At 40.0% G+C, this 68,293-nt stretch overlaps 1 protein-coding gene across 1 annotated transcript; it reads right to left on the reverse strand.

Moving 5' to 3' along the window:
* Positions 1-40,941: 40,941 nt before the first annotated feature.
* On the reverse strand, positions 40,942-51,415 carry LOC129688114 (uncharacterized). The gene is made up of 9 exons (XM_055622853.1): positions 51,304-51,415; positions 50,358-50,576; positions 49,610-49,816; positions 47,621-47,854; positions 46,342-46,495; positions 44,617-44,726; positions 44,010-44,123; positions 42,501-42,647; positions 40,942-41,778 (listed from the first exon to the last, which is right to left on the reverse strand). Exons 1-9 carry the CDS (start codon positions 51,385-51,387, stop codon positions 41,644-41,646), a joined length of 1,404 nt encoding a protein of 467 aa, XP_055478828.1. The 5' UTR covers positions 51,388-51,415; the 3' UTR covers positions 40,942-41,643.
* Positions 51,416-68,293: the final 16,878 nt, after the last annotated feature.

The raw sequence follows: 68,293 nt of genomic DNA on the forward strand, positions 1-68,293 counted from the left end.
AGATATCACCTTACACCCATCAGAATGGCCAAGATGAAAATCTCAAGTGAAAAAACATGCTGGAGAGGATGTGGAGAAAGGGGAACCCTCCTCCACTGCTGGTGGGAATGTAAACTTGTACAACCACTTTGGAAATCAATCTGGAGCTTTCTCAGAAAATTAGTAATAATGTCACTTCAAGACCCAGCTATACCACTCCTAGACATATATCCAAAATATGCTCAAGTATACAACAAGGACATTTGCTCAACCATGTTCCTAGCAGCTTTATTTATAACAGCCAGAACCTGGAAACAACCCAGATGTCCCTCAACAGAGGAATGGATATAGAAATTGTGGTACATTTACACAATGAAATACTACTTAGCAATTAAAAACAAGGAAATCATGAAATTTGCAGGCAAATGGTGGGATCTAGAAAAGATCATCCTGAGTGAGGTATCCCAGAAGCAAAAAGACACACAGCATATATGCTCACTTATAAGTGGATATTAGTCATATAATATAGGATAATCATACTAAAATCCATACACCTAAAGAAGCTAAGCAAGAAGGGGGACCCTGGGTAAGATGATCAATCCTCACTCAGAAAAACAAACGGGATGGACATTGGAAGAAAGAGAAAACAGGAAACAGGACAGGAGCCTACCACAGAGGGCCTTTGAAAGACTCTTCCCAGCACAGTATCAAAGCCTATGCTGAGTTTCATAGCCAAACTTTGGGCAGAGTGCATGGGATCTTATAAAAGAAGGAGGAGATAGAAAGACCTGGAGGGGACAGGAGCTCCACAAGGAGAGCAACAGAACCAAAAAATCTTGGCCCAGGGGTCTTTTCTGAGACTGATACTCCAACCAAGGACCATGCATGGAGATAACCTATAACCCCTGCACAGATGTAGTCCATGGCAGCTCAGTGTCCAAGTTGGTTCCCTAATAATGGGAGCAGAGACTGTCTCTGACATGATCTCAGTGGCTGGCTCTTTGATCACTTCCCCCTGAGTGGGAGCAGTCTTACTGGGCTACAGAGGAAGACAATGCAATCCAGTCCTGATGAGACCTTATAGGCTAGGGTCAAATAGAAGGGGAGGAGGACCTCCCCTATCAGTGGACTGGGAAGGGACATGGGAGGAGAGGAGGGAGAGATGGTGGGGTTGGGAGGTGATGAGGGAGGAGGCTACAGCTGGGATACAAAGTGAAGAAATTGTAATTAATAATTAAAAAAAAAAAAGAAAGAAAGAAACCTGCTTTAGAAACAGACCAGATTCTTAGTCTGGCTCCTGAGTCCCTGACTGCTCAGTCTTTGTTCAGTGTTCAGTAAACTTTCATCAGCCTGAAAAAAAAAAAACAATTTTTGATTCTTTTAAAATCTCATATAATGTAATTTTATCATATTCACTCCTCACTCCTCCCAAAACTTCCCCAACTCCTACATTGTCAACTCCATGACCTCTCTCTTCTTTTAATAACCCATTTAAACTCCCTTAAACTCCTGAGTGTCGTGCAGACACTGGAGGATGGCCAAAGTACCAGAGGCCATACCTTTGAAGGATACTCCCTCCCCTAGAAGCTAGCTGTTACCCATAACTCCTTAGTTACAGATGCGAGCACAGTCTTAATATTAAAAAAAAAAAAATGCAGCACCAACCAACTATTTTGCAGTGATTTTGAATGTGCATTCCCTTAATATAGTTGACTCAGAACCATACTGGACTTGAGTTGCTTTTTTAATGTCCCAAGGATAAAGTGTCCCTTCTTATCACAGCAAAATAAAGGATAGGTGTGTGGAATCCCCATGGCATCATTAGCTACTAATCAAGGTTAAGGTAGTAGCTCCCACGTTGTTCACCATCAAATCACCTTCCTTTCCTGTCTTTGAAAGTATAATGCATATTTTTTCAGAGGCAGGATAATTTATATCTGCTAAGAAAGATCAAGCAGACAGCTAAAAACAAAACGCAAAGAAAGTATTGCCCTGCAGCTGAGGAAGTAAAGCTGTTTTCAGACGCACCAGGAAGTAAACTAAGAAAATTGGCAAGGTCAAATGGAAATGGAGCAGTTTTGATTGTGTGATAGAATGAAGCCAAGCCAAAATGCAATGTATGAGGTTAATTATTATGACCATGAACTTAGGATGCAAATTACCTACACGGAAAGGCCCTGGCTAGAGAGTGAGTCGCAGAGCCAAAGATTTGCCTGTTTCTTTTGTTTGTCTTAGTTCTTTAATGGAAATGAAGAAAATATATTTTCTTTGAAAAGAGACATTTGAGTAGAGAGAAAGAGGAGTAGAGAATAAAATTTTGGTAATGTTACTGATACAGGAAGTGCATCTGCATTATGTACCAGCATCTACCATAAAGTGAGGTTAGTCTATATTGGGAGGAAAAAAAAAGAATCTGTTATTACTGATATGTTCGTCAGAATGGCAGCAGAGTTAGTGAGAGACTAGCAGCTCAGCACATTTCTGTCTCTCATTTGTGTTGCACTCACGCTCTCCTCACCCCATCTCTCTTGGGCTCAAGTACACTGAGTCTCTCTCTCTCTCTCTCTCTCTCTCTCTCTCTCTCTCTCTTCCATTCCCCTCTCCTCCCCTCCCCTTTTTCCTCCCAGTTCTCTCTTTCTCCTGGCTCTTCCTCTGGCTCTAGCTCTCACTCTTCCTCTCCAATCATTTCTTCAATAAGTTCAAATCTCAGCAAATTTCTTCCCAATTTTCAAGCTAAATCTAGATGCATTTTTAGTTCTATTCAGTATGTCTCACACTGAGGGGTAACGTCCCTATCAGTAAAGCCTGTCAGAGTCTGATTGAAACTTGTAAGGAGTCTTTGGTTCATAGAGTACAAGTTACTCATTCTCGCAATTGGGAAGGAAGTGCATGTACTGTTCCTGGAAGGAAGCGAGCTAGATTTTTCATATTTAGTGTGCCCCTTTGCTTCCTTTACTGCTGTTTCAATAGAGGAAAACACAACATAATATTGTCTGTCAAAAATACTGCCTGTCATAGAAACAGAATGGTGGATCAATGGAATCGAACAGAAGACCCAGAAATAAACCCACACACTTACGGACACCTGATTTTTGACAAAGATGCCAAAACCATACAATGGAAAAAAGATAGCATCTTCAACAAATGGTGCTGGTCTAACTGGATGTCTACATGTAGAAAAATGAAAATAGATCCATACTTATCACCCTGCACAAAACTGAAGTCCAAGTGGATCAAAGACCTCAACATAAAACCAGACACATTAAATCGGCTAGAAAAAAAAGTGGGGAATACCCTAGAACTCATTGGTACAGGAGAAAACTTCCTGAACAGAACACCAACAGCACAGGCTCTAAGAGCAACAATCAATAAATGGGACCTCATGAAATTGAAAAGCTTCTGTAAAGCAAAGGACACCGTCATCAAAACAAAGCGACTGCCTACAGATTGGGAAAGAATCATCACCAACCCTCTGACAGAGGACTCATATCCAATATATATAAAGAACTAAAGAAGCTGAAAAGCAACAAACCAAGTAATCCACTTAAAAAATGGGGAACAGAGCTAAAGAGAGAATTCTCTGCAGAGGAATATCGAATGGCAGAGAAGCACTTAAAGAAATGCTCAACCTCATTAGCCATTAGGGAAATGCAAATCAAAACAACCCTGAGATTTCACCTTACACCCATCAGAATGGCCAAGATGAAAATCTCAAGGGACAACACATGCTGGAGAGGTTGTGGAGAAAGGGGAACCCTTCTCCACTGCTGGTGGGAATGTAAACTTGTACAACCACTCTGGAAATCAATCTGGCGCTTTCTCAGACAACTAGGAATAGCGCTTCCTCAAGATCCAGCCATACCACTCCTAGGCATATACCCAAAAGAGGCGCAAGTACACAACAAGGACATTTGTTCAACCATGTTTGTAGCAGCTTTATTTGTAATAGCCAGAAGCTGGAAACAACCCAGATGCCCCTCAACTGAAGAATGGATGCAGAAACTGTGGTACATCTATACAATGGAGTATTACTCAGCAATGAAAAATAAGGAAATCATGAAATTTGCAGGTAAATGGTGGGACCTGGAAAGGATCATCCTGAGTGAGTTGACCAAGAAGCAAAAAGACACGCACGGTATATACTCACTCATATAAACATACAATATAGAATAAACCCACTAAAAGCTGTACATCTAAACAAACTAAGCAAAAGAGAGGACCCTAACTAAAATGTTCAATCCCCATCCTGAAAGGCAAAGAGGATGGACATCAGAAGAAAACGAAAATAGGAAACAACCTCGGAACCCGCTACAGAGGGCCTCTGAAAGCCAGAAGAAAACAGGAAACAACCTTGAAACCTGCCACAGAGGGCCTCTGAAAGCTTCTGCAGTATAGACTGTCAAAGCAGATGCTGAGCCTGATGGCCAACTGATGGGCAGAGTGAATGGAATTTTATGTAAGAAGTGGGAAATAGTAAGAGCTGGAGGGAACGGGAACTCCACAAGCAGAGCAACAGAATGAGATAATTTGAACACAGGGAACTTCCCAGAGACTCATACTCCAACCAAGGACTATTTGTGGAGATGACCTGGAACCCCTGCACAGGTGTAGCCCATGGCAGTTCAGTGTCCAAGTGGGTTACATAGTAATGGGAAGAGGGACTGCCTCTGACATAATCTGATTGGCCTGCTCGTTGATCACTTCCCCCTGAGGGGGGAGCAGCCTTACCAGGCCACAGTAGAGGACAATGCAGCCACTTTTGATGAGAACTGATAGACTAAGATCAGAAAGAAGGAGAGGAGGACCTCCCCTATCAGTGGACTTGGGGAGTGGCATGCATGCAGAAAGGGGAGGGAGGGTGGGATCGGCAGGGGAGGAGGGAGGGGCTTATGGGGGGATACAAAATGAATAAAGTGTAATTAATAAAAAAAATAAAAGATAAAAAAAATACTGTCTGTCCATAATTCAAAGCAAAAAATAAATATTTCAGATTTGTTATTTTAAAAGTCATTCAATTTTCCCTTAGACAAACAAATATTAAACCTGATGTGTGCAGGATATATGTTATATAACCATATAATATTTTATATATATATATATATATATATAAGTTATTTTTATTTGATGCACAGTGGTGTTTTCCCTGGGTATATGTCTGTGTGTGGGTGTTAGATATCTTGGAACTGGAGTTGCAGACAGTTGTGAGCTGATATGCAGTTGAACCCAGGTCCTCTGGAAGAGCAGCCCGTGCTCTTAACTGTTGAGCCATCTCTCCAGCTTCTGTGGTGTTTTTCAAAAGAACACTCAACCTCAAATAAATGGGTATACTTTTGATGAATTTTTTAAATGTGTTCAATATGTAGCTGAGGACCGCAAATATTTATTAAAATTAAATGACAAGTTTACCAAATGGGTAGCTTCTAAGAATTCATATTTATTCTTATAGTGAACTAATTAATAGAACTAATTAATTAGAACATTACAGGCATACAATTTGTAATGAAAGCCATGTCCACATTTTTATTATTGTCAGTACTAGGAAACCAACAAAACCATATGCTTAGCCCAAATGATGCAAAGGGAAGAATGGGGTATACACAACATCAGTGTTTAAAATTATATTATTGTTTATATTGCTAGCTCTGCAAAGCGCCAAGAGCCAAAACACTTTATTGTATTAATTAATTAACTGAAAATATATGAATACATTAACTGAATGAATGAACAAATAATTAACCTAACTAGCAAAATAAGCTTGACTAGGCATCAATCTTGTTCTCAAACTCTATTTCATCGTAAAGAATGCTATCTTCTGAAAAAGTTAAAAGCATATTGGCACAGAACAGCTCAAAGCACTCAGTTAATTGTTGTCATGCTGGTTTACTTAGACATAAGGAAAATCAATCAACAGATTGATTTTATGCAACAATGACAAGATGAGATTGATCTTAGATGAAAAGGAGAGGGGAAATGATTGGGGTTTTTGTTTTGTTTTCATAGAGCTGCACTCTGTTGCCTAACTTGGTCTGGAATTTACTGCATTTCCCACACTAGGCCTGCACTTATGCTTGAGCCTCCTGCCCAGCCTCCTAAGGACCGGCATCCCACTGTGAGCCTCCTAAGTACTGGGTTCCACTGTGAGCCGCCCTTCCCAGCTTTAATGTTTTCACCTTTTTTGAGGTAAGCTAATTTTATGTGTGCTGTATGTTTGTCTCCCTCTGTCTGGTTGTCCTCACTATAGACCATAGAAACCATACCTTTGCTGTCACAACCACTCTCTCTTGATCTCAGTCCCTCCCTTCAGCTGAGTCCTTTTTCTGCAGTGCCCATTTCCTGGTTCCTTCTCTCTCTCCAGGAGCCTACAGTATGAAAGACATTTCCCCACTGCTCCAAATTCACAGGTGACCCACTTCCTGGGGTTGTTAGATCATTTTCCCTGTTCAAGGAGGTCAGTGTCATTATAGAACATTTTTTTAGCCAAGTCTGTTCACCTGAGATCTGGATATTTCCATAGTAAGGGGGAATTTGAATGCACAGCGTAGCCTCATGTAGCACATCAAATTAAAGCTGTTGGTTTAATTTTGTTGGCTTGAGAGCAGGCATTCTAAACCTTCCCAATATTGCAACAAATTCCTTACGTTGTGGAGAGTCCCAATCATAACATTATTTTCATTTCTACTTCATAGCTGTAATTTTTGCTACATTGTGTCATAATGTAAATCTTTTTAGAGATAGAAGTTTTTCAAAGGGGTTGCAACCACCGTTTGAGAACCACTGAGTTAAGGACTCATTAGCCCTGACTTTGTAAATTCATTTTGGTCTTATATCTGCGTGATAAGTAAAGGCCTGAGGAGGATACATACACCATTTTATATTTGATCATACAGAGAGTATAAGGTTCAGTCTTCCAAGAATTTGGAGTTTTATCCACTAAAAAGTCTCCATGTGTTTCAAGATCCCCAGGAAGCTACATTAGCACATCACTCAGGAACCACAGGCTCCAGGCGACTGGGCTGGCAATGATTCACCAGTAGCAAGGCAGCTCATCACAGGGGGCTGAGGGATACAGACAGCTGCTTTCCTCTTGAGCCAAAGCAGAAAGCACTACCAAGGATGGTGTGTCTAGAAGATTATAAACACTTCACGTGTGTCTTCAAAAATGAAACCAAAATAAATTGGAGTTGAATGTGAGACTAATTGGGGTAAGAAGTACATTTTAACCTTTACCATTTTAAATTGATTTTTAGACGAAAGGCTGAATTTTTTCAAGTCCTTATTTCTGAATAAAAAAAAAAAAGAGTATAAAAGGCATGTGTGCTAGACCCATAAATAGTATAGAGACAAGAAGCTAATCACCTTCATTATCTCGGTGATAGTCATCCAACACACATTTTATATTCTCTGACACATTCGCAATTATCTTCTAAATATTTTCAAATTACTTACCATTTTTGCTTTTCCTTTTCTTTACTATCTCTGGTCTGTTTCTTACGCAAGAAAGAAAGGAAGACAAGGAGAGGGTGGAAGAGGAAATATTCTGAATGTTCTGATGATTCATCAAAAGCAGGAAACCAGTGGTCCGCAGCTCCAGCCCCAGTCTTCAGCATCGAATGAATCACTTCAGCTATCAGAGGGGATAAAACTGAAATCCTGTGTTAGCTCTGTTACTAAATTCTATATAACCCTTAGAAGACACGTATCTAACCCAGATGACTCACGTATACAACATAAGGTCAGCACCTAATGAAAGAAAACCCTGGACAACTCCACCCTAATTATAACCAAATGATGTCCTTCCTTTCAGTTTCACTTGATGATATTTTCTTCTGGGTGCTGATCTTCAGAATCTCTCTCTCATCCCTTACCACCACAGTCGCACCATTATGTGGTCACCAATTTCATCCTCAAATCACATGTATAGTTCTGTTCCTGGATGTTTTCTTTTGGGTAGTTATGACCTTGTCTTTGGCATTTTCCTCATCTGACTTCTGTGGATGACTAACATTTGAAATACTGCCTGGACTCTGGCTCGACAACCTGAACTCATCTAGGAGCACCAGCTTTGCTTGCTGCCTAGGTGTTTTGACATCCAGGAGATTGTTGTCACTCAAACTTATAATTACATTGTTTTATTTTTTTAAGTTCAAATACCATGCAGCATAAAAATCTCACCTTCACACTTAACAGAGAAGAAAAAAAGGGTGTCGATAATAATAAACCTCCCAGTATCAGTTTCTGAACTTCAAAACATAAAGAACACTGTTCCATGGAAAAACTATTCATTATCAATTCCACAGCACAGGTGCCTAAGAAAATAGAAGGTATTCAACAAATGTTTATAAAGGAAATACATTCCACTGAAAAACACTGCCAAACACAAAACGTGTCTATTTCTTTGTTATTCAGTTTTGTTGCAGTTGTCTGGTTGGTTGATCGGTTGGTTGGTTGGTTGGTTGGTTGGTTGGTTGGTTGGTTGGTTGGTTGGTTGGTCTGGTTTTTTGGAGACAGGCTTTCTCTGTGTAGCCTTGGTTGTCCTGGACTCACTTTGTAGACCAGGCTAGCCTCGAACTCACAGAGATCCACCTGCCTCTGCCTCCCAGAGTGCCGGGGTTACAGGCATGCACTAGCCTGCACGGTTGTCATTCAGTTTTATCATACTGCACTTGGGAGATAAAGTTACCCAATTTTCTATTCTAGGACTTTTATTTAACAAGCAGTATAGTTGGAGTTACTCCTAAATTGTTCGCACTCATTATTATAGTGTGTAAAAGCTGATCGTGGCATGGTTTACATTTTATAATATCCAATTTACCTCTCTAAGTTAAACGTACTATGGTGTTCATTTTGAATGACTCCCAAAGGCCATATATTAAAGGCTTGTGGTCACCAGAATGGGAGGTGGTAGAAGTTCGAGGCAGAGCCTAGTGGGAGGTATTTACATCACTGGGAGCACTGTACCTGAGCAGAGTTTGAGGACTACAGTCTACTCATCTTTCTGTAACTTCCTGGCAAGACAGTGCGTGGTTTTGCCTGTGGTGCAGTCCCAGTATAATGGACCGTCTAATCACAGACTCAGGCAACAGAGCCAACGGACAACGGAATAAAAACACAAACCTGGGAGGCACCTTTCCCTTTGTAAGGTGACTACCTCAGCTATATATTATAGTGGCAGGGTAAGCAAAGAAACATAAATTGTGTATAATTTAACTATAGTTTGGTTTTTTTCCGTGATTTTTTTTTTGTGTGTGTGTGTGATAAGATTTTGCTGTGGAGTATAGATCTCCCAAGTGCTCAAGTTATTGGACTGTACCTCTACAACCAGTCCTAATTTGAACTCTGACTATGCCAATAGTGTGTGTGTGTGTGTGTGTGTGTGTGTGTGTGTGTAAAAACATGCATGCTAACAACTACCTATGTATCAGTTTACTCTCAAGTGAGTACTTAATAGCATCAGTTTCGTTTCACAATTAGGAAAAAAAAAAAAAAAAAGCACGTGCACACTGTCCATTACACATGAGAACATACCAGTGGAACCAGCTCTGTCAAAACTGAGGAAGGGATTTACGGCAAACCACAAGTCTTTTAAGTGTCAGCAACAACTTACATTTTACATTCTTAATAAATCTGTGCATTGAAAAGTTATTCGCCAGGCATTTGATTTGTTTGTTTTGTGTTGTTTGTTTAATCTCTATCCTTTCCTTGGCTCTTAGAGATATATAGCTGAGAGTAATATATTTAGGACTAAGGGATTATTTGAGGAAACAAGAACATGGTGACAGGACTATTCTGAGCACAATAGTGAGGGCACAGCCACCCACCGCAGGCCTCTGGGATCACATCACCATGCAAGCATTAATATTTTCATGTCTATATGTTCAGATGGCTCATTAAGAAGTCAAAATTCCATAATCTTCATAAAACACTCTGACCATCACTGTATTTTTTTTTTCAAAGCTATACATTATCAACTTAGTGGTGAGCTTAGGCAGATTTTCTTAGGCTGATAATTTGTATGGCTCTTCTTATAGGAATTGTTTTTCAGAAAGAATATGTTCCTGGGGTGATTATCCTCACACAGCCCTTTGGAGATGAGCTTGTCACTTACATTATCTCATCTTCTTTATAAGTTCTAATGATGTGTCTAGACATGCGGAAGGAAGTCAAAAATGAAGCAATCAACTACATAATTTGGATGGAAAATCATATTCAGCTGAAATATTGAGTTGATTGGACAAAATGAAATAAACTGCCCAGCAGTTCTAAGCAGGGCTTTTCACTGTCTGCTCAGACATAATTCTTGTCTAGAATATAGTAATGGGACTTTAAAGTGGTGAAAAATCTATGTAGCCCTTCTACGTTGGTGACAACCAGCTCATCTCAGCATAAAACAAGATATCATCAGGCACAATGAAATAAACCTAAGTGTGTGTAGTCACTGTTCCCCAAATAACTGGTGAAAGTTGATGTTTTGGCTTAATGTGCAGATCTGATGAACAAGCAGTTACTGACTTTTGAATTCTCATCGCTCTAGATATTTATAAAATAGCTATTAACTAGGCTTTGTTCCACAAATATAGAGGCAAAATGATAACTTCAGCCTTTGAGGACAGGTTTGACTGGGTAATAGGTAGGAAAGGTTCTAGAAACCCTAGATAAGGTTTCTCTGGAAAACAAAACAAACAAGAAAGGAAGAAACCAAGAAACCAAGCAAGAAAGAAAGAGAGAGAGAGAGAGAGGGAAAAAAAGAAAAAGAATCCTTCAATCCTCTCTTCAACAGAAACTGTTGAGTAGGGGGTCTCGAGAGATGGTTCAGAGGTGTCTCTTCCAAAATGGTCCTGAGTTCAATTCCCAACAACCACATGGTGGCTCACAACCATCTATAATGAGATCTGCTGCCCTCTTCTGGCTAGCAGGCACACATGCGGGGAGAACACTGTATAAATAATAAATATTTTTTAAAATATCTGTTGAGCACCCAGCATGGGGGCACAGCCTATCATAAAAGGAAGGGAGACTTTTGTGCTCAGAAATATCACAGGGAGCCAACAGTGAGTAATAGCACTGCTGAGCTCTGGGTTCTCATGGAAAGGACCATCATTCTAAGTAGGTGACAGAGAAAGACAAGCAGAGACCAGAGTGCCTTCATCGTGTGAAGCTGCAGAAGAGCTGCAAGACAAAGTGGCTTTTGACCAGTCAGGAAGAGAGGTAGCTGGATCTCAGAGCACTCCCTCCTTCCCCCTGCTTCATCCTATGCTTTTAAGACAATGCCGAGCAAAACAGGAAGCTATCCTCTTCTTTCTGATCTTAGTCTATCAGTTCTCATCAAAAGTGGCTGCATTGTCCTCTACTGTGGCCTGATAAGGCTGCTCCCCCCTCAGGCGGAAGTGATCAACGAGCAGGCCAATCAGATTATGTCAGAGGCAGTCCCTCTTCTCATTACTATGGAACCCACTTGGGGAGTGGCATGCATGCAGAAAGGGGAGGGAGGGTGGGGTCGGGAGGGGCTTATGGGGGGGATACAAAATGAATAAAATGTAATTAATAAAAAATTTTAAAAAATATGGAAAAAAATCCCTACATGCTATACTTCCAAAATCTAAAAAAAAAAAAAAAAAAAAAAAAACCAGGAAGCTATCGCTGGGCTGCAAAGCTGCCTTGCGGTGGACTCCTGCTGTTTGAGCTACAACCTTCCTGGAAGTCAGAGAGCATCATGTCTGGACAGAGTCGAGCACGAGGTTTCCAGATACAGTAACCACACTCTGGTACAATACCTTCTCTGGATAGTGTGAGCATGGGTCATATGCATGACTTTATTTTGTCTTCAGAGAGACCAGTTATTACATGAGACTTTATTTGGTCTTGGAAAGACATGATCAAAGGGTCCAAAGTGGCACTTAACTCAGGTGTCTGTTGGGTTTTTGGTTGATGTATAAGAAGTTGCCAAAATATTGAATTTCAAAATGAAAATTCAGAATCACGCTATCAGTTTCTTTTCTAGCAAAATGCCATCAACCAAGGCACCTGGGTCTCGAAAGCTGAGATGAAGGTGAGTAGTGCCCGTGCTGTAGCCCGCCATCTGAGACAGCATCCACGCTCCAATAAGCGCAATTTTCAGAATCGGTCTGCATGTCTAGGGAAACGCCAGCTTTCTGGACTCTAAACACGTTTCTAAGGTAGACAGAAGAAAGTCATGCTATGTACCAACTGCGTATTTTGAGCGAAGGTAAACAGGAAACTGTTGTGGCGTGTCTGAGTTCTGCGGCTGTAGGGGAATGCCAGAGACTGCGGACGTTATGGCAACGGGAGTTCGCCTCACAGTTCCAGGGGCTGGGAGGTCCAAGACCATCCTACTGACAGCTGTTGAAGTCCTGCTTGCAGTGCCACAGCAGCCAGCAGGGCAGTGTAGGGTGAAAGATAGAAACAAAAGTAAGTCTCTCTCTTAATAACTGACCCAATTCTGCAACAATGGCATTAATCCGTTTATGAGGGCAGCGCCCTTGTGGCATAATCGCCTCTAAAAGGCTCTATTTTCTAACCTCGTTACAGTGACGATTAAGCTTCCATGTGAGTTCTGCTGGGTGGTACAGGAAACCACCCCATGGCTAAAATCTGTATGAAGTAAGCCTTGATTATTATTATAGGTTAGTAAAGCGTTCTTCCCTTTCATTAAAAAGTAAAATGTAGCTATTTGTCGATAACATGCTGTTATTTTGATATCCGACATGGGCAGGAATTAATGTTTAATAGGTTTTTGTATTAGCAAGTAAATCAAGTCTCCATTCTCACTTTAACCTCATGAAAAAGAAAGGCCTGTCAAGCCAGCAGCATGTCACACAGACCCCCACCAGGTTGCTCTGTAGCCAGTGTCAATCTGTTTGTTCCGTTCAAGCAGCAAAGTCCTGCAAGGACTCATGTTCTTCAAAATCCTGGCGTGACACAGGTACCTAGCTGGCTGCGCTGGTATTTTTAAAAGTTAACAATCATGGAATATTTAATGGACAGGAGGCTCTGCATAAATTACCATAAATCCCTGTAAAAGTTGTTACCTTTCCAAAATGTTACAAGTATGGGAGGAAGCCCAGAGGAGCTGAATGACTCTACACAGCGCGCACAGTGCCGGTGCAGTGCAGGGAAGACGGGAGAGCAGTGCTTGGGCCTCTGCGGTCACTGCAGCTCCTGCTCTCCAGTGCCGAAACACAGCACCCAGTGACGTTCGCGGCAGCAGGGTGTTTGCTTCTCCCAGAATGCTCTGCAGAAAGTGGAAATCTATTTTTTGAATATTTGGTTTTTAACTATGTGTGTGCTCGCGTGAGTGGACGTGACTATGGAGGCCAGAAGATTGTGACAGATCCCCTGGATCTAGAGCCAAAGGCAGTTCTGGGCCACCTAATGTGGGCTCCCCACAAAACAGAACCCTTCATTTTACAAACACTGGATTTTCTAGTGTTTTACAAGTATGATATTAATCAGTTGCCCGTTAAATGCTTTTCATATTTTAATCTAAAAATCTAAAATAATAAGTAAATGCTACCGCCTGCTGCCATCTAGGCCGAAATCTATTTTTAATAGAAAAGCATTCTGTATTTTGTATCAGGTAGCCTGGTTGTCTACACAGTCTCTTCAATACTGTTAGCTTAACACTGTTATTTTTTCATTACTGTTTTCATCCAGCTTTTTTAACTTCTCATCTTCCAAAAACTAACTGAAGCATGTCAGATTGTCAAAATTCATATAAATTAAACATTTAAAGATTTTTTTTCATTTAGAAAACGTGTAGCGGCTATGTGAAGTATCAAAAACAAGGTTATTTTCTTAAGTAGGCACTAAATTCAGGTGTGGGTTTTAATCCAGTACAGTCAGCATCCAACCTCAGATGAAAATGCAGGTTGCTGCAATTCCTACTAGGTAGTCAAGCCTGCCGTGATTGCGTCTGCTTCAAATATGCTTATACTTTTTTTTTTCTTGTCGTTAATCCCCAAACAAAACAGTATAACAACTGCTAGCATTGTTCACACTGTATTAAGTATTTTAACTAATCTAGAAATGATTTAAAGTACTTGGGAGAGGCTGAGAATGTGACGGAGTGGAAATGTGCTTGCCTAGCATGGTAGCAATCCTCAGCAAAAACACTGTAAGATAAAATTGTGTGGACAGACACCCATAGGTTATATGCAAACCATGAATTCATCTCCTACACAGACTTCAAGTCCACGGAGCAACATGAAACTAATTTTGCATGCAGAAGACAATCTCCTATGAAATAGATAAAAGTGAGATCATTTTAAAATATGTGCTTTATTGAAAAGCAAGCTAAAGTCTATGATAGGTCTTGGGCTTGATAGGACAAACTACTATATTATTATTATTACTATTATTATTATTATTATTATTCTCTCATACATTCCATCCCGAATGCAGTTTCTCCTCCCTCCATTCCTCCCAGCCCCACTTCCAACCCTCTCCCCCAGATCCACTCTTCCTCCATTTCCCTTCAGAAAGAGCAGGCCTCCCAGGGCTCCCAGGGCTGTCAACTGAACAAGGCCTAACAAGCTGTATACGACAAGGCCAGGTGCAAGCCCTCATAGACCACTGTCATTTAAGATGAACAAACACCTGATGCTCATGAGTTAAAATGAAAGTAAATGCCTTTGATAACAGTTTCGCATTTATTCTGATTCATTCTCCAAATTAATATTTTTATCTGCCTCTGTTAAGAAAAAAAAGACAATGTTACATTAATACTAATGCAGGAAAACATTTCGGGAAGAAATGAAGAATGTGAAGAGAATCCTACATCAGCACACACTGGCGTAACCGTGTCCTTCTCTAAGACTATCTGTAAACATTGACGAGACATCAGTAGCCCTTCCAGCAAGGACCATTTCAGGGCATCGATAAACCTCCTGGTGCTGAAGGGCTTAGCTTTGGCGGCGCAGTTGGATGCACTGGATGCAGCTGTCGCCAGCTGCCTCTCTGCAGTTCTCAGCTCTGCTGTGCTATGGAAAGGTCCCTCTCTGAGCCAGTCTTCAAGTCCCTGCCATTGTGTGGGATGTAACTATCCTACCGTGAGTGGTGTGCTGTACAAAGGAGGTGATCGCTGAAGCACAAGTTAAAAGAACGACCTAGCCTGCAATTCGTGGATTTAATCTTGAAACTGAGCTGTATTTAGATGCGGGACTATTAAGAAAGACACAAGTGTAGAAGAAGGATGAGCAGTCATGGAAAAGAGGAAGAAATCATGATGTCTAGAGCAAGGTCAGTTATGGTTTCTCTGTGATTTCTGAGATTAATTCTTAGTTACTTACATTTTAGTGTACTCTGTTAGACTGTAAATCTCTGTAGAGGTGATTTAAGTAGCTTTGAAAACTAAGTTAACTAGAGGTTAAAAACAAAGCTAGAGTTATAGGATATATCTCCGTGCCAAACACTCTAAATTTATTTGAAAACAATACCTGAATCATGAGTGTTATTTGTCTCATAGCCCCATTTCTCAGATGAGACCAATAAAGGAAATAAACTAACTTTTCCAAAAATCACATTGTATACAGAAAATATCAGAGAAGAGGTCAAGTTCACCTGTTTGGTTTTGAATCAGGTCTGATATGTCTGTTAGATCATCTGCTATCATTATAGAACATTCTTTAGTTTCTGAGTTTTAGGGTTTTGAGACAAGAAGAGAAAAGAAGAGGAAGGGAGGGGAGGGGAGGGGAAAGGAGAGGCGAGAAGAGAGCAGGGAGAAGGAAGACCTTCCAAGGAGCTATGTGAAGTATCAAGTGCCTAAGTCAGCACTTAGCACACACAGGCTGAAATCAGGTATTAGATGAACTTTCTAACATGGTTTTGTTTTGTGGTTTTTGCTGATGCCAAATATACACACACACATTCCTAATATGCAAAAATCCAATGGTAGAGGAGGTAATCATTCTGCCTTTGTTTTGTTTTGTTTGTTTGTTGTTCTTGTTTGTTGGTTGGTTGAGTATTTTTGTTTGTTTCTTTTTTTTTTTTTCAAGACAGAGTTTCTCTGTATAACCTTGGTTGTTCTGAAACATAGCTATGTAGACTAGGCTGACCTCCAACTCAGAGATCCGTCTGCCTCTGCCTCCTGAGTAATATTTTAATAATAAAAAATGGAAACAAGAAAAGCAAGAAGAAATGGAGAAATAAGGAGCAAAAAAAGAGGGAAAAGATAGGAAGAAATGGACAAAGGGAAGTAGGAAATAGAGGGAAGGAAGGAGGGAGGCAAGGAAGAAAACAGGAAAGGCAGGGGATGAGGGATGGAGGGATAAAGGGGAAAATGAAGAGTGGGTTAGAGGAAAAAAAACAATAATCATTACTGGACAATCACTTGTGTCTGCATTTAGTGAACAGGAGTTAAGCATAATTAGAATTCCTAGCCCCGTGAACTAATATTTTTACTCAACCTGTTGACTATACAAATAGTTCATTATTAAGTACACAGGTAGTTATTTTGCCCTAGAGATGAGTATGTAGCTATGCAAATATATAAGTCAAGTTTTAAGGAAGCAAAGAGGTATGCTAATTAGAAAAAAATTCTGGAAATACAAATATCTCAGGAAAAACTGTTCACAATCTGCACTGAACTCAAAGGAGTTATGTGAAAATAAATTTGACATATGTTGTTTTTCATTTTGTCTTCACAAGACCTGTTTCTGTTGTCTTCTTGTTCTTTTTTCTTTGTCTATTTTAACCAGCTGCTACTGTAAGGCTTTATAATTCAAAACTCCCCATAGTGTCACTCTGAAAAATTCCTAGCTACAAATAAATAGCCAGTTTTCCTGGGTTATGGTTTGCACTGTTTGTTCCGGAAACAACAGACAGATTGTTATAAGTGATTTCATTTTAAAGAAATAAAATATTTCAGTAGCTTGACCTGAAGATTTCTGCATGTTCTTCATTGAATGCTATAACTTTTGAAGTTGCCAATAATGTGAAAATTATTCTGCTTTTTTTAACAACTTAGTGTAACAATGGTTAAGTAAAAGACCCCGAGTTACGTTACCCAAGATCAGGTTGAGTGCATCTTAACCTTCTGTGTCTCACTTTCCATTGTATAAAATAAGAACACTAGTGACAGTAATGGCACCATCGAAAAATCCTTGTGAGTACTAACTGGGTTCTGTAAAGCAGGATGATATGTAGCATTTGCTAACATTCCTTCCTAAAACATATTCATGGTAGACAAGCCAGATTCAAGAAATCCAAGTGACAAGATTCTCCACTGGTCAAAAATTTGGCAAGAGTAGAGAATCCTACAGGGGAAAGCTCACCAACATTTGTTTATTTCAATAGAAATTCTTTACTACCAAGGTATGTATTTGGGAAGTCTTTATTTTGGTAGACTTTATAAAACTTCACAGAATCTTTGGGTTTTGTCTAATAAAAATTTACAGGTGTTTTGGCCCCAACTCTCCATGTCCTATCCCAATAAAACATTTCTTGAAATTTGTGCTGTGGTTCAATTTCTCCCCCAGCCAGCTGAAGTTTCATTGAGACTTGCAGCTATAACTCAGGATCCTCTCATTTTCCCTCCAAGTTCAAAAACCTTTGTTGTAGCCAAGTGTGATGGCTCCTGCCTTTAATTCCAGCACTTGGAAAGTAGATACATCTACACAGAGAGTTCCAGGCCAGAAAGAGATACAAAGTGAAAGTCAATCTCAACACAACATCAATTAAAAAAAAAAAAAAAGTATGTTTGAAGAGATTGCTCAGCGGTTAAGAGGGCCTGCTACTCTTCCAGAGGACCTGAGTTCTCTTGTCATATGCCTCTTAACTGCTGTAATGCCAGGTTCAACACTCTCAGCCTCTTCATATGCACGCATGTGCACAAACCCAACACACAAACACGAACATATGTAAATAACTAAAATAAAAATATTGTTAAGTCTTTGTTGATTGATCTTAATAAATGCTAAGATTGTACAGTACTTTGGAATTCACAAAGTACCTAATATATTCTGTCATTGCATTTGATACTCATGAAACAGTTCATGGGCTTTCCAGTTTAAGACATTATAATTGAGAGAAATTTTAAAACTTGCCAAAGACCAGATGAGTGAACAAGAGGTTTAAAGAAGAAAAGGAAGAGGAAGAAGAACCACAAAATATATGAGCCGAGATGATCAAAGAAACCCAGTGCTCTTCCCACCACCCATTTCCCGTAAGTAGTGCTTTGCCTTCAACCTCCAAAACGTGATGGACTGACAGTTGTGCCATTCCTCATCTCATTCATTTAGAGTACAGCGATTCAGAATCAAGGAAATCTTGACTCTTCTACTCGTGATAAAAAAACTGTTCTGGGACATAGAAAAGAAAGGACAAGGGAGGATAACACATGCCAACTCCCCCTTTGTTCAAGCCTGAAACCATGGCCAAAGAGATCTGAAGACACTCAGAGCTTTAAAATATATACATTCATTAAAAGAAATTTGGTGAAGATTTTTGGTCCCTGAGTGTGTATAGAAATAAAAACCCTATATTCATACATTTTTACTTCTCATGCATTATGCACAATTTTTATTGTTGTTTGGACTCACTCAGAGGTTTGCCTTTGCTGTGAAAGATCAATATTTCCCTCTTCAAATCAATTAGCCATGAATTAATTCATAATTCATTAACTCATGTCTTAGTGTAACAGATAAGATTCTCAGTTCACAAGAGCAGGTGTTCAACAAATATTGCTGTTTTATTGCTTTTTAATCAACTTAACATGGCACTAAGCCTGCATTATCATCCAGTAATTGTGAGCATACCTTCTATTGAGTCACACCAAAATCATCAGCAATCATACATACAACACACACACACACACACACAAAAGAGAGAGACATATCTCCTGCCAACAATTTGCAGTGACCACGTTTGGCATTCTAATTATTCAAGCCCGGGAAGTCAGGACTCTTTGCCCTCCATAGGAATCAGGGACCTTTCCTAGATCTGGAATTTCGATGGCCTTTGCTTGTCTGCCTGGTCACTGCCTAAACTTCATTTGCTCCCACTCCCATGCAGCTTTCAGACCTCTTTCACGTCAGCATTTCCGAGAAAATCCTCCTAGAGTTAAGCGCTTAAATAAGCCCTTAAAGCCTTATTATCTTCCTTTCCCTTTACATTACCTTGTGAACATTCAATTCTGAGAGGATTCAAGGGAAAGAGATGGGAACAAGCAACAACAATCAGGGTTGCTGCTTCCACAAGTCACTGAGCGACGAGGGTAGGACAAGGCTCTCTTCCCAAAGTGGAAATGAGAGAGAAAATAACACAGAAGGGGCCCGTTAACGTTTCACTAATTCATTCCAACATGTTAATTTTTGGTCAAAGTATCTTTGCAAGGTGTAAGGGGCTGACCCTAAATTATTTCTCATGCAACAAAATTTGAAAAGACTGGCTCCTCAAGAATATGAGGGTGGGTATAGCTGGGTGCACCTTATGTTGAGCATGCCTCCTGTGAATGCAAGTCAACTGCACTCAGACACGGGGCAAAACTCCCAGATAAACATAACCTTTCTTCTAGGAGGGAAGAAGAAGAGACGCATGAAGTCTAGGCCTTTTTAAAGTGGTCCTTCGTTTTCTTACTTTATGTGTATGGGTGTTTTGCCTTCATGTATGTCTGTGTACAATGCATGTGCCTGGTGTCCAGGGAGGCCAGAAGAGGCCACTAGGTTCCCTGAAACTGGAGTTAAAAACAGTTGTGAGCCACAATGTGGGTGCTGGGATTCAGATATGGGTCACCTGGAAGGGCAGCCGTGATCTGTCTACCCGCAAATCTTAGCCTTTTTACCGAAGGGAGACAATCCCTGCTGCCCCCACTAAATTCTCTCTCCCAGACACTTCTTGACTGAGTCTCACATGTATTCTAATTCATGAGTCTGTTCCAGAGCTTACTGGAAAGAAACATGCAGACCAGCTTTGGAACACCAGTAAGAGACAGCTTTAAGCTCTCTGGAAATACATATCCCTTAGTTAAAGGAACAGCTTCCAAATGCCCATGATACAATGCTGGTAGAGAAGGTGAGTAGAGGTTGAGAGATACAGGAAGAATCAAATGTCTCCCAGACATCAGTAAGACACAGCTGTGCCAGCATCAGTTCTGTGCCAGGATAGAGAATAAATGCATCGTCGGATCCTAAGTTTTAAGTCACTTAAAGCAGAGAGGAAAGAACTCCAGGAGTTCCCTTTCCTAGCGCAGACAGATACAGATACCGTTTAATAGCATCTTGAACACAGAATGACTCCCTGCAAACCCCCAAACTTCTAAATATGAAGACATCTCTAGGATGCCCTCAGTTATTTGCATCTAGTGTTTTCATGGTTTATTTCCCATCACTTGAGTTTAACCTGGACTTGGAAAAACAGATGAAATTATAGATTTTTCTATTATCTTCCTTTCATATACTATTTGCTTATTTATTTGTATTAATATTGATATTGATTTTATACTTTGGGTTGCATTGCAATATTTCTTCATTTACCTTGTTATCTAGATTATTAATGTTGTTATTATTAATGCTATTATTAGTAGTATTGTTGATAATATTATTAATAATGTCATGTTATTAATAAAATATTTACAATATTTTTAAGTTTTTTTATTATTATTAATTACACTTTATTCATTTTGTATCCCCCCATAAGCCCCTCCCGATCCCACCCTCCCTCCCCTTTCTGCATGCATGCCACTCCCCAAGTCCACTGATAGGAGAGGTTCTCCTCTCCTTCTTTCTGATCTTAGACTATCAGTTCTCATCAGAAGTGGCTGCATTGTCATCTTCTGTGGCCTGGTAAGGCTGCTCCCCCCTCAGGGGGAGGTGATCAAAGAGCAGGCCAATCAGATTATGTCAAAGGCAGTCCCTCTTCCCATTACTATGTAACCCACTTGGACACTGAACTGCCATGGGCTACATCTGTGCAGGGATTCTAGGTTATCTCCACGAATAGTCCTTGGTTGGAGTATGAGTCTCTGGGAAGTTCCCGGTGTTCAAATTTTCTTGTTCTGTTGCTCTCCTTGTGGAGTTCCTGTCCTCTAAAACATAAATGAAAACACAGGAGCTAGGGAAATGGCTCAATGGGTAAAATCTCTGCTGCTTGGACATGAGGACCTGAGTTCAGATCCTCACCACTGCTTGAAAGCATGGTACAGAAGACAGTATCTGCAATCCCAACTCTAGGGGAGGGCAGAGATAGTCAGTCTAGCTGAAATGTTAAACTACAGGTTCAATAAATGACTCGGTTTTTTTAAAAATACATATATATATGAGGCTCAGTCTCAAAAATACACACAGAGAGAAAGAGAGAGAGAAAGGGGGGAGAGAGAGTTGTGTACTAGTTATTTTTGTCAACTTGATGAAAACCTAGAGTCATCTGAAAGAGGAAACTTTCTTCGAAGGCTTGTTTTGATTAGGCTGCCCGTGGGCAGATCTGGGGGCCATTTTCCTTGGCAGTGATTGAAATGGAAAGACCTGGTACACTGTATGTGGTTCCTCCCCTGGTCGGTTGCTCCTGGGGTGGAGGTAGAAAAAAGCAAGCCATAGACAGAAAGCCAGCAATTCTCCATGATCTTTCCAGTTCCTGCCTCCACGTTTCCACCTTGAATTTCTCTCTCGGTTTCCCATGATGATGGATTGTACCTTGTGAGGTAAAGCAAGCCCTTCCTTTCCCCAAGTTGTTTTTGGTCATGTGTTTATCACAGTAACATAAGCCTAACTAGGACAGGTGGAGAAGCAATTGAGAAAGAAGCCTCATGATGACTTCAGGCTTCCACATATACACTCATGGATGAGTGTACTCTGAAACACGCACGTACACACACATAGACATGAAGAAACATACTCAAAGATGTCATCGTCACAATGAGAAAACACCATAAAATAAAGGTTAAAAGTATTCATTTTGCAAAAAAGGAAAAAAACAACCTGGTACTTGGTGATTTTAAGAAATGTTCAAAGTATTGAATCCTTTGGCTACAGGGGTCTAAGACACATGTAAATTTTGTACACCATGATTTGCAGATGTTGGCAGAAAAAAAAAAAACTGAAGAAAGGCCACACTCAATGTTTGTTTTGCACTTAAATTTTAAAAATGAGTGGCCTATTAAAACAAACTACTATAAGGCAGAAATGTAATGTGAGCCAAAACATAGTCCTTTAATGTCATTCCATCTGGATGTGCGTCAGTTCCTACTAATTACTGAAGGGCAAGTTGGCGCAAAAAGAACAGAAAGAAAACACCAAATGAATGGCAACAAAGGGCGAAGACACCTTTAGGAAGTAACTGAAGCAATGCTTTAGTTGGCTTAATCAGCTTTTCCTGTGTTTCCAAATTTAAATAGGAGTTACTAAGAATTACCTCTCCCTTCCTCATGTTTTTTTACTATCTGCCCCATTTTTAGGCTCCAACTTGAAGCACCTAGATGGCCAAAATGAACTAACTCCAAGAGCAAGGCTTTTAAAAGTTACTTTTAAAAGGATGAGATGTGAAAATATAAAAGCGCAGGTCAAATCTGATAAGCATTCTGCCAGCTCGCCTGCCTCCCCGGCCCCGCCCTCACACCCCCACCCCGGCAGCCTAGTAGGAACTGTCCATGGTAGCACAGCTAAGTGCAGAGAAGGGGGAGTCTGGAAGGCTTCATCCCAGTCCTTCAGAGACACTTGGCTGGCCAGGCTTGAGTGGATTTTGGGGAAAAGAGAGTTCTGCTTCCGCTCCAAACCTGGGACACTTCCTTTCCAATAGTCTTCTTCCAAAGCACCTAGTGAATCTAAATCTTCATACTTACGTGTATTCATGTTTCTGTGTATGTGTTTCTATGTGGTCATGGGCACGCAATGTGTATACGCGTGCCTTCAGAAAGAGGAAGGCATTTGGAGATGATTCCTTGAGCTGAAATTGCAGACTTTTGTGAGAAGGTGATGTGGGTGCTGGGATCTGAAGTCGGGTCCTCAGGATTTAGCAGCAAATGCTCTTAACTGCTAAGCCATGTCTCCATCTTTAGCCTTCATGGGTAGAATTGTAAACTTAGAGGAACTGAATGCCCCCCACTTGCAGACTCTGTCCTGTATCCTGGAGTTTGCTCAGGCACCCTGTTTCCTGCATGCACAGCCCATGGGTCTTTCTTCATTTTGACTTTGCTTTTCTTGGGATTCAGAGAATTATAATCCCACGTTTCCTTTTTAAATTCTAACTAATCTTCAGTGCATCTCACCCATTTATATTCCCTGCCATCCCAAACAGAAGTGCTTTCCGTACATGATTTAAAAGTCAGTAATGCAGAATTGGATCCACCCAGGGATGCTTCTATGAAAAGGCCAAGCATATATCCAACAGAGACTGTGCCCAAAACCCACCTGTTAAACCCGGTGCCTAAGACACATTCAAGACCAATTAACATAGAAACCTTAAGAACAAGGGCCCAACACAAGCATTAAAATCTTTAGAACATCCCTAGTGAGTCTAATGTCCAGCAGTGTGAAAACCACCTTGTATAAGAGATTGATGACCTGCTGCAAGCCTGGCCAGGCAAGGCCGTCATGTATTTCTACAGTACCCCCATTCTTATCCACGAGGGGTGCTGTTTTGAGATACTCTGTAGTTCCTGGAATGACAGGTAGTACATACCATGTACAGATATACTCTGTATGTACCATGTTTTTCATATATATGATAATTTAATTGATAAGTTAAGCACAACAAGCTATTGACAAGTTTGTGTTGTAGATTTTACATACAACTGTTTTCATTTCTTTATTAAAAACTTTTTTTTTCACTTAAATGATCTACGTTATGGATTCCCTTTGTTGCCAGGATCACACTTGGGAGCATTATTATGTAAAACATTGACTTTTCTTAAACACAGGCAGAGCAATAACCCTCAGTCAATCTGATTGCCAGGAAAGCTAATTAGTGATTAACCAGTGAGAAGTGGACAGAGTGGGTCCTCTTGGGATGATTGACATCTCAAGTGAGACAGCAGATTTCATCACATGGACCAGAAAAAGATGAGAGCTGTGAATTGTTTATTTGGAGAATTTTGTATTTAAGATTTTAGACCACAACTCAGCACATGTAGCTAACACCATGAAAAAATATACTGTGAGTATAGAGGAGACCTCAGTGATGTTTCTGAAAATCAGTTTATGATGTGAAGAAAATCTTTCTGATGACATTTGGGATTCTTCCATTATGTCCATTATTATCTTAAAAAGCAAAATTCTCTCTTAGAAACAAACTGTACATAAATTTTGAGCATACCATTGGTGTTTAATTTTCATAAAAAGGAAGGTGAGAAGAGAAAAAGCAGATGTGAAAATAATAGCTATTTACACTAGTGGTTGTAAGTTCTGTATTTCAATGTAATGTTTCTTAACTTTTCCTGCTTTGATTTTAGAGAATTGTTGAAAGATGGATCTGTCAAGAAAAAAAAAAAAAAACTAAGATCTCATTTAAAGGTAAGTATCTGTCATGTGTTTGAAAGCATGTAAACCATTGTCAATTAGAAGAAAACTGAAAATCAGTTGTAGCAAAACCAGATAGAGCTAACTAGAAGAGCTTCAGCAAATGGCTCCCATCACCACTGAAGGCGCAGCTCAGAGAAATCTGAAAGAGTAAGAGAAATAAGCAAATATAGTAAAAATGCAGTCTAACCAACAGACCCACCCAATCAGCTCTGGAAAGGAACAAATTTATGTTTGTTTACAGTTTGCATTATTGTGATTCATAGATCAGCATGAAGAGAGCAGAGCAGAGCCTAAGTAAGGTCTTTCACTCATAAACATGCAAAACGTATAGTGTCAAACACTTTCTGAATATTTGAGGGATAACTGTCGATTAGAAATGGTCCTACATGTCCTTGAGCCAAAATGCCTTTTTCGGGGCACAAAGCCCATTCAGCACTGTGAGCTGTGTGTCTGTGCAAACTATGCTTTTAAAAAGTATCCCTCTTTGTTAACTTAAACTTAGAGTCAATCACTTAGAGAAAAGTCGTGTCCCTCTAGGCGATGGATGAGTGAACATCTGCCTATGTGAGCACACATTTGTCCACTAGCTCAACTGTTTGTTAAAGAAGTGGTAGTGCTTAGTTGTTGTTGTTGTTGTTGTGAGCTTGACTAGCTAGAGTCATTTGCGAAGAGGGAACCTCAGATGAGAAACAACCCCATTAGTTGCCTGTGGGCACATCGTAAGATATTGTATTACGTGATTAACGTGGGAGTACTCAGCCCACCACAGGCATTCTGGTGATTCTGAGTTGTATAATAAAGCAAGCTGAGGGAGCCATGAGGAGCAAGCCAGAAAGCAATGTTCCTCCATGTCCTCTGCTTCAGTTTCTGCCTTCAAGTTTCTGCTTGTGTTGCTGCCCACACTTCATTACATGCTGGACTATGACGTGAGAATGTAAGCCACATAAACCCTTTTCTTCCCAAGTTGCTTTTGGTCATGGTGTTTACCATAGCAACAGAAAACAAAGACAGGGAGTGTCAAAACTTCATCTCAACAAACGTTGAAGACTGGATTGCTGTAGGCATATCTCCTGTGGCCAGGCCTGGATAAATAACTCAAGCCAATGTGGGGCCAGGACCACATGCTACCATGTCTAAGGATGTTTCTGATGAAGGTTCAAGAGTAGGATAAGAACACTTGTAAGAGTGGAAATTACATCAAGCCATTGGGCATTCTATCTATCTATCTATCTATCTATCTATCTATCTATCTATCTATCTATGTAGCTATCTATGTATGTATCTATCTACCTGTCTCTAAAAGAAGGTACACCTAAGGGGAACATAATTACTGTAATTATTGAACAATGCCCATTATGGGACAGAAGCCCTTTTAAATAAACTTAATGAATTGGTCTTCTTTATTGAACTCAGAGAACAGCTGTCTCTCTCGCCTACATTGCAGTTTTTCTGTTTTTATGACTCCCTCTATTGAAGAAATTGTTAACTATCCCTCTTTCCATACAAATAAAATCCTTGAATTTTAGCTGGCTTCTTGAACATTTGGAGCACAGACAATATCTGTCTCTTTCCCATGAAAATGGGCTACATGACTAAGCTGTATCCAAAAAAGTCACTATGAAAGCAATGTGTACTTTGAACATACCGTGTCCTCTAGAAATTCTCCATTAGGATGTAGACATAAAGTAGGCCATCTCGGCCTTTGTGTACAACTGTCTTGCAGTGCTACAGGAACAAGGGAGAAATCAAGGCCCTCAGACTTTGTCAGTAAAGAGGGCTGTTGTAACAGCACAGAGATTTGTAGGTGAGAGAAACAACCACACAAGGTAATTTAGTCATTATTGATGAGTCTCCTTTTTGCACCTAAAACCAACAAATCTGACCTCAAGTTCCTGCTTCAGTAAAGCTTTCTGATGGTAGTATGCAAAAGAACTAAGTCACGCCACCATTCTGGAGAAGCCAGCGCCAAGAGAGCGGCATCATATAAGGACAATGATTAAAGGGTCTGAGAAGTGATCATCAGTGAAACATAAGACTTCCAAGGCCACACAGGCAGGAATGGTCAGAACAGTAGTCCAAAACTTAAAAAAAAAAAATAGGTCAAATAAGATAACGATATACCAAATTTCTCAGAAACAAGTAAAGAAAGGGAAGACTTAAGTCCATATTGATATGTGGATTATATCTAAATTTAGACAGGTTTAGGATGAGAGCAGATGACCTAGCACATAGACATTTGTGAGGGGAGGTGGATACTCGGTGTTTACCGAGTAGCTCCATGACCTTTGTTACGCAATTTAACCTCTGTTTGCTGGCGTTTTTTCATCCGAAAATAGACTTATTAACGGCACGTCATAGGGAAATTGTATGTATTTATGTTGTATGACACACCGTGACATTTGGCACAGTGCCTGGCACATTACAGATACTCAATAAGCAATCTTTATAAATTCTCTACTCCCATCAAGAGAAAAATCATTACTTTGTTTTTTGTTTTTTCAAAATACAGACCTTATTCAGTCCTAATTTGGTCACAGCATTATCACTGTTATTATTACACATTTTCATTACTATTATTTCTGGAGGGCCATCCTGCCTCCCCGCATTCACTCTCCTCAGGAGGCCATTCTCTCCCTTCTCTGGATTCCACAGGCATCTTGCCTTGTCCGTGCTACTCGTACTACTCGCTGAAACCTAATCCCACACTGTTTTCAACTCATGTGTCTTCCATTACTGCCCAACGTTTCAGAGCATGTTCTTGTCCTTCAGAACGCACATCCTGTTGTGCTCCCAAAATACTCATTACAGAGACAAATGACAGCCTTCGAACAAATGTGCGCATGTACCCTCCAGAACGCCAAGTTGAATAAATGTCATTCTATTCAGATACTGAGTCACCAAATGGCAGAATACCTTAAACTTTAAAAATCAAATTAATGGAATTTTGACATTTGCAATTATGGGTAATGCCAATATGATGTACTTTAAATTTCGCCTTAACAAGAATAACAGCAGGTGAGTTTTAACGTCAAACCCCACTCTCTGTTCATCTGTTTCCCTTGCCATTTCAAAGCCCATCGTGATGCTATATTGTGTTGACTCTCATCAAGAATTATTAATTTTTTTCTCAAATAGTTACATGCTACATAAGACTTGAGACATCAAAACTAAATAATTCAAAGTGTTGCCAAGCTACTGTGGTTTGTTGCTCACCTGTCTTGATGAGCTATCCTGCTAGTTTGCTAGGACAAATCAATTGAGTGGCTCAACATTCTGGAGAAGTCCAAGGTCAAACAAAGCACTACCAGGGACGGTCCCCCTTTTGGGAGTGCTGTGCCAGTTTCCACTTTCTGACAACCATGGCATTCACCAACACGATCTCTGCCTTCGTGCTCACATGATGTTTTATCTGTGCGCGTATCTGTTTCCAAGTGTTCCCCTTCTCGTTCGGTTAGCTGACCCACACACAGCACCTATCTGGCCTCATTCTGACTAATGATATCTGCAGCTGCTCCTTTTTCAAATAGGATCACATACAGGTACAAGTCGTTAGAAGTCTAACAGTGGAATTTTGAGTGGACACCAACCAGCCCAGAACTTGTGCTTCGTATTCAGCAAGCAAACCCAGTGACAACACATCTGCATCTATGCTAGGGCTGGCGTGGTAGAAAGTATGGCTGTAATCAGTGTTTTCAGCGCAGAAGTCAGTCTGTGTAAAGCGCTTACAATGCTTCCCGGCAGCAGCAGAATACGCACTTGACAAGCGTCAGCTATTAGTAGTGCTATTGAGATTATTAGTATTATTTTGATCTTAAATCACAGTATTCAATATAGTGTCAAAAATATGTCAACCTCTTCTGTATGAATAACAGTTGAAAACTAAATGAGTGGAAGTAAAAAAAAAAAAAAAAAAAAAAAAAAACAGTGAAATAAGCTTAGATGCCTATAACCAGAAACTCACCAATTAGACTTTCATGTTCCAAAATTAATTATGAACCCAAAATTAAAGTGTAATGAAATCATTATGTAAATATTTTTCTGATGTTTCTATTCATCATGTGTTTTCATTTTTATTGAAAACAGGCAAAGAGGAGGCAACGACGCTCTAATGGGATATATTTTGTAAATTATGCAGGGAGTTATACACTTAGAATGTATTAGAAATATAATAATAAAGATACTCAAGTTATTTATCTCAGAGCTCTAAGATTTAAGAGGACTACAGATAGTTAAGATGATGAATTACATGTTATGATCAGTATAAAAATTTTTAATTGTAAAGAATACACAAAACAATACAGATATCTCAAAGGTGGCAACTGCCATACTAACAACTACACATTTCTGAAAACAATATAATCATTTTAATAATAAACTTCATTGAAATTTATGTGAAATGTTAGTGGCAGAATGGATCATGAGAAAAACTGACTTTTTAAGCTATAGTATGGGATCGGGAAGTGTCATTGGCTTACAAGTATAAAAGGAGAGAAAGCCACCAGCCACAAGACAATGGAGAGCTGAGTTTAAAGAGAGGTGAAACCCTAGATGGAGTGTTGTGTGAAAGCTTTGGTTTGGGAAAAGGTGGTAACTGAGCAGGAACATGAAGAGATATGAAGTATGACATCATAATATGCTATTGAGAACAGCCGTTCCAAACAATGTATGTCTAATAGCGAGATGAATGCAGAAATTAAAAGATACCCTATGAATTCTAAGTACAAGCATGATAAAGTTTGAAATGAGTAAGAGATAGAGGTCACAGGCCTGATAAAGCTTCCTTAAATATATGGGCCAGAAGCTGGGTCCTTTGGAACTAAAAGGTAGGCAAGAGAATGATGATTTTGTGCTCTGGGCAATGTGGAGGAGTAGCCGGACTTTAAAGGACAGTAAGGAGATGATAGCACAGACTTATCAAAATTGGGATTTCCCACTAACTCCAGTGCCTCAGCACCACTAAGAGCAAAGACATAGGTCACGAGAGAAGACATGACTGATTCCTGGCTGTGGCTAAGCTGTGATCCAGCAAAGTGTCTCTTCTTTATGGACATCCACCCAGCTCCTCTCAGTTCCAGATCTGGGAGTCTTCCTTAGTGATTCTCTGTTGACACAAATTCTCCAGACTGGAGCCCACTGTTTCCCATTTGTTCCTTTCCCAGCAATCTGTTAGTTCTTCAAAGGCAAGAACCTTGACCTTGATGAGCCCCAGGTTCCAGAGCCAGTCTGGCTTCCTGTAGTGTGACACCAGGGACCTAGCCTAAACTTTCTGGTCTGCATTTCTGGGTTTGTAAACGGGAAGTGTGGGGCCCTTCAGTAACACACACAAGATGCCTCCTATAGGAACCATTTGACATCTGCTAGCCTAGAGCCTAGAACGATACTCATGCTAGAGTGTGCTTAGCTAGTGATTCTGCGATGAATGGATGAATGGATGGATGGGATGGATGGATGGATGGATGGAAGGATGGATGAAGTTCTTGGTGAAAAAAAAAATTGTTTTCTCTATGTTTCTCCCCAAGCTTAGGTAAGCTGACTGTTCAACAGATCTGACTTTAAAAACTAAGTTTTCTCAAACCAAGAAGCATGTCACACAGGTGGCGTTCTCGAGTTCTGGATTCCTGTGTGAGATATTACAGGCAAGAAATCTTTCAATTCATTCTGTTCTGGCATTTTCTTAGTAACCAGTTAGTCCACCAGCATGTGAGTCACCTGTGAGAGTTTCCAAGTCTGGGTCATGAAGTACCACTTTACAGGCAAACCGAGGATCAAAGAGGATACTGACCCAGAGACCCTCACAAGTGGTAAGTGTATGTGAAACTAACTTCCTACCAAAACAGAGAGACAGAGAGGAAGAAGGGAAGAGGAGGAGGAGGAGAGGAAGAAAGAAAGGAAGGACATGCAGAACATGATGTGAAATCGAGACTCTTTCCTCTATCTGGAGCGTTTGGTGTAGCACCACACCCCCTAAGGAACTCCGGGTCATTCTGCGTAACAACTCCTGCAAGCCTTTTGAAGTACCAGGCACCGGCAAGTGTGAACACGGCGAGAATGTTCCGGGTGGAGGATGGGTGTTATGAATAATTCCACTTGAATTAATACCAGGGTTACCTTAAAAGAGCTTATTCGCCACAAGCTTATACTGGTTGTCGTGGTTGGGTTTGTTTGTTTGTTTGTGGTTGTTTGCCTTTTTGTTTGTTTGTTTCTGTCAACTTGACACAAGGTAGAGTTGTCTGAGAAGAACAGCTTCAACTGAGAAAAGGTCTCCATCACATTGGCCCATGGGGCCATTTACCGATTCTTTTTTTTTTTTTTTGGATGGGAGGGGTCCTTGCTCATTGTGGGTGGTCCCATACCTAGGCCAGTGGTTCCTGGTCAAACGGTAAGGGGCAAGTCGTCGAACAGCACCCCTCCAGGGTGCTGAGTCACTGCCCTGACTTTCCTCCGACACACCCTAACCATAAGCGGAATAAACTATCTCCTCATCAACTTGCTTTCCATCACGGCCACAGCAAAAGAAGCCTGAAACACTGGCTTCCTGTCAGACATCTGTACTGAATCTTACTTGAGAACTCTTCTGCATTAATTTCAAGAACTGAGATTTTTTAAATTGGAGTAACTAAAAAAAAAAAAAAATCAGAATGTGCCACTTAGCTCTGCTTTCTGGAGAACTATGACTTGAATTTAGTTATTTAGTAACCTTGAAATGGCATAGTAACTGCCTCTAACCTCTACATGCATGCCTGAACAAGTGTCTCTCACACACATATATTGCACACGTATGAAAACAACTGCACTTGTCGATTAAAGACAATAAAATACAAAGTCCCTCAGTAAATGCTAAGTTCATGTTATTTCCCAGCCTGCTCCACAGGGTGCGTTCTCCTTAGCTTCATCTCCTCTGTGTTTGAGAAAGACGGGAGAAGAGAACAATTCCTCAATATTCTTACAGGGAAAGAAGGTGTCCCTGTACCTGTGGGTAGAGAACGTAAGGAGTCCAGGCCTGGTGTCACACGTCTGTGAACCCAGCATTTAGGAGGCAGACACAGGAAGATTGCTGAAAGTTCAAACCAGCTTGGCCTGCATCCTGTGTTTCAGGCTCTCCAGAGCTGTGTAGCAAAAATCAGGTCTCAAAACTAGGTAAATAAATAAACAATAGTCCAAGTGATACGTTCACAGTCTCAGGTGTCACAGGCCGTGACTCGGGGTAGCCTTCTCTACATATCAGCAGAGATTCTATAGTCTAAATAAGGCGGAGAAGGAATACAGGGGTGGAGGGTGGGGCGGGAGGTCTCTTTAAGCTGTCTTGCTTCTGCTCATACAGTGGCCTTCCTCTCCCTTAAGCAAGCTATCTAAAACACACAATGGCCGTGAAGCCTGAGTTTGGGTGCGTTATAATGACGTTTCACGCGTGTGTAGTAAAGCACCTTTGGAGAATAGAGCTAAAGACCAAAAGACTACAAGGAAATCAATTTGTTCCAAATTTCACTAAAAACTTCAAGCATCCCTCCCCCTCCCCACCCCAAACAGAAACTTGAGGCTTAAATGGTTTAGAGAGCTTTTCTGGTGGTGTGCGAGCGCCACCTGATGGCCAGACGCAGAGTGGCTTCACCCTCAGACCTGGCAGAGCGCGCTGATGGCAGGAACGCTCCTTGCATGCTGTCCTTCACACCTGTCCTTCTTGTTTTTCCTATTTAAGTTCATCTAGTCAGAAGCCCGTCAAGGTGCTTTTAAACGTTTACTATCTAACCTTCCAAACAAATTGGCGATACCACAAAGTGGCATAAAATTTTGAACTGCTGCTTGGCTTCTAGGGTTCATTGTAAAATGTATCACATATCTGCCACAACTGCATAAAGGCTCATGTAACTTTTATTTCCGTACATTTTCTTACAGAAATGCTATTTGACTCTAACGTCCCTTGTTTGGTCAAGGCACATCTCTTATTTTATGTCTATTTTGTGTATTTCATGCCACCTCCACACTACTCCATTCAGCCAATAGTTGCAGAGCCTTCCCCTAATTTTCTTTTTTAATTTATTATTATTATTATTATCATTATTATTATTAATTACAATTTATTCACTTAGTATCCCTGCTGTAGCCTCCTCCCTCATCTCCTCTGGTCCCACCCTCTCTCCCTCTCCCTATCATGCCCCTCCCCTAGTCCACTGATAGGGGAGGCTCTCTATCTGACTCTAGCCTATCAGGTCTCCCCAAAACTGTCTGGATCTTCTTTCTCTATGGCCTACTTAGGTCACCTCACCAGGGGAAGGTGATCAAAGAGCCAGCCACTGAGTTCCTGTCAGAGACAGTCCCATAGAAATGTTGATTGCCCACCTTCACACCTGCCTTTCCTGTTGTTGTTGTTGTTTTTCCTGTTTATGCTCATTTATTCAGAATTCTGTCAGTGTGCTTTTATACATAGAATATCTAACCCTCCCCAAAAGAACCCATAAAATAATTGCTATTGTCTTTCAGATATTCTGGGACAAATTTGCAATTTAGAAATACAATGGAAATTTTTCAAAGTTCCCTAACTACTAAGACATGGACTTGTTTAGGTCCTGGTTTCATCTAGCTGCAGATATGTAGATGAAATCGCCCTTGTCAAACCAACACAAAACTAGAGTTGAGGAATAACTCAACTGTCTGATTTAGGTAAACTCTTTCTCAGGGGTGTGATAGAGTCCCATTGGAAATTACTTCTCATTCTGCCCAAGCTCCATGCTTTTCTTTAATGCCTATAACAATTTTTTTTTCTCTAATTTTCCTTTACTCTGCAACAATTCCAACAAAATGTTCATGGCAAACAGTTACCCAGAAACAGCGTCTCTATATCATCTCCTGCCTCAGGCATCCAAGATCAGCAGGCTTGGTATCCAAAAGGCTTTTATAAATCTCTCATTTTACCTTTAAAGCAGTTTTTCTGCCTCGTATTTTTTATACAGCCAAGCAGATGAAGTAAGCGGGAGAAGCTATAGTATCTTCCCAATAGAATCATTGACACTAGAAAGGTAGTTCTTTCAGCCCTAGCTTCCACATCAGAAAATGAAAGGGACTGGACTAGGCAGAGTTTAACAAAATGATGAGCTAAAGTTCATAGAGCTACTAATGAAAATATTTGCTACAAATACCTGGCAAAATATTTATGGAATCAACTGTTCAAGCCTGAATAGATCGGAGACTTGTTTCATCCAGGCTGGGTGCTCGTAAGGATTAAATATCTATTTATCTATCTGTCTGTATGCTTGTCTGCCTCGCCCTCTCATCCAAAATAAAATGTGTTAATCTTAAATTAATATGTTTTGTAAACTTTAGCTTATTTCTCATGGTCATACTTACCATCAAAATACAGAAAAAAACAAAATAACAAAGGAACCACTAGCCAAAGAAAGAATCCCACTAGAAGGGCTGAGCGCACGAAGTAGTGAGTAAACTGCAGGCACAGGGACATGAGCTCAGCCCCCAGAACCAACAGTTTTTTAAATAAAAGGTGGGGAACAATGACACACATGTGTGGTCCTTGCACTGGACAGAGACAAATGCATCTCTGGGGCTCACTGCCAGGCTAGTGTAGTCTAGCTGGTGAGTCCAGCCACTGAAAGACTCTTGTTTCAAAAAATAAAAAGGTATTATATAGGAATGATAATTTGGGCTGTCCCCTGAGCTCTGTGTGTCGTGTGTGTCTGTGTCTGTGTGCACCTGCACACTTGAATAAGCATGTATAAAAACACATACACACACACAAACACGCACATGTAAAGAAATGACTGTCTTTGTTAGGGGAGTTAGTAACTTGTTGTTTAAAGAATTGCTGTGGCTCACTCTGTCTATTAGATTCCCCCCACCCATGGACTGAGGTGATGAGGACAGTTAGAGGGGAGCATGTTACAAAGCAGGGAAGAGCCGCCCTTGTCTTTTCCTCCCTTCACCTCTTGGATATGTTCTCAGATAAGTGTGTAGAGGAGAAAGAGACAGGGCAGCAGCCTCAGCAGGCCAGGCCACCGTGAGGTCCTGGCTTAGAGTCGCTCCATCTACACGTGTGTGTCCTGAGTGTCACCACTGAATGAAGATGACAGATTTCGACTGTGTTTATTTCAGGGGTGAATTAAAAAGCAACAATTAAGAAAGAAGCATAAAATGGAGAGATACAATATGTTTCATAAACATGATATTCAAAAATAAAAACCAGGTACTAAGAAACACTTAGCCGTCTATTGTAGCTACACAGAAACACAAGCAGGAGCCGGACAACGTAGCCATGAGGCAAGCAAGGTGCACTTTACACAGGAATGGACAGTGTGCCGGGTGCCACTGGGTGAGACTCTCAGGACCTGTGCACGTTTGCTTATGAACATTTATATTTTAGATTTGAAAGTTAAAGCCTGAGGTCAGCAGCTCCAGTTGTGAACTGGGATAGATTCCACCTGATTAGAGATGTGTGTACTTCATGAATGCAAATATTCCACAAAGAAATTACAGAAGTCTAAATCTTGAGCGAGCAAAACTCCAAGAATTCTGCCCCAATCTTTGGCCATGTGATGACAATTTAAATAACCACTATCCCTATGGATTCTCTTCTTTGCTGTTTTGCAGCTGTCTTCATATTTCTGGACCCCTCAAAACCAAGCCAGGTGGGAGCACAATTCTATAAACCTGTAAAACTATCTTCAATAGATCATTTTACAGGACCCGAAACACTTGGAAGGCAATCTAGCCTAATGGGCTGGAAGGGTGTGTTTTTCTTCTCAGATTTTACTAGTTTATACCCAATAAACAGATGAAAGCATCTCAAACAGCAACAGTTATTTGAGCTACACTAATACTGGGAAAATGCTCTCTAGGGACAAAAGGCCTGCAAAAGCTTTTCATGAATCACCGAGTCCACCATTAGCAGCCCCTTTTCTATTTTTTCTTTTAATTTACTTCAGACGTTGCCAATACCCACAGCACTCCCTCCCTGTACTTCCCCATTTTTCTGAAATAAACAATTACTAACTGCTTTAAATTTGGGGTGAATGGTTTTTGCTTTGTTTTTACAATGAGAGTCTGTGTTTATTACAAGTATGAACAGTATAAATACAGTAAAAGTGGAAACAGCCATAAAATTTTCCTAGAGACACGTGGATGCAAACTAAACGCTCATTTGTGAGTAGATGATTTCAATGAACACAAAAAGTCTCTGTTTCTTCAGTGGCATGAATCTATAACACATACAATGCTTTGATCAAATGTTCCCACCCATTTTTCACAAAGCTTGAGAGGACAATATTCAGCTTCATATGGAAAAAACAAGAAACCCAAGATCACTAAAACAATCATATACAAAAAAAGAACACCATCCCTGATTTCAAGCTATATTAGAGGACTATAGTAATAAAAAGTGCATGATATTGGCATTAAAACAGACAGGTTGACTAATAGAATCAAATCAAAGACCCAAAGGTAAATCCAACATACCTATGGACAACTGATTTTTGATCAATAAGCCAGAAATACACACTGGAATAAAAAAAGCATCTTCAACAAATGTTGCTGCTCTGATTGGATGTCAGCATGTAGAAGAACGCAGATAAATCCATATCTGGCACCCTGCACGAAACCCAAGTCCTCCACGTAAAACCAAATACACTGAAGCTAACAGAAGAGAAAGTGAAGACTAGCCTTAAACGCATTGGGTGAATGTTTTTAAAATGTTAAGTTTTAAAAACTTAACCGTGGCACAGCATGAAAAGTGGGGCCTTTGAATTTGTGCTGAGTCCTCAGGCTGACATGCAGTTGGTAAAGCAACAAGGGACACTATTCCCGTGACCCAGATGTGTTCATTTCCTCCCCTCAGCATGTGTCATTCTGCCTCCCGAGTCCAGTCATCAGAACACACAGGCTATAATAGGAAAGCATTACAGTTATTGCCAAGTAGGATCCAGTCCAGAAGTACACCATCAAGATAAAAGATATGAAAGACACCTGTTTAGGTTCTTTGTGTCAGGGAGAAAAAAAAATAGAGAGAGAGAGAGAGAGAGAGAGAGAGAGAGAGCAGAATTCAAACAATCTCAATTGCATTTTCAAATTTCAGGTACTAGAATGAAGCTCCCCACTGAAGCATGTGAGGGCAGGGTAATGTTCTGAGCTTTATGAAAATCTTGAGCACTAAAGAATGAGCGAGATGCCGGCATAGACATCACAGAAATGTCAAAGCATTACTGTGGGTTCACCTGTGTCACTTTCCAATATTTGTTGGCATCTAATAAAATCTGAATAGACAAATATTTTTGAATACTCATAATATAAAAAGAGCTGAGTTCATGAAAGTACAAGAATGGAGAAAGGAGAGAAACGGAAGCTATTGTCTATGCGTAAGTCATTTAAAGCATAAATTCTCTGGTGCCCCATCTGTGTATGTGTCCTATATAATCCTAGAACCAGGAGGCAGCCAGGCAAAGCTTTTTAAATGAGCAAATAATGAAATTAAGCAACAGTTTGTGTCTGTGGCTCCTTTCATAAGAGGTCCTCTGTAAGTGGGTCAATGTTTATGAGCCAGAATAAATACGAAGTACACTACACTGGGGATAGAAGGGGCAGGGCAGAGTTGCTGTCCAATGGGCGTAGAGTTTCTGTCTAGGGGGAGGTGGAAGGTTTTGGAAATGAATTTGGTGATAGGTGCACCAAATTGTGAATGTTCTCAGTGTCAACGAACTGTATGGGTTAAATGGCAAGTTTTGTGTTGTGTGTTATTACAGCTTTAAAAGCCAACAATAACTTTTAAAGTAAGATTGAGTGCTTCACTAGACAAGAACATGACTTGTGGTCTGAAGACACTATGACTATCATTTTTAACAGGGAGCTGTTCCAACATCTCAGAACGCTGGCTTCCCAGCAAGCAGGTGGTACTGGTGTGGGCTGGCCACTTTGCAGGTGATAGACTCTCTTTCGCCCACCGGAGATGGTGCATTTTCCAGTACAGTGGTCTGCTCTGTGTGAAAGACTCTTCCACACCCTTGAAGAGAGGAACGCCAAGCACCCTTTGGTTAAAAATAGCCCAGAGAGGTTAGGCATCAGTTTCCATTTCTGCAAATTAAAATGATGGGACTACATGATTTGTGATTTCTACCAGCTCTTCTATACCATAATTCTACAGTATGTTTTTCTATGAATAGTTCCAATTTAAGTATGAAGAAAAAAATTACACACCTGCATGAGTGCACACACACACACACACACACACAATTTTCTTTAAGCATCCAATTACTCTCTCTTGGATTCTCCAGGTTTACCCTATTTTTCCCTTCAGAGGATTAAGCCAGTTTCCCAAAAATTACAGTTAATAGAAAGTATGGAGAAGACACTACTTTCAACTGTTAGTAGCTGACATTCAGAATGGCGCGGTGGCTCACTCCTATAATGCTAGCATTCAGAAGGCTGAGGCAGGATTTAAAGTCCCAGGCTACCCTGGGCAGGGTAGTAAGACTCTGTCTGAAAAAGGAAGATAAAGGGGTGCATTTTTCTTGTTTTTGTTTTTGTTTTGTTTTGTTTTTTAAGTGAAAATCCTACACTACTGGCTCATTTTAAAACCACTGGCAGAGTATAGCCATACAGAATCAAGTAATATGGCAATACTACCTATTTCCCTGTCCCAGATCAGTCTGGTGATTGAAAGCCATTGATTACTCCAGGATAGGAAGAGATGAGCAACTGGGACTTTTTGCAGCTACCTTCTATCAGAAGCAGCATGGAGCAATCTGGGCTTTTCCCCGACGCCCAAAGTGCTACAGGAACTAAGATCATTTTACTCCATCATCCAAGGCTGCTATTTAGAAACATCTTTAATTTTTTTTTAGCACTTAAGGAATTTCATATTCAAAGAAGCCAAATATGGCCAGATCATAGAATGTTTGTGATAAAAATGGCCAGGTGGAGTGCAGTTTTAAGGCAGGTTTTCAGAAAAACTCTTGGTTTTGCCTGTATGGTGTCATTAATCGGTCTGAACAACTCACTGATCTATATATTAATCTGATAAGAAATAACATTTCCTCACCAAAAGGCCTAAATCTTCAGGATTTGTGTGTGTGAGTGTGCACTCATGTGTGTTTGTGAAGATCAGAGGACCTCAGTCATTCCTCAAGGGCCATCCACTTCTTTTTCATGTTTTTTTTTGTTTGTTTTTTTTTTAAACAGGGTCTCTCTCATGCTTAGAATTTTCCAGTAGTTGAGCCAGGCTTGCCAAAAGGCCCTGCAATTTGCCTGTCTCAAACACTTCCAAGGGACTACAAGCATATGACACCACTCCTACCTTTGTTACCGTCCTCATGCTTGCTAGTCAAACACTTTCCTAAGGGAACTATCAGCCCAGCCCAGCACTTACATAGTAATGGATGAAGTAAATGGAGAACAAAGTGGCTTAGAGGAACAATCGGTGTTAACTTCTCCCGGGTTGGTTGCGGTTGTACCTCAGCAGTACAGTGCTTGCCTAGCATATGCAAGGCCCTGAGTTCAAGATCCAACACAAAACAACACCACCAAAATACCTCAAAGTAGGAAAAACAAGTTTGATATTAGGAGAGTTAAGACAATGTGGCAATAATATGCTAAGTGGTTTGAAAGCCGATGGCTCCGAAGTCTCCCAGGGAGTGGCCTGATTAGGAGGGATGGCCTTGTTAGAGCGGGTGTGATATTGTTGGAGGAAATGTGTCTCAATTCATTTCCCATTGCCTGTGGATCCAGATATAGAGCTCTCAGCCCCTTCTCCTGCACCAAGCCTGCCTACACGCTGCTGTGCTTCCTACCATGACCATAATGGCCTAAACTTCTGAACTGTAAGCAAGGCCCATTTTCTTTAGGAGTTGCTGTGGTCATGGTGTTTCTTCACAAGAAAAAAAAAAAAAAAAGAAAGCCCTAACTAAGACATATGCCAATGGAATTTTTCATTAGCTAATTTGTATTTTAGGATTTTTTTTTCTTTTAAAGATTGATAACTGAGTGGATTCCTAAGAAAAATGTCAAATATATTGTTGTCAGGAAACCTACAAAGTTTCAAAACTATGACATACATTCCTTAGGAGATAATAAAACTTATTTCAAAGATACCTAAAGAGAAGACAGTAATACTTCAAACACATAACACTCTAATAATAGATTATATTCAAAATTAAAAAGACAAAATGATAAACAAAAACTTTTATTTAATGACCACATAATAATCTGATATAGTCTTTCCTAGTACAAAAAAAAAAAAAAGGATTATAAACAAACTTATAGTAAGTGTATGCTTTTTTTAATTAGAGGGTAAAATGTGCAGATAAAACCTACATACACAAATTGTTTTCTGCCTTTATGACCCTCAGACTTTGTCAGTAAAAAGAGCCACTGTAACAGTTTCGAGATTTTGATCGGAGAGAAACAGCCCCAGAGGTAAGTCGGTCATTACTGACGACTAAATCAATACATCTATTTGGACATCCTCTTCCATGTGCCATTTCCTTCGTGCTGAATCCTTTCAACTTTACATCCCGCTGCAAACACCATTAAACCTCTCATTGCTGCCAAGCTCTGATCTCAGGTAGGAAAAGGCAGTAAGGAAAAGCATAGTAATGAAGCTCTAAAAGAATACTGGCATCTTCATGTCTAGACCCTCCCTGTTCTTACCCATCTCTCATCACTTGAGGTGAACTGCTTTCTCGTACTTCCATGACTCCTTCAACCTGCAATACAGAAGAGCTTTCCTCTTAATGTTGTGGTTAACTGTTCATCTTCACTCAAATCTACTCCAGGAAATCTTGGCACCTCCATCCTTGACACCCTTTGGCTCCCCAGAGCTGGGTTCAATGTTTCACTTATGCATAAATGTGCATGTCTATATGGTTTGTGTGTGCACGTTTATCACCTCTCACGGCGAACAGCTGCCGTATCAAGGTTGGCATGTCTTGTATTGTCTGCTTTTATGCTTATCTCAATAGATTATGTACTCCTTGAGGCAGAGATAATTTAATTAACGTTGTCTCACTAACATCCATAATGCTTAGCTTTTATCGATGAATGAACTAGCAAATAGCCGAGAGCAGAGGCATGCTGTCATTATAGTCCCAAAGCTCTTTGTTTAGGTGGCCACCTACCCCTGTTCAAAAGTTCTCACTATATTCTCCTGCCCTAGTAATCAACAGAAATGTCTATTCAAATGAAGAGAGAAGCAGACAGGAAGAAAGACAAAGAGACAAAGAGAGAGAGAAAGACCACATTCTTTGTAGCTCAGAAAAACAAAATAAACAGTCTGAGCCTTTTTTTAAATTGCCTTAGGTGTTAGGGTAATGACTAAAACCAGTTCGGTCTCCTTAAGAATTTTATATGGGTAGCTCAGTAGGGTGGTGACTAGCATGCTACCAGTGTGTCAAATGCCTGTGAAATACATTATGAACAAAATTAAAGTACAGATAAAATACAGTTCATATCTGTAAACTGATTCTTTTTATTTCAATAACTGAAGAGGGCACCAGCCCCAACCAGCTTCAGAGAGATGATAAGGTGTCCGCGACTCTTTATACACAGCCAACACCAGCATCAGACTAACAGACAATTCTCAACCATTGGGAAAATTTTCTCAAATGGAAACAGATGGTGAGGTTACCAACAAAATATAAATACATTCAAAGATGGTACTTAGTTCGTAATTGTTTTGTCATTAAATAGCTTCCATGGTAATATAAAGTAAGTATACAATTACTAGTATAGCTAAATTTCTGAAAATGCTGACATTATCAAAACTCTCTTCTGCTAAAAAGGACTGAGGATCTCCAGTTTAAGGCATGGCGCTAAACTCCTCAGACAGGTTGAATGAATTACAGTGCCTCAAAATGTGCATATATAAACCAGTCTCTCTTCTGACTCCCACAGTGATGAATAATGAATAATACTTGAGTAGTTAAATTTTGCCTATATCTATCAAAACAAATGCTTACACAATACATTTAAAGTAACAAGATATATATATATATATGTATATATGTATATATAATGTATGCATTAAAATGACCCAGACACCTGAACCTGGACTGTTCCATTGACAAGACTTTCCATGCTCAGATGCCCACATTGGTAAGCCTAGGGCTCATTTGCCCTTGTGGTTTTGTAACAAGCCCCAGTTTCTCAGCCAGGGCCCTTTCTTTATCAACCACTGACAATGAACACTAGACATGCACTCTTTAGTAATTTACGGCTGGTTGATGGCCTGGTCTTCTGTAAATTTGGGAATCTTCTTAAACTCGCTTTGCTTTCTGAAGAAAAGCTGGGCCAAAATATGGTCTGAGGTGGCCTGGAGATAATCGTCCATGTCAAGAGTTTGTACCTGATGATGTAAAACAAGAACTGTGTCACCACACTGCTCAGAATACTGCAGAGGCCTGGGTACTGCCAAGCACTGGCAATATGGTTTGGGATGTGGCTACCTAACTTCACTCATGCCTCCTGCACAAGGTGACTGAACGCCAGCCAGTCTTCCCTGGCTGTGGGGAACTCACCTTTCAGTTTTAAGAAGAAAAGCATGATGGAAAAATGAGCTAAGATACCTCAAGCCTTCCTTAGAAGGAATCAGTCCTGCTAAGACATACACACTCTCCCTGTGAACCAGAACTAGTGAAAAGACTTCTCATGGTTCTGTACTGAGAGCTGTATGATGAGATGAGCCTTACAGCCAGGTAAATAAATGTTCCTGGCACTCTATGGTAACACCAGCTTCTCCCAGCCGAATGATAATCTCTGCTTCACGTGAGCGTGCCTATCCATTCCTGAGGACTGATATTAGGAAACAATTCACCAACAAATGTTGATCGCATTTCCTAATATCACTGTAATTGCAATGATTTCATGGACCTCTATATACTAGTCTGGTGGATCAAGGCTCAGAGAATTCAGAAGCAAGTTAATAGAAAACTGCTTTATTCTCTTTCTCTCCGTACATCATTTTTAACTAGCTTACTCATCTGCCCCTTCATTGAACACATTCTTATTAAGGCCTTCTTCATCCAGATATATGGCCTAGCAGATTACTGATGACTATCTTGTTCTTACTTGATCTCCAGTGCTGAAGGCAAGAACAAAGAGCAAATCCTCGTCACATGTGTTCTTGATGTAATGCTGGGTCCCAATAGGAAAAAACACCACATCTCCAATGTGAACGTTAAACTCTATTGTTCTCTGAGTATCAGTGATGCCCACCTGAGGAGAAATGATGCTTTAGAACACACAGCCACAATCTCAATCATGATTAAGTTTTAACTACAAAGAACAGACACATAACATAGCTTGTGGCTACATAAACACTTTTTAATAAAGATATAATGTAGCCCAGAGAAGTCAGAAAATACAACGATTAAATAAATATCCCTCAAAGTGTGTTAGTCAATTTAACACACACCACATCACAACTAAAAGATATCAGCCATAGTGTTCTAATTAAGGTCACAAATTATGCACCATATATATCAGAGAGGATTTACATTCAGTGTTTTCCCATCTGCATGTCTTCATTTATGCCATCTTTCATCATAGCATCTGAGGAGTGTTCTTATTAAGAACACTTTAAGACTATATGTACACACAAAAGCACTCTAGCACACAAAAAAACAGACAATTGAAACACAATTCATGGAGATCAGTAACACCCTTTTAAAATTTTCTAATTCTTTCATTTCTTTATGGAAGACTTTCTGTATGAGTGAATTTCATATGGCTTTTGTTCTTTCCTCCGAGGTTGAGAGGAATACAGAGTTTTTATTAAAATTGATCTACAAAGTTATTGTGGTATTTTCAAATATAATTTGTTTTTATTGTTTTACTTCCCCCTCTCTTTTTGTCCCCTATCATTCTTGCCAACCCATTGTGTCCTTTCACCTTTTATAGACACATTCCAACAAAGCCTTGCCTGTTTCTGGAACTCATGGAAACCTATGGGAACTAGTGTCAGGTCACTGTAGTAACACAGTACATAGTTTGGTATGTAACAGTTTGCTAACGTAAGTGACCATCCAAGACAAATGCTCTCTGAGGATAGAAGGAGTTGTCAATATTTTCAGCCACACAAGAAGTATACTGAGGAGTATCTCAGATAAGCCAGGGTATATGGCCAGCATGCAGCTGGCCAAATGTCCACCATGTAAGTGGGGTATATGACCCTCATGCTGATGCTCCGAGTCTTCCCGAGTTCTCTCATCCGCCTTCTCCCGAAAGACAAAAGGTTATTTCTATTTCCCCACAGCAGAGACTTTGCATTGGCTGAGGGTGCAAAACTGCCAACCTAAGCTTGTTCTTAGGCCTCTGTCACAAGAGGTGAGTCTTCGCCACTTCGTAAGTACTCTTACCCACTTCAGAAACACAGACCCTCTCGAATCCTTCTCTCTCCTCAAGCGTTAAAAGCATCTAAGGAGACCTGCAGGGCATCCTCTGCAGAAGCAGCATCTGTCCACGCAGCCATAGGACAGATTCTTTTTGTCCCTGACGACTGAGTCAGCAGGAACATCTCCCATTTGCTCCTTTCTGCATCAAAGGAAGTTTTAAAAAAAATGTTTATTGAGGAATTACCTTTCCACATCCGCTCACTACATATCCCATTTCATTTGCATTGAGATGAAAATGTGGCTGCCTTAATCCATTATTATAAATCCTGAGTGTATTCAAAGCGAGAACATTTTGATGCTGTCAAAAGAAAAGGAGAAAAGACAGTTATTTAGCCAACAACATCCTGCTCAGCAACTCAACAATTCACAATATCATAAAATACCTAATATTTATGCATCTCTGAAAATATCTGCCATTTTTAGGTATCTTTTTAGGTATTACATTTCTTACTCCTCACAACAATCTTTCAAGGTTGCATCATTCTCCCTACTTCATAGGTGATGAGTAAAACATCTAAGTCAGTTTCCTAGAGTCACACAGTAAAGAAGTGGCAGGAAGGAATGTGAACACAAGGAATCTGATAACACAAATATAATTTAAAAACAGAGGATATGAATTTGAGAGAGAGCAAGGTAAGTATGCATGGGAAGGACTGGAGGGAGGAGAGGAAAAGGAGAAAACAATGTAATTATACTTTTATTTCAAAAAAGAAAAAGGAAACATATTAACATAAAAGATAAAACTTATAATGTTGTTTAATGATAACAAAAAAAGTTTTTTCCTCAGCTACCTGATGTAGAAATTCATTGAAAATTTTTTCATTGTTGCTTAGTTCATTTCCATTCTTCCAGTACTGTGCTCGTTGGATGACTCCCCCTGGAAATTTATATTCTTTTGATCCTGAATCAGATAAAGTAAAAAAAAATTTGTAACAAAGACTTCAAAACCGAGCGTCAGTGGACACCCAGTAAACACAAAGCTCTTACAGGAAACTTACATAGTGTGAACTACTGACCCCAGGCCATATGGGCCCTCGGCAGGCACAGTTAGATTGTCTTCAACCTCCCAAACGCTCTTGAAATTTCTAACACAGAGAATTCTAGTGTTCTTCATTCAATTTAGGGAACTTGGTAGAAAACTTGGTAGTTACCCCAAACAAAAATCTGTCACCCTTGAAGCCATTCAACTCTCGCATCTCTATCATCCCCTTCTCCCATATGTGCTACACCTACGCCAGTGTCGCCATAGTAGCATAAGCTACAGGATGGAAGATATGCTTTCTTCGGAAATTCGCTCCCTGGAAGGTCCCTGGCAGACTCATCCCACTTGGAAAAGAGACGTATTCTGAGATTTCTACGCTTTTTCAGTGTGGCTCTGGGGCTGGATTAATGAATTCTTTGATCTTTCTCTGTGACTCCTGAAACAGCACAACTAATTTTATAAAGAAATTTATCATTAGTAGATTGTTAAAGGCTTTAATAAAAATAATAAGCTTAAGAAAAGTAATGAATTAGATTTAGTATTAATAGGCATTAAGAATAGTGAAAAAATAATAGGCTCCTTTTTAAGAAATAATAGCATGAGAGGTGCAGCTGGTGGGAGTTTCCCCTCCCTTCAGTACCTTGTTCCTGGGGAAGATCATAAATCTTAAGCAGGACATATGGGAGGATGGTTAACAAAGGTGTAGTTAGATTTTGATATAGAGAGGGACTTTGGCAGGCATCTGACTTAGCTCCTGACTTTCCTCTTCATTGGTTAGCAATAATAAAACTATATTTGAGGTTTCTTTCTTTTGTTTGCTCTGATCAAAAAGTTTTTAGGCCAAGATTACTTGTGGGTACTGCTTTATGTTTGACTGCATTTTGAGTTAAAATGTAAACTTTGTATTCTTGGTAAAAGTCTGAATGTTCTGGGAAGTATGCCAATTTTAAGGTGCCTTTTGTATAAAAATACTAGCTTGATTTCAGTAAAGTTGCAGCAGAGTCAAAACCATCAAGGTGTCTCTGTCTGTCAATTCTTCGCCGAAACCATGTCTTTCTGTCCAAAGCCTTGTTTTCCCGCGGACGACGGGAGCCCGACTAGGCTGGTCCATGGCACATATGGCCTATTTTAATCATTCCCTACAAGTAAGCAAGCTAGGTATTTACTTCACAAAGGAAATTTCACGGCGTCGTTCTTATTTAAAATCTTCAGCCTCGCTTTTATCCCTCTATGATAGAAAACAAACTACTTGATATGACTTCTAAACCCTACATGGTTGGGAACGTCCTCTGCCATCAGCTTCTGTTCTTGCAGCCTTTCCCAGCTCTACCACAAACCCATTCCTTTGTCACATCCACTTTTGAATAAAGGACTTTCCCCCACCTAACCCACTCTACTGAAAATTACGGTATTTTTGTTTTGTTCTCAAATTTCTCTTGCCAATGGCCCACCATAAAAAATACATTCTAAGCAAAAAATACATAACCACATATAAAGAAAACTTGACCAAAAACCTTTATGAAATATACCACACCTTTAAGGTCAAAAAAGTATCTCCACACAAGGCTGTCAGGAGACTGTACGTAACTAGCATTCATAACCAGTTCTGCCAAGTTGGGAGGAAGGTTGACCCCCTGGTCCTCAGTTTGCTTCTGGAATTTTCTAATGAAATTGATTCCACCTTCAGGCTGAAACACAATCAGAAATTACCTGTATGGCTATGAAACACTCAACAAATTTCAGTGACAGAAAAGTAAGTGGCAGAGAGTACAGGGGCATTAGCAACAATGGGTTTTCGTTGGCCCAAGAGAATGATTGGTAATAGTTATGAAAGCTTTCAATGCATTCTGGTTTCAAATGGTTGGTTTTAGGTGGCTGATATAAATTAACAATACAAAGTATTCATTGTTCCCCATGTTCATCAATATTCTCCCTAAAAACCATTTCTTTCACCTCTCTCTAGGGCAGTAGAATAGTGGACTCCACTGAAAGGTAGTCTCACAAGTTTGCTATGCAGATTCCAATGCCTCTGCTGAACCTTCTCCAGCTGCTCGCTACAGACCAGTTCTCCCGTATTAGCATTGGGAGCGTCCACGCCTGATATTCTACAACCAACACTATCCACTGTTCTCCTGCGGTGATGTAAATAAGTGTCTGGAGAGATCAGATGGTGGCTGTAGAACTAATTTCCAGAAGCAAAAGTGATACTGTGTAATCATATTGCTGTAATAGCATACTATGGAGTAATAATACACGATGTGCTTTCAAAGGTTAGGAGAAAAGAGCTTCCACTAGAAAGGATACATGCTCGAGGAAAAAGATACATTTAGCCTGATTAATGTCATATTGTGTATATATACATGCATTGAAACACCTTGGTATCTCATTTATAATTAACAATTTTAAAGATTTGTATTAAAGTGTCAGTAATTCAGGAAGCAGAATCCTCTGCTGAAAATTAAGAAAATGTGATTCCATCATATGCAGCAGACTTTTTCCCCACAGAAAAAATGAGTGATCTTTTGAGTCTTTGGGGCCATAATATTCCATTGATTATATCGTAGTATTACTTCCAACACGTTATAATTTCATATGGAGGATATTCATAAATGAAAACCAAAAGATACACAACTTAAACTTTGATCATTAGTAGGAATAGAAGATATATTTTTGTGTTATTCAATTGTCAATATCTCTGCCAGTCAACAGGTGGGCCTATGACAATTGTTAGATTTTAGAAACACTGATATTCATAGTTTTGATGTGGCTGTGTAGTACTTCTTGTCATGATGATTCTTCCAAACATTACCTACCTTAAGTGACCTGGAAGCAATGTCTTCAGGTGTAGAAAAAAACACATCATCGACATCCAGAGTCTGTAGCTCATCGTGGGTAGAAAAGAAGAGCAAGAAGAAGCAGTCTTCATGGCCCACATTCTTTATCCAATGGAGCGTATTTTTAGGAAAGAAGATCACCTGGCCAGCTGTGACATTGTAAGTGATAGCGACCTCACCGCCATCATCAACCACCCCGATCCACGCCGTCCCCTAAGACATAAGAGCCGTAGTTTCACTTAGGGCAATGGTTTTCTATCTATCTTTATCATCCTTTTGTAAACTTAGTTTTTGAACACTTTTCTTTCCATTACCTTATAAAATTTTAATACAATAGTTATTACATACTCTGTGTGTGTGTGTGTGTGTGTGTGTGTGTGTGTGCGCGCGCGCGCACACTCCCACCATTTTTTTCTCCTTGAGGGCAATATGACTCCCACTAAGATTCCACGTTTTAGAACTGTTTAAACATGTCTAGAACATGTTCTAGGGAACTGAAGCAATATGTGCAGGATCTGGGCTGCTCACAGGTCGTTACACGAGCACATACATTTGTATGTGCACTTTGTGTATGGGGGGGGGCAGTATGCACCGATACATGTATAATCCAAATAAGAAAATACCTATAGATAATTTTAATAATAAAGAAAATACGATAGCATGCACTCAATACTTTTATTATGTCAGGTAGCTACCTAAGCACTTCACTTGGTTAAATTTAATTATCTCTTATATTAAACATGAAAAGTAGTACTGTGACTATCCTTATGTAGGGAGAAAACTGAGCTTGGTTGAGAATATACATTTTCCTGAAGTTACTTTAGCTAGCCAATGACAAAAAGTGAGATTTAGACACAGACAAGCAAGCTCCAAGGTCTATATTTTTTTTGTCCATACTACGTCATACTTGAAGTCTTCTAATATGAAACGAAAATGAGCTGATGTGTGAGGATGCTATTAAGTAATGTAACGAATCTCATTAAATCCTGGGTGTTTGTATTACTCCAGTCAAGGTGTTCTATCACAGCAACAGACATCCCCCCTCTAGCAAAGCTGAAGTAATGGACAAAGGGGGTGTTAGCCACAGAAAAGTACAAGGTGAAACTGGCTGTTCATTGGCTAAACCGATAATAGGATCAGACAAAACCAGGGAAGTTCTAAAAGGTCTAGTCGTTATTGCTTCCTCACGTCAGGAAGACAAGGGGTGCCTGATGGTGCCTTTTGGAAGAGAATAATCTAAAACTATAGTATCTACAGCCATTTCACCTCGATGTTATCTGTTTCACTTGAACTGAGACCTTCTGGAAGGTCTAAAGTACACAAGCTCATTCAATGGCCTGATCTTGAAACCATGCGGAGCCTCAGCATCCTCGTCTGCTATTCCAGCTGCTGCTGCCACTTCTTCGAGCTTTATATCAGACTTCTAATTCAGCCTTGGCCCAGGGGGCTAAAGAGTGATTTTATTTCATTATTTTTAAGCTTTAGCAAAATTTATTGTGTAATATAGTATCATATATTGAAATTAAAATTTGTATCATGTTTACAGCGAACATTTATTTTGGGATATTAGTGTATATTGCTTATTCAGCCAGTCACTCAATACTTTCATTCTTTGCTGAGTTAAAAAAAATTATAAATATGAAAACAGTATTAAATAAGAACACGTACTTGAATAATAGTCGTATAAAATTATTCACTTAAAATATTAAAGAAAATCTTAGAGAGGTCTCAAAATTTATAGAAAAATTCAACTCTGATTTTATTTTAACAACAACTTTTTCCAGAATGACTTCATACTGAAGAAAAATGTTCAAAGTGATGGCAAGTTCTCTAACATAGCTAGCCCAACTCAAAGCCTGAGCGCTTGTCCAGCATGCAAATGGGGGACTTTTTGACAACTAAAGCAACACTCAGAGAATATAGATGGTGTAGACGCTTCAGAGAGGACAGAGGGCACCCTGCTCCTACCTGCACGAGGAAGCCGTGTTCGTTGGCATTGAAGTGCCAGTGAGGAGCCCGGAGACCCTTGCTTTTTATTCTCAGTGTCCCCAGAGTCATCTGTGACCTTAGGCTGTTCAAGCTGGTGCCAAAAGCCTCCTCTTCTTCACTGAGATAGTCTTTGATGTTGTCCCTGTACCTTGCCCACTGGATTACACCACCAGGGAACTCAAACACCTAAAAAACCATAAGCAAGCAATCATCAGCATTGAGGCCATCGTCTATGCTTCCATACATAAAGGGTGTGAGCCCACCATGTTCCACAGAGGAGGCAAAGTGGAAAAGGGAGGTGGAGTGAATTTTAGGGCATGACAGAAGGAACGGCACTCCTGTGAGAGTCTAGGAATTCTAACAGTGGTATATGCCATGCCATCAGCCTAATCCTATCTCACACACACACACACACACACACACACACACACACACACACACAACCACCACCACCACTACCACCACACCACACCACATAAAATCTTATCTTGACAAAAAAGCAGAAAGATTTCCATTTACAACCTGGCATTTCTCTTCTCTAACTAGAGCATAGAATGAACTACTGAAATTTTCTGCCTGACACCAACAACAACCCAATCCCCAACCCCTCTATTCCCCATCTCCTCACTGGTCCTTCCCATGGGCGAACAGTTAAAAAACGGGAGGTGTAAATGTAGTTTTAAAATCATCACGTAGAAAACAGTTTTTAAATAATCGTTATTCATACCTTGGATTTGGGCAAATGATTAAGAAATTGAAATTTTGGGTCAACAGACTTTTGTACTGGGGGAGCCGCCGTGTGCAGAGGAGACACTTCCAGCTCAAAGTGAGGCTTGGAGTTAACGTAAACCAAGGAGAGAGTAAGTACTCCAAGCGCTGTGGTAAGGAAGCAGGCCAGCAAGCACAGCAGGAAGATGCTCACCAGTGACCACTGCCTCTTCTTGGCCTAGGAAGAAGTTTGAAGCCATTATTCTCCACTTGTGACAAAATGAAAACATTGCCTTCTTTCTGGAAAGAGTATGTCTTATCTATTGATGTGGAATCAGGAAATGATCAGAACATAAAACATTTAGTGCTTTTTGGCCTTTTTAAAACCACATCCACACTAAAAAATATATTGTTATACTTATCTAGTATAAGACATTTATGTCTTACATAATACACACATGCAACATCATTTAAACAAAAACTTCCCAAATAATATTTGTTATTCTACCAATGTTAAAGTGCTATTCCTACACACTATGTGCATATCATGACTAGTGGATGCAACCTGGAGTTTGTCAAGCTCCCTATACATAGAAAATAGAACAGGTTTTTATACTGCCTGCTCAGATCTTTAGAGAAAAGCAACAATGTAAACACCAATGAACAGCCCACCAAACAAAAAGAATCTTAAAAAAAAAAAAAAAAAAAAAACTTCTCCTTTGATTTGCTTGAAGTTAACTGATCAGAATGTATTAAAATCTTGCCTGTGTGAGGCAGTTACTGTGAGCAACGATTTGGCCATTGAAGAGCTAGAATTTAAGATTCTTAAAGCAGTAGCTAAGACTCTCTGAGAAAAGACAGAGCAGCAATGAGAAGAGGCTGTCACTGAGAGCTCTGGTCGCAGAGGGACCCTTTCCTGAGCTCTGCACAAGTCAGGGCACAGAACCCCAGCATGCAAATCTTACCACATTGGAGAGGGAACTGATCTTTCCCATAGATGAAGCTCTCTGTGTTCCATCTTCTTGCACCTCAAATGCTAAATTGTCCATTGGGAAAAGGACCAACCAATCCACTGAAAAAGGAGGGAAATGCAGTTTTAGCAAGTAGAGAGTTCCCAAAGAGGAAAGAATGAGAATCCTTAAGAAAGGAAGGACTTATATAGAGCTGATAGCCAAGAGTAATAAGGAAGCTGCTTCCCAGATTATAACATTACCTTTAAAAATATTACTCTTGGAAGATATGCAAAACAGGAAATCAGTATTATACCTGCAATAGTCCTTAATTCCTTGACAACTACTGACGCATGCTCAGATAAGAACGAATCACAGACAACCTTTACTTCCTCCTAGCACTACGTGTCAAGAGTCGGGAATTTCACAAACTGTGTATGACTTCATTCTTACAGTAACATTGTCAGTTTCCCTAATTAATTATAATTTTTTTAATTGGGAAATTATGCCATAGAGAGATGCAGAAACTAACCAAAGTCAGAGCCAATTTCAGTGTTGGGGCTAAGTGCCTAAGATTCTCCCTTGATGTCTCTTCTCTAAAGATTTGATGATGGACATGTAATATAGTAAAATCTTTTCTTATGCTAATAAGCTGTGCCCCTAAATCATGAGCTATTTTTTTAATGCTTATGAAATAATCTTGCAACTTGACAGCTATTTTTTCTGTTTTAATTAGCACATATTAATTACATATAAATAACAGATTTCACTGAGACATTTTCATATATATGTATAATATACTTAAGCTAAATCTTAAAAAATTCACATTAAATCATTTTCTTCATTATGAGTAAAACATGACTACTCTAAAAACAGCATTCTGTAATCCAAAAAGAGCATTACTAGTTTCTAACCAAATGTTTGCTTCATTCTAGGCAGTATAATATTATATACATATGTCTATATATATGCATATACATATATATGTGTATATATGTATATATACATTTATATATACATATATGTGTGTATATATACATTATATATGTGTATATATATATATATATATATATATATATATATATTAAGAAGTTTAGGGAACGTGGAAGCCTTAGTAGCTTTAAATCAGCCAAAAGGAAAGAAAATTTTTACAACAAAATGTGTTAAGCTTTATGCTCTAAGTATTAGATATCTGTGCACAGCCCTTTGTGATACAAGAAAGAATGGCTATCTGAGAGGATAAGAGAAGGCATGTGTTCGCTGAAATGCCATTTGGGGCAGAACTCTCAAATCCCAACACAGATTCACTAAGAGACACACTCAGTCAGTTACAGCAGATCGTACAGTGCTGGCTTGTCCACAGGCAGCCCTAGCATGGGCCTGGTTGATCTACCCAGACCAACCAGGATGCAAATTATTCAGTACTTCACTGATGAAGAGCTGACCTCGCAACTTTCCTACTATAGTCATCAAATCTAAGGTGAGTTGATAATTCTGACATCTCTGCAAAAGGGAGAGGTTTAAGATGAATAGTCTTTTAGACTCACTGAAACATGGTATTATTATACACACCTTTGTTACTGTTACATCAGACAATCTAATGTTTGTATCATCAGAGCATATTTGATGCTATTTGTGTTCCTTTTCTCTCTTGAGTATGTGAAAACACTTCACTAATAACAAAAGTAATATTTAGAGTCTACGCTTAACATTTATTTAAACAGCTGGACAAGAAAATCATCAACCAAGCTACACTTGAATTCACTGATAAACTCAATCAACAACCACTGGAGCTAGATAAGGTCGCTTTGATCTTTGCAGATTAAAAGAAAATAAGGTTCAAAGAGGTCAAGTTATTTTTTTCCAAGTTAACAAAGTAGGTCATTGGCAAAGCAAAAGTCTAGCTCCCCATTTCTACCCAGACATCTTCCCATTGCTTTGCAGAACATCTGTTTCCAGGAGGACCTTGTTCCTTTGCAAACATTAAATAGCAGAAGATAAACTTGGGTATGATAGTGGCATGGGGGTCATACAGGAGCAGTGGAATAGTTACAAATTAACCGCTAGCCTCCTACACATAGCAAGTTCCAGGCCAGGTAGGAATACATAGTAACAACTTGTCTCAAAACAAAACAACTTTAACAAAAATAAACAAAGCTGTGTCACCAAGAAACATAAAAAATAGAAAACTTGTGACTCTATTTACATTTATTTGTAAGACGCCCAATGTCAGATGTAACAATCATGCTTAAATGCTATAGCCAAAGACGATCAGGAACTCAAAATTAGGAAGAATAATTAATAAACATTTCTATTTGGACTTGGTTGTTTAATTATTGTATCATGCATCTCTCCCGACCATACCTGAGACTCCTTATACACTCATTTCCTTGTTTCTGTACAGTCAATTGGAACACTCTGAAGTTTGCCGCTCTCTGGAGCCTAGGCTGCTACTGCTGACCGCACTTCCTTCTTGACTGAAGTCATGACCTTCCCCCAGATCTAGCACACTCATTCTTTCCCTGATGCTTTTAGCTGTTGCTCTGTGTCCTGGTCCTGTCTCTCCAAAGACACTCCTGCCCCTGCCCTGTGTTCTGCAACAGAGGTTTCTGACATTCTGGATATTCTCCAAATATGCGATTTGCTAGAGACGTGTCTCCAACTATAAATACAAGCACCAAACATATCTATTGAGTTCACTTACACTATAAAACTCACTCAATTCAAGCATAACTAGACAATCCTGTACGTTCACACCTGTAAGTACAGGCTAAAAACTGATAATGTAAGCATATACATTTCAATAATAGTTGTTAGAGCCTCAGAAGGCAGGGAAAACACTCAATGGGAACATCGATGTGACATCAATAAGAAGATAACTTACTTGAGTTTTTGATCTTAGCCATCCTGAAGGCTGTAAGGTGAAATCTCAGGGTCCTTTTAATTTGCATTTCACTGATGACTAAGGACGTTGAACATTTCTTTAAGTGTTTCTCTGCCATTCTATATTCCTCTACAGAGAATTCTCTGTTTAGCTCTGTACCCCATATTTTAATTGGATAACTTGATTTGTTGCTTTTTAACTTCTTTAGTTCTTTATAAATTCTGATTATCAGCCCTCTGTCAGATATAGGGTTGGTGAAGATCTTTTCTCAGTCTGTAGACTGTCATTTTGTTCTGATGACAGTGTCCTTTGCTTTATAGAAGCTTTTCAGTTTCAGGAGGTCCCATTTATTGATTCTTTTATTTAATTTTTATTTTTATATAAATTAAAGTTTATTCACTTTGTATCCCACTGTAGCCCCCTCCCTCATGTCCTCCCAATCCCACCGTCCCTCCCTCATCTCCTCCTATGCCCCTCTTCAAGTCCACTGATAGGGTAGGTCCTCCTCCCCTTCCATCTGACCCTAGCTTACCAACTCTCATCAGGATTAGTTGCATTGTCCTCCTCTGTGGCCTGGCAAGGCTGCTTCCCCTTAGAGGGGAGGTGATCAAAGAGCCATCCACTGAGTTCATGTCAGAGACAGTCCCTGTTCCCCTTACTAGGAAACCCAGTTGAATGCTAAGCTGCCATGGGCTACATCTGTGCAGGGGTTCTAGGTTATATCCATGAATGGTCCTTGGTTGTACTATTCATCTCAGAAAAGACCCCTGTGCCCAGACATTTTGGTTCTGTAGCTCTTCTTGTGAAGCTTCTGTCCTCTCCAGGTCTTTCTATCTCCCCCTTCTTTCATAAGATTCCCTACACTTTGCCCAAAATTTGGTTATGAGTCTCAGCATCTGCTTTCATACACTGCTGGGTAGAGTCTTTCAAAGGCTCTCTGTGGTAGGCTCCTGTCCTGTTTCCTGTTTTCTCCTTCTTCCAATACCCATCCCCTTTTTCTTTCTTAGTGAGGATTGATCATCTTACCAAGGGTCCTCTTTCTTGCTTAGCTTCTTTAGGTGTACATATTTTAGTATGTTTATCCTACATTATATGTCTAATATCCACTAATAAGTGAGTATGTATATTCCGTGTGTGTCTTTCTGCTTCTAGGATACCTTTCTAGATCCCATTTGGCTGCAAATTTCATGATTTCCTTGTTTTTAACTGCTGAGTAGTAATCCATTATATAAATGTACCACAATTTCTGTATCCATTCCTCAAATGAGGGGCATATGGGTCGTTTCCAGATTCTGGCTATTATGAATAAAGCTGCTAGGAACATGGTTGAGCAAATGTCCTTGTTTTTGTACTTGAACATATTTTCGATATATGCCTAGGAGTGGTTTAGCTGAATCTAAACACTGACGAAACACTTTTCCTAATTGAGAAAGTACCTCATTGATTTCCAAAGTGGTTGTACAAGTTTACATTCCCACCAGCAGAGGAGGAGGGTTCCCCTTTCTCCACAACCTCTCCAGCACAAACCCACACGCCTATGTATACTGGACAAAGAAGCCAAAACCATACAATGGAAAAAAGACAGTATCTTCAACAAACTGAATGTCTACATGTAGAAAATGCAAATAGATCCATATTTATCACTCTGAACAAGACTAAAGTCCAAGTGGATCAAAGACCTCAACATAAAACCAGACACACTAAATCGGTTAGAAGAAACATTGGAGAAGAGTCTTACTCATTGGCACAGGAGACAACTTCCTGAACAGAATACCAACAGCACAGGCTCTAACTGAGTGAGGTATCCCAGAAGCAGAAAGACACACATGGTATATACTCACTTACAAGTGGATACTAGACCTATAAGATAGGATAAACATACTAAAATCTGTACATCTAAAGAAGCTAAACAAGAAGGAGGTCCCGTGGTAAGATGATCAACCCTTACTTAGAAAGACAAATGGGATGGATGTTGGAAGTAAGAGAAAACAAGTAACAGGACAGGAGCCTACCACAGAGGGCCTCTGAAAGACTCTACATAGCAGTGTATCAAAGCAGATGCTGAGACTCATAACCAATCCTTGGGCAGAATCTAGGGAATCATATGAAAGAAGGGTGAGGTAGTGAGACCTGGAGAAGACAGGAGTGCCACAAGGAGAGCTACAGAACCAAAATATCTGGGCACAGGGGTCTTTTCTGAGATGAAAAGTACAACCAAGGACCATTCATGGATATAACCTAGAACCCCTGCACAGATGTAGCCCATGGCAGCTTAGCATTCAACTGGGTTTCCTAGTAAGGGGAACAGGGACTGTCTCTGACATGAACTCAGTGGATGGCTCTTTGATCACCTCCCCCCTAAGGGGAAGCAGCCTTGCCAGGCCACAGAGGAAGACAATGCAACTAATCCTGATGAGAGTTGATAAGCTAGGGTCAGATGGAAGGGGAGGAGGACCTACCCTATCAGTGGACTTGAAGAGGGGCATAGGAGGAGATGAGGGAGGGACGGTGGGATTGGGAGGACATGAGGGAGGGGGCTACAGCGGGATACAAAGTGAATAAACTGTAATTAATATAAAAATAAACATTTAATAAGATTAACTTACAATAACATTGTAAGTTATTTAATAAGATAACTTACAATGTTCTATAACACAAATTAAAAAGTAGGACTTATTTGATTTTTCTCAGAACAAAAGAAAAATAATGGCTCAGGATGATTACATATGCCAATTTCCTTGATCTATTATTACATGTTGTTTACAAGAAACAAAATGCAAATACCGTCAAATGTGTCAAATTGTCCAAAGCCAAATGAAAAGATAAAATAAGATTTTTAAGTCATCATGATGGACTGCATGATGTTACCATGTGACTCAATAAAGTAAAAGTGTGGAGGTAGGAAAAGTTTCTATTCCACAGAGAACAAAAGAGGAAGAGCCTAAAAAAAACAAAACAAAACAAAAAAAAAAAAAACCCATAAAGTTAGTGACAATATCTACAAAATTCAGAGAACAGACAAGTCAGCGCACCTAAGGGAGGTGAGCGGAGCCACAGGGCCCTGGCAGCAAAGTGCCATGTGTGTCAGCAGAGAAGTATCTCAAAGCAATGTGTTTTGTCCTCTGTGGATAGTACTGGGGATGGAACCATCGAGAGTAATCTGCACACTGAGAAGATTCCCAAATAAAACTTGAAGACCTGTTCAAAACAACAGATGCTCAAATCACAACACAGAAACACAAGAAACATGGAAGCAAGGCAACATGACTCTTTGAAAAGATCACAACTCTTAACTCTGAGTTCAAGACACTGAGGTGGGTGACAGATGATTTCACACAATGACTAGAAACAATTACCCACAGCCCAAAACCAAATGCATTCAATACAAGGGCTAGAGGGGAAATTCAGCATCACAGAAGATGTCCTGGCTATCCTTATGTTAACAAACTAGAGTTATATGAAGGAAAAATAACCTTAATTGAGAAAATGCCTCTGTAAGATCTGGCTATATCCCTAAACTTCTAGTAGGCAGAGATAAAGACAGAGTAGAGATTGAGAGAACAGCCAACCAATTACTAGCCCAACTTGAGACCCCATGGGAGAGAGCCAACCCCTGACACTATTAATGATACTCTGCTATGCTTCCAGACAGGAGCCTAGCTAGCATAACTGTCTTCTAAGAGGCTTTATCCAGCAGCTGATAGAAATGGGCAGAGGCCCATAGCCAAACAACAGATCAAGCTCAGTAAGTTTTGCAGAAGAGTGTGAGTAAGGATTAAGGGAGCTGGAGGGGGCAAGGATACCACAAGAAGGGCAACAGAATAAACTAATCTTGGCCCATGAGGGCCGGGTGGTGAAAGTTTTGTTTTCTTTTATGTGCTTTTTTTGTTCTGGTCCCAAATGTGGGGACATGGAAATGTTTTTAGTTCATCTTCAGTTAAAAAAGAACTTATGACACCTGATCTTTGACAAAGATGCCAAAACCATACAATGGAAAAAAGATAGCATCTTCAACAAATAGTGCTGGTCCAACTGGATGTCTACATGCAGAAAAATGAAAATAGATCCATACATATAAATCCATACTTATGACCCTGCACAAAACTGAAGTCCAAATGGATCAAAGACCTCAACATAAAACCAGACACATTAAATCGGCTAGAAAAAAAAAAAAAGTGGGAAATACCCTAGAACTCATTGGTACAGGAGAAATCTTTCTGAATATAACACGAACAGCACAGGCTCTAAGAGCAACAATCAATAAATGGGACCTCATGAAACAGAAAAGCTTCTGTAAAGCAAAGGACACCGTCATCAAAATGAAGCGACTGCCTACAGATTGAGAAAGAATCTTCACCAACCCTTTATCTGACAGAGGGCTAATATCCAGTATATATAAAGAACTAAAGAAGCTGAAAAGCAGCAAACCAAGTAATCCAATTAAAAAATGGGGAACAGAGCTAAACAGAGAATTCTCTGTAGAGGAATATCGAATGGCAGAGAAGCACTTAAATGCTCAACGTCAGTAGCCATTAGGGAAATGCAAATCAAAACAACACTGAGATTTTACCTTACACCCATCAGAATGGCCAAGATCAAAACTCAAGGGACAACACATGCTGGAGAGGTTGTGGAGAAAGGGGAACCCTTCTCCACTGCTGGTGGGAATGTAAACTGGTACAACCACTCTGGAAATCGATCTGGCGCTTTCTCAGACAACTAGGAATAGCACTTCCTCAAGATCCAGCCATGCCACTCCTAGGCATATATCCAAAAGAGGCTCAAGTACACAATAAGGACATTTGCTCAACCATGTTTGTAGCAGCTTTATTTGTAATAGCCAGAAGCTGGAAACAGCCCAGATGCCCCTCACCTGAAGAATGGATGCAGAAATTGTGGTACATCTATACAATGGAGTATTACTCAGCAACGAAAAATAAGGAAATCATAAAATTTGCAGGTAAATGGTGCGACCTGGAAAGGATCATCCTGAGTGAGTTGTCCCAGAAGCAAAAAGACACACAACGGTATATACTCACTCATATAGACATACAACATAGGATAAACCCACTAAAATCTGTACATCTAAAGAAACTAAGCAAGAGAGAGGACCCTGACTAAAATGCTCAATCCCCATCCTGAAAGGCAAAGAGGATGGACATCAGAAGAAGAAAACAGGAAACAACCTAGGAACCTGCCACAGAGGGCCTCTGAAAGCCTCTGCCCTGCAGACTATCAAAGCAGATGCTGAGCCTGATGGCCAACTGTTGGGCAGAGTGAATGGAATCTTAGGTAAGAAGTGGGAAATAGTAAGAGCTGGAGAGGACAGGAACTCCACAAGGAGAGCAACAGAACAAGGAAATTTGAACACAGGGAACTTCCCAGAGACTCATACTCCAACCAAGGACTATTCATGGAGATAACCTAGAACCCCTGCACAGATGTAGCCCATGGTAGTTCAGTGTCCAAGTGGGTTACATAGTAAAGGGAATAGGGACTGCCTCTGACATAATCTGATTGGCCTGCTCATTGATCGCCTCCCCCTGAGGGGGGAGCAGCCTTACCAGGCCATAGAAGATGACAATGCAGCCACTTCTGATGACAACTGATAGACTAAGATCAGAAGGAAGGAGAGGAGGACCTCCCCTATCAGTGGACTTGGGGAGGGGCATGGGTGAAGAAGGGGGAAGGAGGGTGGAATCAGGAGGGGAGGAGGGAGGGGCTTATGGGGGAATACAAAGTGAATAAAGTGTAATTAATAAAAGTTAAATAAAAAATTAAAAAAAAAACAAACTCATGAGATGGTTCATGATCTTGGTCAGTCAGAAACAGACGCGTGAGTAGGAGTGTGATGTTACGCTGAAAGCTGTTTCATGCAAGGGGCGTGGTTTTTGCTCTGAAGAAAACAGCCCTGTGTGGACTCTGAGAAGGGATTAATAGAAGCCCACAGGCAGGGAGAGAACGCTTTACATCACTTTGCTGGTCTTCATTTACTCGGGCTGAGTCTTGCTGCGTCTGCTGAATCTTGCTGCTGCTGTTGATTGGTGTTGCTGTTTGGCATTTGCTATTTGACTGGCCTGCCGGTATCTGGACAACAAAGAGTGGAACTGCCCCCAAGGAACTCTATGTCTAAAAAGGTCTACAACCCCCTTTGCCTAATGGCCTTCTTTCTCCCCTACCTCTCGTCCGTGGGTTGGAAGGGATGTTAAAGTGTTTAAGAATCCTAAGTAAAGCAGGTGTTTGAAAAAAAATCTAAGCTTACAGGGATCCCAGAGACTGAAGCACCAACCAAACAGCACGCATGGGCTGGACCTAGGACTCCTACACTTATGTAGAGCTTTTTCATCATGTGGGTCCCCTAACAACTGGAGTAGGGGCTGTCTCTGACTCTGTTGCCTGCCTTTGAATCCCTTTTCCTAGATCTCCTTAGTGGAAGAGGATTCGCTTAGTCTTGCTGTGACTCGTGCCAGAGTGGGTAGGTACCCATGGGGGGGTGCCCCTCTCTGGAGAGAAGGGGAGGAGGAATGGGGGAGGCGGTGTAGGGGGGTCGAACTGGGAGGAGAGGAGGGAGGGGCTGTGATCAGGCCACAAAGTGAGTAAATACATTGCTTACTAAGGAAAAAACACATCTGGCTATTTAAAAGTAAGGTATTTTCTTTTTTTTAAGATTTATTTATTGATTTTCCCACCATTTTTTTAAATTTTTATTTTTATTAGTTTATTCACTTTGTATCCCTGCTGTAGTCCCTTCTCCCATCCCCTTTCAATCCCACCCTTCCTCCCTCTTCTTCTCCTATGACCCTCCCCTAGTCCAATGATAGGGAGGTCTTCCTCCCCTTCCATCTTACCCTAGTCTATCAGGTCTCATCAGGAGTGGCTTCTTTGTCTTCCTCTGTGGACTGTTAAGGCTGCTCCCCCCTCAGGTGGAGGTGATCAAAGAGCCAGCCACTGAGTTCATCTCAGAGAGAGCTCAGTGCATTGTGAGTGGAGCCATCTCTGCAATGATGGTCCTTGGTTCTATAAGAACACAGTCTGAGAAAACCATGAGAAGCAAACCAGTAAGCAGCACCATGGTCTCTATGTCAGCTCCTGCCTCCAGGTTCCTGCCCTGTTTGAGTTCCTGTCCTGGCTTCCTTCAGTGATGGGCTACAGTGTAGAAGTGTAAGTCCAATAAATCTTTTCCTCCCCAACTTGCTTTTGGTCATGGTGTTTCAATGTAACAATAGAAACCCTAGCTAACAAAAGAAAAAATCATTAATACAAACAAATGATAAAAATCAGCAAAAAAATTAAAAACTCCTCAATATGGAAGACAAGTTCAGCCAAAATTTTGTAATTAAAAAAATAAAACAATAAAAATATGGTAAAAGTAAAACCCAATGAATTGAACATAAAAGGCAGTAGAAAACATCACTTGACTCAACAGAGCCAAAGAAAGAATACTGAGGAGGGAGGACACAAATGCACACAAAGGCTTTAGGAAACTGTTAAGTAGCAAAATCCACAAATCCATGGGATAGAAAAAAAACTAAAATACGAACTAAAGACATGGAAAATCTATTTTAAAAAAAGGTCATGGAACAACATATTCAAGCCCAAATATTTTTCTCTCAAAGAAGCTATATTCATGGTATGTATCATTTAAAATTGTTTAGACTGTTGGTGCAAGCCTCTAATTGCAGCTATTGACTGAGATGGGGCAGGAGGATTACAAGTTCAAGGCCTGGCTCAAGTACAGAATGAGTTCAAGGTCAGCTTGAAAACTTTAGACCCTGTGTCAAAAGCAAAACAAACAAAAATGAAAAAAAAAAAAAGATGCAATATGGAATTTTTTCAGCCATAAAGAAAAAGTGATATTATGACATTTTCATCTGTGTACATGCGTGTGTGTGTATGTGTGTGTGTGTGTGTGTGTGTGTGTGTGTGTGTGTGTGTGTGTTTATATGCTCTGCTGTATGTCACTGTCTCACACTTGGCCAGTCTATTTTGTTGCCACATATTTACAGGCTTTCTGCCCCTTAATTCTCACTGGGATATGCTGCAAACTCTATTCTTTGGGGATGTCTATCTCCATCTTAAAGAATAGGGAATACTAAACCATAGCAAATGCTAGGGCTGCTGACTGCATTGTCCAGCAAAGGGATAATCTGGAGCTATCCTGCTACCACTCATTACGTTTGTTTTAAGCATGCATATGTAGGTCATGATGCTAGAAAGGGGACCTTGTGGGAGAGGAAGAAATCATGTGCTGGGTGGGATATCAGTTTACTTTCCAAGAAGTAAGATCTTAGTTTACTTTCCAAGAATATTATCAAGTCACAAGGGACTATTGTTTTCCTTTGACAAGCTAAGTAGATCCTGCTACATGCCATGCTGACAGAGAAGGGCTGCAGTTCGGAGGTCCAGTAACATGTGACCCCACTTCTGTTATTGCCTTGCTAAACACAACAGGAAATATTTTATTCACTCATAGCCTAACTTTTCCCTCAAATATTTAACAACCTACAGGGTACAGGCATTGGTCAATCAGAAGTAGACAATTGTATGGCCTTAGCCTGCCAGGTTAATAATGGAGTGCTTGAGGTTATGAAGTCTGGAGCAATTAGTCACAGCAGCTGAATGATTGTGGAGAGGCTGACAAGGAAATGTTGGGCATGCTGTCTACCAGTAACAAGATTCATTAATGTCTTCATTATGCAAATAGTTCTTATCTGTAGATTAGGTCAAAAAGGATGAGTGGCTATGAGAAATATATGAGGACATCATGTACTAATGTTAAAAGTTAGGAGGTGAAGAAGCGACACAGACCTGTACATCAGATACATTGGAATGTAATGATTCACTCCAGCTAACAAATGCACAAGGAAAAGTAAACATTTTTTTAAAGGGCTTTATCGTACCCAATAACAAGACAGAGAAGGCACCTTAGGGGAGCCAGAGAAAATCAGTGACGTACATTTATGGGAAAAGATCAATACATATTTCCAGGGCTTCCACACCCACCAATACCTGTTCAAGAAATGCCCTTGCTTTTCCTATGAAGGATTAGCAAGCATTAAATGCGAATCAGCTCCTAAATGTAAGAATGTCAGCACATCCTTGAACTTGTGTCGTTAGTATAAAAAGTTTACTGATTTAGCACTATTTTCTATCCCCGCTAAGTCAGTTTCCTCATGTGTGTGAATTCTTATAGCTAGAGTAAATGGCTTTACTGTGTGTGGGTATGGATTATGAAGCAAACATCCGTGTGGTAGTCACGCATTTTCCAGTGTAGGGCGGTGAAGTGGCACAACACTGAAGTGGTTGTGCTTAAGAAAAAGAAGTTAGGTCACAGGCCTCTACCCTCATGAATGGATTAGTGCTATTTAGAGCACTGTCTCAGCTCTCCTGTGACTGAAGTTTATTCTGTTGAAAATCAATTATCAAAAACCAAGTTCAGCTATCTTGGCTCTATATTGTGCACTGAGTTCCTTCTGCACATGAGTTAACTCCCTTTCCACTTTTCTACTATGCTGTTTGGCCTTTCCAGTCACGAGAGTTATAAACCATGTAAGCTCGCTTCCTTTATAAATTTCCCAGACTGTTATTTTGTTACAGCAAAACAACACAGAATAGACTCATAATTCTACAACTTTAGTTATAATACCTTGAGAAATATCAAACTGCTACCTTCCCAACATTCTCATTCTTTCAATGTACAATTGGATTATGTCATAATTTTATATTATTTCCTTTTCTTTGGAGGAAAAAAAAAACACTTAAATTTCTCACACTTCTGATAATGTTTCTACATCTTGCTTCCTTCAAATCTTCACCTACCTTACCTACTTTGGGTCCATCAGGAGGTGCTAAGCTTTCTCCTGGAATCAATTTCTTCCAGCTCTGAGCTGGAGATTTTAGGTAGACCTTCTCACAGATGTTCTATCCACTGGAAGTCGTTATTTTCCAGATGTACCATATCGACTTATACTTCATGTAGCCCCACATTCCTGCAGTGGTCTTCCTTTGATGTCTCTCAGTGACTGCCAACCACCACCACGCTACAGTCTCACTTAATGCATGTATTCTTAAATGTGTGTGGGGTTGTTTGTAAATTTAGAGGAGAATTATTGCTTCATTTTGGATTTTTGTTTCATTTGCTACTTCTTTCTTCATATGTTTGTGCATATAAGAGAGAGTGGGGGAGGATAGTGAGTCAAATGTAACTCAAACTTACCTCAAACTTCCTGATTGTGGTCAAGGATGATGTTGAACTTTGGATCCTTTTACTTCAACTTCCCAAGTGCTCAGATTAGTAGCATGCGTCACCAGGCCAGGTTTTATGAGGCGCTGGGGATGAAACCTAGAGTTTTGTGCAGGCTAGGCAAACATTACCCTCAACCTAAGAAATCACTCTTCAAAGAACACGTCTTTAGAGGCTATAGTTAAATGTATTCTGGGGTCCCTTGATGCCTCCAATATTGCTAGGCCTTTCTCAATGAGGTTTCCTTCTTCTTTACCATCTACCTGCCCAATGTTCTGAATGCCATTTTCCTCCTTCCATCCTTCAAAATACTCTGCATTAGAGTTACATTGCGTTGGACTAGATTAAGTGTTCCTACAATCCATTCTTGCAACACTCTGCCTATTTCACTTGAAGTACTCATTTCAGTTGGCAATTTGTAAAAATTTTTCTTACATAATATCTCCAATGTTAGGCTAATAACTCCAGATTACACAGAGCAAAAGCCATAGTGATGGTACTCAGTAGGCTTTAAACGAATAAACGATTGAATTTTACATAATCTTTGTAATTCCATACCAACATAGATTTTATCATTCTCCATTCATCATTCCAGAGAGCCCTCATAAGCCATATTTTGACAATTTGAGCTCTGAATATTACTTACCTCGTAGCTAATGGAATAAATTGAAAACATAAAAAATATAAATTCAAAATGAATAATATATAAAACATCTGTACCTGAAGCAGTAACATAAAAAAAAATAAAAGCCACATTAAGACAAAAAGGGTAATATATAGGGTTTTATGAATCTAAACTGCAGATTTTTTTGTGAGCACAATAAGCATGAGGAAGAGACGAGTGAATAATCGCAGTAGTCCGAAAGAAAACAGATGCGTCCAGTTAGGAAGGACGAATTATCTGAATGAGCACATACAACAACTGGGAAGGGAACTTGTGATGTATTGACACTGGAGTAAGCCACAGCCCGGCCGTTTGCAGTGCTTGGCAGCTGTGCAGTGTCAACAACTCAACATATGTTTTCTATCCCAACTGTGTGTGACTGGAAAGGTAGCACTAAGTCATCCAAACAAGAGAGAGATGAAATTGATGGCACCTTTTTCTTTTATCATACACATGGTACATTGAGCCACTTTTTCTGCCTCTGCTATTCAGTAAATATACATCTATGGGACATTTTATTGGTAAGCACTATTCTATTTGGTGGATATTCTATTTGATAAATACAACAGCTGGGTCCGTTTTTGTTGCTTGTGTACAAAGCTTGTTACAGAGCTGACCACTTTGTACTAAGTGGTCGTTAGGGGAATCATCTCTGAGGGAAGCTAACGCTTCCTCTCTCAGCTATCACTGTTGCCTGGAAGAGGCTCATGAGATTTTCCTCTACCACATCAGCATGTCTCTTGACATTGTCACTGTTCAAGTATTTCTGGGAGACACCACCTGAAAGCACACTTCTGGTCCTCTACTTCTCACAGTCTTTCTGCTCTCTCTTCTACAAAGTTCCCTGAACCATAGATGCAGGCGCTGTGTTGTAAATGTATTTGTTTTAGCTGGACTAGCCATGATCCAGTGCTCTCTGCATTATGTCCAGGTCTCCATTTGCTGTTAAGAGAGGCTTCTTTGACAAGGGGTGACAGATAAACTTACCTGTGGTATAAGGATAAAAAGATTTAGGAATTATATTGATCTAGTAAAGTAGAAGTAGTAGGTCCTCTTCTAAAATCCATGACTTCACTAGCCCTGGGAAGTTGGTTGGGTTTCTAGCACCAGGCATAGTTTCCCTCCTACTGAGCGGGCTTTAGCGGTTACTGCCAACATCTGTATTGTACTGATCACTACTGTATCTTTAGGAATGTCTTGTCATGTTGCTCAGTATTGTGCTTTGTAGATATCGCAGCTGAAGAGGACAACAGATTGCTTTCCTCATTGGCAGCTTGCATAGTACTTTCTGGTACCATGAAATCAGACCAGGAGGAGGTGGCTTCAAGGTTAGATCCAGCCCATCTGTGTCCCAAGCTTGCAGGGTCTTCGGCAGTAGGGCTTACCTTCAAACTTTGGGAGGCAATCAAGGACAACAGCCATAGCCTGTATTGTTTTGGGAGACTCTTGGCCTCCCCTGACCATCTACTCAATTGCAGGTGTCCGCCATCTGGCACTGGAGTTTTATTAACTCATAGAACAAGTTGTGGGAGCATTATTTGACCAAATAACAAACTGTTTAATATATGTGATATGTATGTGTGCGAGTATTACATAATCTTAGGTAAATACAAAACGATTCCCTGAGGATTTATCTAACAGCTTCCTCTCCTTCCTTCTCCTCTGTATTAACCTCGTTCCCCTACACCCCAGTTAGAGTGCTTTCCCTGTTACTCTTTCCTGCTTAGTTAAAATTTAATCATATCACTTTCCTCCTTCCCTTTCCTCCCTCCAGCCCCTCCCAAGTTCTGTATCCTGATATTACTCTCTCGAGCCCCCAATCTCTTTACACTTTCGTGGTTTCTGCATTTACTCCATGTAATAAATTCACATATGAAGACCTGAAGCTGGGATGAAGAAGACTTTTCAGCATTTATCTTTCTGGGTCTGGGTTACCTCACTCAACATAACATTTTCAAGATCCATCACTTACCTGCAAATGTCCTATCTTTTTTCCTTTACAGCAGAATAGTATTTCACTTTGTATCCATACACATTTTTATTATCCATTCATTCATTGAAGGGCATCCATGTTGTTTCCATTTCCAACTTTAACTTTTTATTCAGCCATTTTAAAAAAATTCTTTAGGCTGGGCATGATGGTGCACACCTTTAATTCTAGCATTTGGGAGGCAGAGGCAAATGGATCTCTGAATTCAAGGCTAACTGGGTCTGCAGAGCAAGTTCCAAGGTAGCCAGGGCTACACAGAGAAAACCTGTCTTGAAATATCAATATTATATATACACATATATGTATATATGTGTGTATATATATAATTATATATATTAATTATATAATATATATTATATATATACATATGTATATATGTCCCTAAACAAAAGTAACAAGACTTCAAAAGTCAAACTTTCATTACAATCTAAAGAATCTAATATAGTGTACTGCCATTGTTATCAGTTAAAAGAAACGAGCTCACAGATAGAAAATGTTTGGTTTCAGTATATGAGGAAAAAGATCTACTTACTGAAGCACAAGTTAGTACAGGGGCTAATAAAAGTCAACAATCACACTAAGATGCACCAAAAATTTCAATCTCCCTTTTCCTACAAAATACAAAATTGGCTGAATACACAGATGCCTCAACTGGACCCTTGAGCCACTTTTTCTGCCTCTGCTATTCAGTAAATACACATCTATGGAACATTTTATTGGTAAGCACTATTCTATTTGGTGGATATAAATCAATGAATGAAACAATGCCCTGCCATCAATAGCAAGTGAAGAAAAATAAAGGTGAAGAGGACAAACGCCAATGACAAAAGGCTGGCTGGTTAGGGTGGGCCCGGCCCTACCCTACGCAGACATCTGACAGCAAGTATGGAGTATTAGAGACAAGTGTATCTGGATGGAGGGAACGGCACAAAGGTCTGGAGGCAAGAGCGTATTTGTAGTTATTTCAGAAGAGTAAGACCAAGGTATTGAATCACAGAGCAAATGGAATGTAGAGAAATGTTCTGTTTGGGGAGATGAGAAAGCAGAGTTGTTGCCTTGTTACAAAGAAGTTTTTCTCTAAGTTAAGAACTTATGTTTTCCTATGATAGGAAGGCATTAAACACCGAGAAGGGATCCACTATCATCTAATGTGTGTGATGAGTGTGTTCTTGGTGGAGAATAGAACAAGAGTGTAAGGGTAGAAGTTGCCTTGACATACTCCTA

The sequence above is a fragment of the Psammomys obesus genome, unplaced genomic scaffold (assembly GCF_907164565.1).
Source record: "Psammomys obesus unplaced genomic scaffold, mPsaObe1.curated_primary_1811, whole genome shotgun sequence".
In the NCBI taxonomy this organism is placed as follows: Eukaryota; Metazoa; Chordata; class Mammalia; order Rodentia; family Muridae; genus Psammomys; species Psammomys obesus.

Coding starts and splice junctions, on each gene's coding strand:
- LOC129688114 (XM_055622853.1), bottom strand. CDS start 51,387: ATGGACAATTTAGCATTTGAGGTGCAAGAAGATGGAACACAGAGAGCT. Junction 47,855..49,609: donor AACACGGCTTCCTCGTGCAG/GTAGGAGCAGGG, acceptor CTTATGTCTTAG/GGGACGGCGTGGATCGGGGT. Junction 44,124..44,616: donor TCAATGAATTTCTACATCAG/GTAGCTGAGGAA, acceptor TTCTTTTGACAG/CATCAAAATGTTCTCGCTTT.